The 71,353-nt window shown below is 30.2% G+C and overlaps 8 protein-coding genes across 13 annotated transcripts; 7 read left to right on the plus strand and 1 right to left on the minus strand.

Moving 5' to 3' along the window:
• The first annotated feature begins 3,778 nt into the window (after positions 1-3,778).
• On the plus strand, positions 3,779-6,364 carry LOC114182480 (uncharacterized protein At4g15970-like). 2 transcript variants are annotated; one of them, XM_028069358.1, is made up of 4 exons: positions 3,779-4,090; positions 5,051-5,419; positions 5,698-5,782; positions 5,925-6,155. In XM_028069358.1, the coding sequence occupies exons 1-4, from the start codon at positions 3,830-3,832 to the stop codon at positions 5,954-5,956; spliced, it is 747 nt and encodes a 248-aa protein (XP_027925159.1). In that variant the 5' UTR covers positions 3,779-3,829; the 3' UTR covers positions 5,957-6,155. The 2 variants fall into 2 exon arrangements, with proteins under 2 accessions (XP_027925159.1, XP_027925158.1); XM_028069357.1 differs by having other exon boundaries at positions 5,698-6,364.
• Positions 6,365-8,819: 2,455 nt separating this feature from the next.
• LOC114182543 (uncharacterized protein At4g15970-like) lies at positions 8,820-24,014 on the plus strand. Of its 2 annotated transcripts, none has more exons than XM_028069435.1 (3): positions 8,820-9,181; positions 11,339-11,707; positions 23,364-24,014. In XM_028069435.1, the coding sequence occupies exons 1-3, from the start codon at positions 8,969-8,971 to the stop codon at positions 23,850-23,852; spliced, it is 1,071 nt and encodes a 356-aa protein (XP_027925236.1). In that variant the 5' UTR covers positions 8,820-8,968; the 3' UTR covers positions 23,853-24,014. The 2 variants fall into 2 exon arrangements, with proteins under 2 accessions (XP_027925236.1, XP_027925235.1); XM_028069434.1 differs by lacking the exon at positions 23,364-24,014 and adding an exon at positions 11,971-12,549.
• Positions 24,015-26,097: 2,083 nt separating this feature from the next.
• LOC114182540 (uncharacterized protein At4g15970-like) lies at positions 26,098-30,004 on the plus strand. Its single transcript, XM_028069431.1, has 3 exons — positions 26,098-26,526; positions 28,809-29,177; positions 29,444-30,004. Exons 1-3 carry the CDS (start codon positions 26,314-26,316, stop codon positions 29,927-29,929), a joined length of 1,068 nt encoding a protein of 355 aa, XP_027925232.1. The 5' UTR covers positions 26,098-26,313; the 3' UTR covers positions 29,930-30,004.
• Positions 30,005-32,841: 2,837 nt separating this feature from the next.
• Positions 32,842-37,402, plus strand: LOC114182524 (uncharacterized protein At4g15970-like). The gene is made up of 5 exons (XM_028069411.1): positions 32,842-33,183; positions 35,664-35,933; positions 36,010-36,375; positions 36,454-36,935; positions 37,052-37,402. The coding sequence occupies exons 1-5, from the start codon at positions 33,076-33,078 to the stop codon at positions 37,128-37,130; spliced, it is 1,305 nt and encodes a 434-aa protein (XP_027925212.1). The 5' UTR covers positions 32,842-33,075; the 3' UTR covers positions 37,131-37,402.
• Positions 37,403-52,210: 14,808 nt separating this feature from the next.
• Positions 52,211-56,524, plus strand: LOC114182141 (organic cation/carnitine transporter 1). 3 transcript variants are annotated; one of them, XM_028068921.1, is made up of 4 exons: positions 52,387-52,478; positions 52,581-52,788; positions 53,077-53,481; positions 54,940-56,524. In XM_028068921.1, the coding sequence occupies exons 3-4, from the start codon at positions 53,082-53,084 to the stop codon at positions 56,172-56,174; spliced, it is 1,635 nt and encodes a 544-aa protein (XP_027924722.1). In that variant the 5' UTR covers positions 52,387-52,478; positions 52,581-52,788; positions 53,077-53,081; the 3' UTR covers positions 56,175-56,524. The 3 variants fall into 3 exon arrangements, with proteins under 3 accessions (XP_027924721.1, XP_027924722.1, XP_027924723.1); XM_028068920.1 differs by lacking the exon at positions 52,581-52,788 and having other exon boundaries at positions 52,211-52,478; XM_028068922.1 differs by lacking the exons at positions 52,387-52,478; positions 52,581-52,788 and adding an exon at positions 52,965-52,981.
• Positions 56,525-58,181: 1,657 nt separating this feature from the next.
• On the plus strand, positions 58,182-62,493 carry LOC114181341 (kinase-interacting family protein-like). 2 transcript variants are annotated; one of them, XM_028067766.1, is made up of 3 exons: positions 58,182-58,355; positions 59,260-59,420; positions 61,247-62,493. In XM_028067766.1, exons 2-3 carry the CDS (start codon positions 59,282-59,284, stop codon positions 62,203-62,205), a joined length of 1,098 nt encoding a protein of 365 aa, XP_027923567.1. In that variant the 5' UTR covers positions 58,182-58,355; positions 59,260-59,281; the 3' UTR covers positions 62,206-62,493. The 2 variants fall into 2 exon arrangements, with proteins under 2 accessions (XP_027923567.1, XP_027923568.1); XM_028067767.1 differs by lacking the exons at positions 58,182-58,355; positions 59,260-59,420 and adding an exon at positions 60,238-61,056.
• A 1,147-nt stretch (positions 62,494-63,640) lies between these two features.
• LOC114182039 (mavicyanin) lies at positions 63,641-64,737 on the plus strand. Its single transcript, XM_028068780.1, has 2 exons — positions 63,641-63,824; positions 64,535-64,737. Exons 1-2 carry the CDS (start codon positions 63,641-63,643, stop codon positions 64,735-64,737), a joined length of 387 nt encoding a protein of 128 aa, XP_027924581.1.
• Positions 64,738-65,450: 713 nt separating this feature from the next.
• Positions 65,451-70,925, minus strand: LOC114182369 (dehydrogenase/reductase SDR family member FEY-like). Its single transcript, XM_028069239.1, has 8 exons — positions 70,483-70,925; positions 69,250-69,370; positions 68,867-68,984; positions 68,474-68,610; positions 67,138-67,239; positions 66,565-66,657; positions 66,340-66,412; positions 65,451-65,964 (listed from the first exon to the last, which is right to left on the minus strand). The coding sequence occupies exons 1-8, from the start codon at positions 70,713-70,715 to the stop codon at positions 65,705-65,707; spliced, it is 1,137 nt and encodes a 378-aa protein (XP_027925040.1). The 5' UTR covers positions 70,716-70,925; the 3' UTR covers positions 65,451-65,704.
• Positions 70,926-71,353: the final 428 nt, after the last annotated feature.

Below are 71,353 nucleotides of genomic sequence, written 5' to 3' on the forward strand. Positions count from 1 at the left end.
TTATCATGCTTTAGGCGTGTTATGAATTAATATCAAATCTATTTGGAGCATTATCAGTTGATGTATCTAATATAGTTATCCTTTCTGTCAGTAAAAATATTTGATTATTGATTGACTAATTATGTAAATGAATTATCTCTTGAACTTCCAGTTGACGTTTTTTTAACGAGGATTAAGACAAGATAATAATAATTCATTCCAAAAAAAATCCTTTTCCAATTGTTTTCTTTCTCCCCCTAATGTTGGGAAAACTTATTCATCAGAAGTGACAATCGAAATATCGAACTATAAATAAGACTCATGTTAGTTGTTCAAGATATTTTATTATTGAGGAATAATCATATCCAACATAAATTCTCAATCGTCTATGACGACCTATCATAGTCCTTTTTTGTGGAGAAATTAGATCATATACACCACACCAACAAATAAAGCTAATAATAAGTTAATAATAGAGAAAAGAAGAAAATGAAGAATAGAGAATGATAGGATAAAAAACAACTTCTCTGTGTGTCTTGTCACTGATAGATAAAAAATTATTAATCGTTAATCCTAGAAATATCAATCCTATGACTATTTATCTCAAACCAATGAAGGATCATTAATTCAATTTAATTACCTTGAAAATTTAAGTTATTAGCTTAAATGCAAGACGAAATAGTAACCAATCTCTTACATTTATCAATAAGTGAGATGAAGCATTTTCCCACCCAATGAAGCAGTGTACTAAAGAGCACGTAGTGACTTAAATATTCGTTTCTTTTTTTAGTTTTCTATAATCTTATAAACGATCGTAAATATTTAAGTAATATGTAACGTTTTTTTTTTTTCTTACTTTAAGTTGACTTAAACTCTGGCAACCCTTCTTCTCTTTTTTCTCCACTACAGTCATCCCAACGCCATTGTCATCACATGTAAGAGCTTGCAACATCTGACTTTCCATTTTAGTTAATTATGATTAAGCTGTTTTGCACGCTAAATACGAACATATTTCTTACAAAATACTCTTATTTTAAGCCCTTTTACTATATCACACCGCCTTTTATTTTATTGTATAAAAAATAAAATTAATTTAATAATTTATCTTTATGTATAGATTTATTATTCGTTTTTGTTTCTTCTTTCTTTAACTCAATTAAAGTTTAATATTTTTTAAATAGAATAAATTTGGTTCTATTTGCTAATAATATTAGATTGATTAACGGTGCTAAATACGAAATTTGAAATACATTTGGTGTTTTTCCATCTCAGAAATAAATATAGCCAAACCAAATATACCATAGTGAGAGATATAACACTACTATAAATCCTAGAAACCCAACAATTTGGGGAACCTCAAACCAATCCTAGAAAGACGGGTTTCTCGTTTGTCAGAAATTTCCTTCATCGATAAACTTTCTTTAATTTTACAGTTCCAGGAAAAATAATGACTTTGATATACTACTTAATTTTTAATTTTAAAAAAATATGATACATACATGATATATGTTATGAGATATGTTATTTGAAAAAGTTTCTTATTTTATTCTATTCATAGAGTAAAAAGTGATAGAATAATAAATATTATTCTAAAATTTATTTCTAAAGATGATTTTTTTTAAAATATGATTTAAATAAGTATTTTAAATAAAATTAATAACTTATTATTTATCACATCTTCTTTAATGAATCTCATAAATTTGAAAGAAATGCTAACCATATAACGCGTGTTAAAAAATATGTACTAAAAGATATTTTATACCATTTAGTGTGTTGGAAATTTCACGTCAAATAGAGATAAAACAATTTTATAGTATATAAATGGGATGCAAATCATACCTTATAAGCCATCAATTTTGTAAAATTGAGTTAGGTTTGAAGTTCACATCTAACTATATTTACATAGTATATCAGAATTATTGTTTAAAAAACGTCTATCGTAACAAAATTTTTTGGACATTATGTTTCATCCGCTCTTGGACTGCTAATAGATCACCTATTTTCAATCGGATTTAGATAACAACGGATTAAAATTTTATAGATATCCGATCTAACTCAAGTTTATATTTTAATATTTGTAATTTTGTAAATATATTTAAAATTTAAAATTTTATTTCTAATATGTTAAAATGTAATAATAAGTAATATAAAAGCACAGTCTATTATGATAATCATTATTAAAATTATATATGTCATTTTTTAGTTAAAGATTCACTGTACTTTTGTCATTTATTCAAAATAATAATAGTTTTTCATTGAAAATTTAATTTAATATAAATCAATAAATTATAATTTTTATACAGCTAGACAAGACCTTGCAAATCACACTATTGGAAAATTTAATAATTAATTATAAAGTGTGAAGTTGAAGTTATTAATTATTTATCACATGGCTTGTGATGAAAACGTAGTTAAGGATCAATCTACATAAGGGGATGCACACAATTTACTCGTTTGACCCGCAAAGTAATAAAAGGTTTCGGGAGAAAGAGTTAGTATTACGTCTTGCATTGATATTTATGAAGAATTTAAGAAATAAATCACGATTTGTTATTATTAAGTACTTGTATATAAAAGTAAAACTCACCGTTCTATAACCAGTAATCACAACTTAATCTTATAATAATAAATAAAATAAAAAAACTCAAATTCATTTCTAGAATATTGCCCACTTTATAAAATTGTTCTGTAGAGAATATCTATAAAAGTCTTACAAACATGTGTCTCCAAATAAGGAATTAAAAACATAATTTTTTTAAAAAGTATACAGGAGATTAAAAAAATATTTAATTTATCTATAATTTTATATGAATTACTTTATGTTTTCAAAAGAGTATAGCTTACTTTTGGATATGAACTATTTTTAAAAGAAAGTTTTAATCAACTTTATTTTAGAATCTTACAAAAAAAGAGAACTTTTTTGACATTAATTTCTATTGTATAAACTTAAAGTTATGATTTATGATGTTAAAGCTCTATTAATAAATAACTAGTTGAATGTTTGAATGATAGTGTTCTAAAAACATAATATTTGAGAGACAATTCTGCTCTCAAATGGTATTTTTAGAAAACTAAATTTTTCATAACAGAAAAAAACATTTCTAAGTATTTAAAACTAATTTTATACTTTGTAAACGGTTTATAGCTTCTAAAAACATGTTATATAATAGACAGTCAACTTCAAATGTAAAGAAAATTTAAATGTCTAGAAATATAATTGGAATACAGAATGAACTATTTTAAATTTATTTATAATTTAAAAAAAAAATTATTTTAAACTAAATCTTCTAAATTACATTCTGAAACATACAACCAGAAATAATCCCAAACAATTCTTAGAGAAAATTATCTGTTAACTTAAGATCTTGTCCTCAATATCTTGTATTAGATAAAAACACAACACCTCTTTGTAAAACTGAAACAAAATTTTTAACTCCACTAATTTTTTATCATTATTTCCTAATCAAAGAAAAAAGTATTGTCCTAACTTACAAAAAGAAATGCATCATCAAAATAAGAGCTACCAACGGTATAGCTGCCCAGTGTTACTATTTTTTTTTTATAATTTTTTTATTAATGAGATGGTCTTACTTTTATTTTGTACGCAAAGCTATCATAGTTTTTCACACTTAAATTAATAATTTTTCATATTTAAATAAACCCACACAACACAAGAATATTAAACTTTGCACTCTGTTTATACATTAAATTCATGTAGAAATAAAAATGTAGATCAATAATATACATATATATTGATCTATCTATACATGTATATATATTACTTTGGAAACGTGATCACTCTCTCATAGCATAGAGGGAAGAAAAGAAAGATGCAAGTAAAGGTGTTCACATGAAGTCAAAGATATCATCTTTGCCACCCCCAATTCAGCAAACAACCATGGAGGCAACCGCCGGTGCCGGCGTGGAAAAAGCTGCCGGCGACGGCACGAAGGCATGGGATTCCGGTGGTACCAACATTTTGGTGAGAAGGGTGATGTATGTGGCCATGCTCCTCGGTGGAGTTGGAGTGTTGTGGATGTCTTTTTATCACTTTGGTTCTCCCTTGGAATGCTCCACCTTCTCACACTACTCCACGGATGAATCATCACAGGTTAGTGTCTCTTTCTCTCCATCTTTGAGTCAAGTCGTGTCGGTATAAAAATGATTTTTTAACTACTAAATTTTGATAACTTTCTCTTATAACTTTAAGTGTCATATTTTAAGTAGTTTTTCATTTTTTTATTCTTAATATTTCAAAATCACTTAGAAGATGACACTTTATATTATAAGAGAAAGCTGTCAAAATTTAGTAGTCAAAACTATCATTGTTCTTGTTAAAATAAACATATTAATATATTTTTAGATACACATCTTGTATCCGTGTATTATAGGTGGTCAAAATCGAAGAGAGTGAAAATAGTTTTTTGTGATGATATTTTCTTACTAAATATATGTAACTATAATTTTATAATCAGTAATCATATTTTTAATTTGATATTAAAAAGTGTATATATTTAATATGAAAATAAGAAAAGTTATCTGTGTACTAACTAAATAATTATTATTGATGTATTTATTTTATTTTTTAAAATAAAGAATAAATATAATTAATTATTACGATATATTTTTTTATTTAAATTATTGAAATAAAAATACAATTTTAATATGTAACTAAAAAGGTTTAAATTTAATTAATCACTGTCATATAAAAGTATGACATCAATTATTTATCTTATTTTAGTATCTAAAATATCAAAAAGAAAAATAAAAATAAAGAGAGGCAATTTTCCTAAAGTTTCATTCACCACCTATACAGAAAACAAGCGACATTGTTGCATGCAAAATAGGTAGAGCAGAATTTTCAAATCATCTTGATTTAATTTATAATAATTGTGCATTGTTTTTTGTCACACTCACACGCATCTCAGGTTATCTCACTTTTCTTCTGCATTGTATGAAGGCATTGCAGTGTTCTGTCATTTGTCCTCTCACGTGTTTGATAAATTTCTTGAGTGAATTTTGAACTTGAATTACCAAGTGTTTGATGTTTTGTCTTGGGTTTATGCATCAGGAAGGTGATAATGATCAAAATCTGGAGAGTGTTCTTAGAAGGGCAAGTATGAAGGATAAGACAGTGATACTCACCACTTTGAATGATGCATGGGCGACGCCAGGCTCTATATTTGACCTTTTTCTTGAGAGTTTTCGTGTGGGGAATGAGACAGAATGGCTTTTAAACCACTTGGTGGTAATAACTTATGAACAAAAGACACAAGAACGTTGCCTTACTGTGCACAAGTATTGCCACCAATTCATATCTAAAGGCGACAATTTCACTGGTGAACAACGTTACATGACCCCAAACTACCTACACATGATGTGGAAAAGGCTTGAATTCCTTGGTTCTATTCTTGATATGGGATATAGCTTTGTCTTCACGGTATGTACATATTGTTTTGCAGAAGAAAAAAAACTTTACATCTTTGCACCAGATTCTTTGTTGGATTTTCCAATAATGTTCTTCTATGCCTTCAAAATACATTGATATTGATTTTAAAAATTTAAAATATATTAACAAGATCTTTAAAATATCAATATAGTGCATCTTTGATGTTCAATAAAGTAAACACAAAAAATCTAACAGAGAATATGAATTCATCTATGCACACATGGCCATCTTTGTGTTCATGGTTTGTTTGCTGTTTTTTTCCTTTACAGGATTGTGATATAATGTGGCTTAGAGATCCCTTCAAACAATTTGACAAGGATGCAGATTTCCAAATAGCTTGTGATGATTTCAACGGTAATCCCTCTGACATACACAACTCTCCAAATGCAGGGTTTAAATATGCGAGATCTAATTATCGAACTAATTGGTTCTACAAGTTCTGGATAAACTCGAGGAGTTCATACCCAAAATTGAATGAACAAGTTGTGCTGAACAGGATCAAAGGGCACCCCTCGATTTCTGACATGAAGGTTAAGATTAAGTTCCTTAGCACCAGCTATTTCGGAGGGTTTTGCCAGATTAGCAAGGACTTCAACAAGGTCACAACAATGCATGCAAATTGTTGTGTTGGTTTAGAAAACAAATCCAATGATCTTAAACTGGTGCTAGAAGACTGGAAGAAGTATATGGCTTTGCCTGAACAAAATAAAACAGAGTCACATCATTCTTGGAGGGTACCAAAAAATTGCAAGTTTTAATACCTTAAAATTTCATTATTTAAGTATTTTTTAGATGAAGTTATTGATGAGATGAAGTTACATATAACATTTGATGGAGGCTTTAGATACGTTGCTATCAAAAATGGTTTTCTGGCTTTCTACAAAGTTCAGGGATATTGTGATGAGCCTTTTTTGCTCTAAATGTCTGCAACTATTTATATACATATATTTTAAAATGAACATAAGTTTCTTTTTATGTTATTAGAAAATGTTCTATGCAGTTTTTTGTTTTAATTTTACTAATACTTATTAAATTAATATTTTATCTTTTGTAAAGTTTAATGAAGAAAATGGTATAAACAATAATTGCTTTATAGAAATCCTTAGGAGAGAAATACACTACTAGAAATTCTCATATTACATGAGATTTTTCTTGCAAATTTATTAAAAATATTTGTAAGAAAATACTTTTTTCAGCCATTTTTTCTAAGAATTTTAATTGACAGGTAATTCCTTCGTGGGTAATCAGTTCCTACAAAATATAAAATTTGCAAATATTTCCTACAAATTTTGTTGCGAAAAGTGTTTTATACAAAATATTTTGCAAGAAAATTGGTAGCAATTTCTTGCAAATTCTTTTTCACAGCAAAATTTGTAAGTATTTCCTGCGAAAATTTTTTTAAAACAAAATTGATAGGAAATATGAATTTTTTTAGTAGTGATAAAAGAAGCACGTAGATTTTATAAATTAGTATAAAAAACTTTTTTCTTTCATAACAACAATTGTATTCTAGTTGATTAGTTATTGTTTATTGTAAGTAGCTTATTTTTCTTTAGTTATTTGTTTATTGTAAATAGCTTCTTTTTTTCTTTAGTTTTCTTTGTAAACTCTAATATGCTTCCTCTAGTTAAGGGTTGCGGAGAAAGTAGTGACATAAGTATAAGTTTTATAAGTTAACAAAAAAGGATAAGTTTAAAATAAAGGAATAAAAACTATTTTATTATTTAAAACTTAGAAATATTATAAATAATAAATAGAGAATGAGAGAATAAAAAATAACTTTTTTATGTGTTTTATTACTAATAAGATAAGTCTTATTATAAATATAAGATATATTTATAAAAGATATACAAATCAACTAGTTAATATAAATATTTACTAAAAAGTCAATTGTATAAATATCAATCATACTATATAAATATCTGTGTGAGATATATGGATGACCATTAATTCAATTTAATTACCTTCAAAATTTAAGTTATTAGCATAAATGCAAGACAAAATAGTAACTAATCTCTTACATTTATTAACAAGTGAGATGAAGCATTTTCCACACCCAATGAAGCGGTGTACTAAAGAGCACGTAGTCACTTGAATATTCTTTTCTTTTTTTAGTTTTTTATAATCTTATAAATGATATTTCGTAAATGTGTAAGTAATATAAAACGTTTTTTTTTTTACTTTAAGTATTTTTATCATACTTATTAAAATAGTGTTGTGTTATAATTTAAGATAAGATAATTAATGTTTTATTATCTTTTTAAATAATGTAGGATTTATTATATATTTAAGATGTACAAATTAACTTAATGAAAGTATATCTAAATTTTCATTTATCTTCTACATTAAATAAATAATTTCATCGTGATTTATCGTAACTTTTGAGAATTGGGTCCATACGTTTATATCATAACTAAGGAGTTGACTTAAACTCCACTAGAGTCATCCCAACGCTATTATCATCACATGTAAGAGCTTGCATCATTTGACTTTCCATTTTATTTAATTATCACTAAGCTGTTTTAAGCCCTTTTATTATATCACACCGCCTTTTATTTTATTGTATAAAAAATAAAATTAATTTAATAATTTATCTTTATGTATAGATTTATTATTCGTTTTTTTATGTCTTTCTTTAACTCGATTAAAGTTTAATATTTTTTAAATGGAATCAATTTGGTTCTATTGCTAATAATATTAGATTGATTAACGGTACTAAATACGAAAATTTTCAAATATATTTTGTGTTTTTCCATCTCAGAAATAAATAAATATACCATAGTCAGAGACATAACACTACTATAAATCCTAGAAACCCAACAATTGTGGGAACCTCAAACCAATCCTAGAATGACGGGTTTCTCGTTTGTCAGAAATTTCCTTCATTGATAAACTTTCTTTAATTTTACAGGTCCAGGAAAAATAATGACTGATGTACTACCAAATTTTTAATTTTAAAAAATATGATACATATATTATGTAAAAGTTTATTTTTTTATTCTATACAAACATGATAGAATAATAAATATTATTCTAAAATTTATTTCTAAAACTGATTTTTTAAAAAATATAATTTAAATAAAATTTTTAATGATAATGATAATCATGAACTTTTTATATCTTTAAGGAATCTGTGAATCTCTGAGTTTTGGACGAGAGAAAGTTTATTATCTAAGAAGATTTTCTTCTTTTACGGTACGTACACAACTTTTTCTTTAAATTTATTTTTTAAACAACTGTTATTTTAAATTAAAATAATTGGTTATTCATTTAAATTTAATCATTTGTTAAACTACACTAATTAGTTACAATAAAAATGACATTAAACTTTGCACTTTGTTTATACATTAAATCATGTAGAAACAAAAATGGCGATGAATAATATACATATATTTATCTATTTATACATGTATGTATATATTAGTTTGGCAACGCGATGACTGTCTCATAGCATGGAGGGGAGAAAAGAAAGAAGCAAGTAAAGGTGTTGACATGAAGTGAAAGATAGCATCTTTGCCAACCCCTGTTCAGCAAACAACCATGGAGACAACCGTCGGTGCCGGCGTGGAAAAAGCTGTCGGCGACGGCACGAAGGCATGGGATTCCGGTGGTACCAACATTTTGGTGAGAAGGGTGATGTATGTGGCCATGCTCCTCGGTGGAGTTGGAGTACTGTGGATGTCTTTTCATCACTTTGGTTCTCCCTTGGAATGCCCCACCTTCTCACACTACTCCATGGATGAATCATCAAAGGTTACTGTCTCTTTCTCTCCATCTTTGAGTCTAGTTTTGTTTGTAACCAGAATGATATAAATAAATATAAATTATTTTTTTAATTAAATAAATAAATTTTTCATTTTCTTTATTTAAATTACTTTTTTAACATTGATCGGAAGTACTTTTTAATTTTTAATATATTTTTTTATTTTAATTTAAGACTATTCAACTAATTTATTGTGAATAATAAAATTTGTAATACAACTCAAATATATTCATAAAATTTTATAAATTTAAATTAAAAATATAAAATCTCTAAATTTCATAATTTATAATTATGAAAAAAATTACAATTAAGGATCATATCAATTTCAATAAAAGAATTTCTAAAATCAGGGTCTAATGTATGGACACGTTGAATAAGACTATGTATCAATGTCACGTACGTATCAAAATACGTTCAAAACTCATCCATCTAAACCATTGCACATATTGATATGACTGATTTAATTTAATTTTTTCTTTTTTTCAGTACTACACTCACAAATTCTTATATCAGACCATCAAATAATCTCGTTTTGCTATTTATCGAGTGTATTAATATATGAGAATATAATTGAAAAATGTATATTTTAAATGATTTTTAAACTGAATTTTTAAATAATAATAACAATAAATAATAATTCCAAATAAGATATAAATTGAATTTTAAAATATTGATAATAACAAATAAAAATATTATATATTACAAAAAATTATAAAATTAAGTATCGAAACACATAAAAACAATTCCAAACATATTAAAACTTTAAAAGTAACATGTATAATTTTATTATAAAATTGTCGAATGGGATATAAGACATCTTAAAAGTAACATGTATAATTTTATTATAAAATTGACGTATCTAATACGTATCGTATCTTATATTTTTTAAAATAACACAAATTACCGTGCATCATAAGTTCATACTAATTTAGAGAAAACTTAAGTTGGGAAAAACATCGTAATAGGAATAATAGAATCATAAATTTAAGATACATAAATAATAATAATAGAATATTAATCTTAATCTTGATTTATGAGATATATTGTGATAATACATTTCTCAATCTATTTGTTCATCAATCTCTTTCCCGATTATCTTTTTATCTTTCTTTTACTCTCATACTTTATTGATAACTTGAAAAAGAACTCATGTATAGAGACAAAATCTTATTCCTTTTCATTAACGAGCATCCATCAAATTGATTTTTATTTTATATTTTAAACAATAAAAATACATAAATAAATAATATATATATATATATATATAAACAAAATGATAAAAATATTTCAAAACATAATATATATATATATATATATATATATATATATATATATATATATAATATAATTAAATACATATAAAAATAAAATTGAAGATTTTTGGGGGAATCATGACTCACTTTAGTCATAAACATAAACATTTCCCTCAATGATATATATCACATTATATTTTAGTATTTTCAAAATAAAAATATCAATGTATTAGATACATATATATTATATTTGTGTATCATAGATAGTGAAAATTGAAGAAGTGAAAATAAATTTTTGTGATGCTATTTTCTTACTACGTATATGTATCTATATATTATTTAATAATCAATCATTTGTAATCATATTTTAATTTGATATTAAAAAAAATTATATATTTAATACGAAATTAAGAAATGTTATCTTTGTACTGAAATAAATAATTATTACTGATGTATTTTTTTTTTGTGAAATAACTAATAAACATAATTAATTATTACGATATCATTTTTTTATTTGAATTATTGAAATAAAAATAAACTTTTAATATATAACTAAAAAGGTTTAAATTTAATTAATCACTGTCATATAAATCAGTATGACATCAATTATTATATCTTATTTTAGTCTCTAAAATATCAAAAAGAAAAATAAAATAAAAGAAAGGCAATTTTCCTCAAATTTCATTCACTACATGTGCAGAAAACAAGCGAAATTGTTGCACGCAATATAGGCAGTGCAGAATTTTGAAATTATCTTGATTTAATTTATAGAAATTGTGCATTGTTATTTGTCACACTCACACATCTCAGATTATCTCACTTCTCTTCTGCATTGTATGAAGGCATTGCAATGTTCTGACATTTGTCCTCTCACGTGTTTTGTCTTTGCATCAGGAGGATGATAATGATCAAAAGCTAGAGAGTGTTCTTAGAAGGGCAAGTATGAAGGATAAGACAGTGATACTCACCACTTTGAATGATGCATGGACAGCACCAGGTTCCATATTTGACCTTTTTCTTGAGAGTTTTCGTATAGGGAATGAGACAGAATGGCTTTTAAACCACTTGGTGGTAATAACTTATGAACAAAAGACACAAGAACGTTGCCTTACTGTGCACAAATATTGCCACCAACTCATATCTAAAGGTGACAATTTCACTGGTGAACAACGTTACATGACCCCAAGCTACCTACACATGATGTGGAAAAGGCTCGAATTCCTTGGTTCTATCCTTGATATGGGATATAGCTTTGTCTTCACGGTATGTACATATTGTTTTGCAAAAAAAACTTTACATCTTTGCACCAGATTCTTTGTTGGATTTTCCTATGCTATTCTTCCATGCCTTCAAAATATATTGATATTGAATTTGAAAATTGAAAATTGAAAATATATTTATAAGATCTTTAAAATATCAATATAGTGTAGTAAAATATAAAAAATCTAGTAGAGAATATGAACTCATCTATGCACACATGGCCATCTTTGTGTTCATGGTTTGTTTGCTGTTTTTTTCCTTGACAGGATTGTGATATAATGTGGCTTAGAGATCCCTTCAAACAATTTGACAAGGATGCAGATTTCCAAATAGCTTGTGATGCTTTCAACGGCATTCCCTCTGACATACACAACTCTCCGAATGCAGGGTTTAAATATGCGAGATCTAATTATCGAACTAATTGGTTCTACAAGTTCTGGATAAACTCGAGGAGTTCATACCCAAATTTAAATGAGCAAGATGTGTTGAACAGGATCAAAGAGCACCCTTCGGTTTCTGACATGAAGCTGAAGATTAAGTTCCTCAGCACCAGCTATTTCGGAGGGTTTTGTCAGATTAGCGAGGACTTCAACAAGGTCACAACAATGCATGCAAATTGTTGTGTTGGTTTAGAAAAAAAATCCAATGATCTTAAACTGGTGCTAGAAGACTGGAAGAAGTATATGGCTATGCCTGAACAAAATAAAACAGAGTCACATCATTCTTGGAGGGTACCAAAAAATTGCAAGTTTTAATACCTCAAAAATTTCATTATTTAATTATTTTTTAGATGAAGTTATTGATGAGATGAAGTTGTTAGAATTAATTGACGAATTAATTCTATTAGTTACTCATTTGAAATATTATGATGGGCCCAATTGTGATTTAATAAAATATAAAGACTGGACGTTGGTTTATAAAAGGAATAGGGGTTCTGTCTCTGGCTATAAGGTTCTTTTCACAGTAACCCATCAAGAACAACGTGTGAGAAGAGAAAAAAAAAAGGCAAAGAGATAGATTGAGAAACGGTGATTGAAGAGCACAAAAGATTACAAATTTGAAGAACGCATATTCATAGGATCTTCCATGGATCAAGGTTAGTGTTCTATTATGTTTGATCGAGTGAGAATCATAACTCTTAAAGATCCTTAATTGCTTTTACATGTGGTATCAGAGCCTATGTTGTAGGATTTATGATTCTCCTTTTATGATGTTTGTTTCCGATTTTTTATGAACCCTAATTAAAGTTTTAAGGGTTATTTAAGTTTTCCGCTGCTTTAAAATAGAATATGAGTGCCATGTTGGAAACGAGAATTGATTCTTGTTGCTGGAATTGCGTCTGTGATTAAACTGCAAGTAGAATGGGTGCCTAATTGAATTAGAAAAGTTTTTGTACATACCTGAAAGAAATTCACGTAAAGCTTTGCTATGTCAAAGGCATGAACCTTTTATTTGGAATTAATAGAATGTGTTGCATCGTACTGCGTGCATTTTTTTTCCCTCACATGTAGAAGTCGGTTTTTTATGTGGATTGCAAACCGCTTGTTTACTGTTGCAAGAGGTGTGCGGTTGTGAATAACTTTTAATTTAAAAGTTATTTTCACTTTTACGTACTGAGTTTTGGAATTCTATTAAGTTAATTGGATTCGAGAGCAATATTTTATTGGTGTAGGTTATCAATAAAATTAATATTAATTATTTTATTTATATAAATAATTAATAATTTTATTTTAATTTGTAATAATATTTATGTTTATTATTGTTAAATTAAAATTAATAAGGATGCTATATAAAGTTTATAGCAATTAAATGTGTATTTATTCATTTGAAATTAAGTATGATAAATTTTGTTAGTCACAAAAGTGACCAAAATTTTAAAGTTTATATGATTTCAAATTATTAATGTTTTTATTTTAATTACCCATAGTATGGATGCTAAATTATGAATAATTAAATTTATGGGTTAATTAAAATTCATTAATTATAAGGCATTTAAGGATCGCCCAAAGGTTGATTAATTGTTCTCATAATTAATGAACATGATTGTAGATAATTTTGTATGCGTCACTAGTTTTATTTATATACCCAAAGGTAGTAGGTGATTCTAGTTGATGCATATTTTAATTATCAATAATGTTATAATGTGATTAGCATCATTATGTTTATGTTTGTATATTATTGGATCTCCCAAAAGAGAACATTAGTATGCATAGAATGATTGTTTATATCTGAATCTGTTTTTACGTTTAGTTTTATGACTCAAAGCATTAATGTTAGGCATGTGTTAATTGCAGTCTCTGTTCCAGTATCTTTACACTCGCATGCTTTGTCTGTTCCAGTCTTTAATGGGTTGAATTTCCCTGACTGGAGTGAGCAAGTCCAATTTCACTTAGGTGTGTTGGATCTTGATCTAGCTCTTCTAGTTGAAAAGCCGGCTGCTATCATGGATGCTAGTAGCAATGAAGAGAAAGCCCATTACAAAGCTTAGGCAAGATCAAACAGACTTAGCTTAATATTTATGAGAATGAGCATAGCAAGCAATATAAAGTTAGCTCTTCCCAAAACTGATGACGCAAAAGAATTTATGAAATTTGTGGAAGAGCGCTCCCAAACTGCTGATAAGTCTCTCGCTGGGACACTGATGAGTACGTTGACCACTATAAAGTTTGACGGTTCGCGTACTATACATGAGCATGTGATCGAGATGACAAATATCGTAGCAAGACTTAAGTCTTTAGGAATGGCAGTGGATGAAGGTTTTCTCGTGCAGTTCATTTTGAACTCATTATTGTTTGAGTATGGTTTGTTCCAGATGAACTACAACACCATGAAAGACAAGTGGAATGTGCATGAATTGCACAGTATGCTAGTTCAGGAGGAGACCCGACTGAAGAACTTAGGAAGCCACTCTATTCAATATGTGAAGAATCAAGGAGCTGTTGGAAAGAAAGTTGCTAAGAAACATGGAAAGGGTAAAGGACCACCGAAGATTGACGAGTCCTCAACCAAAATCCAGAAGAAAAATGACAAATGTCATTTCTGCGGGAAGTCTGGACATTTCCAGAAGGATTGCATAAAGCGTAAGGCTTGGTTCGAAAAGAAAGGTGAGCATAATGCTTACGTATGTTTTGAATCAAACTTAACTGAAGTTCCCCATAATACGTGGTGGATTGATTCTGGATGTATGACTCATGTTTCTAATGTGATGCAGGGATTTCTTACAACTCGAACCATAAACCCAAATGAGAAGTTTGTCTTCATGGGCAATAAAGAGAAAGTTCTAGTGGAAGCGGTCGGGACTTATCGTCTAATCTTCGACACTGGATATCACTTAGACCTTATGGATACTTTTTATGTACCTAGTATCACTAGAAATTTAATTTCTTTGTCTAAGCTTGATATTGCTGGATATTCTTTTAAGTTTGGGAATGGTTGTTTCAGTTTGTTTAAGCGTACTTTTATGATTGGATCTGGTACACTTTATGATGGTTTATATAAATTGAATTTGGATAATTTATATGCTGAAACTCTTATGACTTTGCATCACAATGTTGGCACTAAACGTAATTTAGTGGATGAACGATCTGCTTACTTGTGGCATAAACGTTTGGGACATATTTCCAAAGAAAGAATGCAAAGATTAGTAAAGAATGAAATCCTTCCGGATTTAGATTTTACTGATCTGAATGTGTGTGTGGATTGTATTAAAGGCAAACAAACTAAACACACAAAGAAAGGAGCCACAAGAAGCACTCAGCTTCTTGAAATCATACACACCGATATATGTGGTCCGTTTGATGTAAATTCTTTCAATAAAAAGAAGTACTTCATCACCTTTATTGATGACTTTTCGTCTTATGGACATGTCTATCTACTGCATGAGAAATCTCAGTCAGTAAATGCCTTGGAAGTTTATATAAATGAAGTGGAAAGGCAATTAGACAGAAAGGTGAAAATCGTAAGGTCTGATAGAGGTGGTGAGTATTATGGAAGATATGATGAAAGTGGACAACACCCTGGTCCGTTCGCTAAGTTCCTTGAGAAACGTGGTATTTGTGCTCAATACACAATGCCATGCACACCACAACAAAATGGTGTATCAGAAAGGCGTAATCGAACCTTAATGGATATGGTTAGGAGTATGTTAAGTAATTCATGTTTACCTGTATCATTGTGGATGTATGCTTTAAAGACTGTCATGTATTTGTTGAACAGGGTTCCTAGTAAAGTTGTTCAAAAGACTCCTTTTGAGTTATGGACGAATAGGAAACCCAGTTTGAGACACCTGCATGTTTGGGGTTGTCAGGCAGAAGTAAGAATATACAATCCACAAGAAAAGAAACTGGATGAAAGAACAATAAGTGGATTTTTCATTGGTTATCCAGAAAAATCAAAAGGGTATATGTTTTACTGTCCTACCCATAGTACAAGAATCGTTGAAACTGGAAATGTTCGGTTCATTGAAAATGGTGAAACCAGTGGGAGTGAAGCTTCACGAAATGTGGAGATTAAGGAAGTTAGAGTACAAATTCCTATAACTGGTACTTCTTTATCAAGAGTTGTTGTTCCACATGTTGTAGAAACTCACAACAATCAAGAAGAACAACAAATTAATGATCTCGAGGTTAATAATGAACCGATAGTAGAACAACCACAAGAAATAGTATTAAGAAGATCTCACAGAGATAGAAAGTCTGCTATTTCGAATGACTATGTGGTTTATCTACAAGAATCAGAAAATGACTTAAGTATTGATAATGATCCAATTTCTTTTTCAGAAGCCATTAATGGGGATAATTCTGATCAGTGGTTAGATGCCATGAAAGATGAGCTTAAATCAATGGCACATAATGACGTATGGGACCTTGTGGAATTGCCAGAAGGATGCAAGAGATTTGAGTGTAAATGGGTCTTTAAGATTAAGCGTGACTCTCAAGGCAATATTGAACGTTACAAGGCCCGTCTTGTTGCCAAAGGTTTTACTCAGAAGGATGGCATTGACTATAAGAAAACATTTTCGCATGTCTCTAAGAAAGATTCTTTTAGAATTATCATGACATTAGTAGCTCATTATGATCTTGAGTTGCATCAAATGGATGTTAAAACTGCTTTTCTGAATGGGGATTTAGAAGAGGATGTCTATATGGACCAACCGGTGGGGTTCGCTGAAGAAGGAAAGGAGCACATGGTGTGTAAACTTAAGAGATCGATATATGGACTTAAACAAGCTTCTCGACAATTGTATCCTAAGTTCAATGATACTATTGTGTCCTTTGGATTTAAGGAAAACACCGTTGATGATATCTTGCTTGCGACTAATGATCTTGGTCTATTAAGTGAGACTAAGAGGTTTCTCTCTAATAACTTTGAAATGAAAGATATGGGTGAGGCATACTATGTGATAGGAATAGAAATATTCCGTGACAGATCACAAGGACTGTTAGGTTTGTCTCAAAATGCATATATTAATAAAGTTTTAGAGAGATTCAGAATGAATAAATGTTCAGCATCTCCTGTTCCAATACAGAAAGGAGACAAGTTTAGTCTCATGCAATGTCCAAAGAATGATTTGGAACGGAAATAGATGGAAAATATCCCTTATGCATCTGTTGTTGGGAGTTTGATGTATGCTCAAACCTGTACGAGGCCAGATATTAGCTTTGCAGTTGGTATGCTTGGTAGATACCAAAGTAATCCAGGTCTGGAGCATTGGAAAGCTGCAAAGAAAGTTTTAAGATACTTACAAGGAACAAAGAATCACATGCTTACTTATAGAAAATCTGATCACCTTGAGGTGATAGGTTATACAGATTCAGACTTTGCCGGCTGTATGGATACAAGAAAGTCTACATTTGGTTATGTGTATCCTTTAGCCGGAGGAGCGATTTCATGGAAAAGTGCGAAGCAGTCTGTCATTGCTGCATCCATCATGGAAGCTGAATTTGTGGCATGCTTTGAGGCCACAATTCAAGCTAATTGGTTGCGGAACTTTATTTCAGGACTTGGAGTAGTCGACAGTATTTCCAAGCCGCTGAAAATTTATTGTGATAATTTCGCAGCAGTCTTCTTTTCTAAAAACGATAGGTATTCTAAAGGTGCTAAACATATGGAGTTGAAATACTTTGCCGTTAAAGAAGAAGTTCAGAAACGTAAAGTGTCAATAGAACATATTAGCATAGATCTTATGATTGCTGACCCTTTAACAAAAGGGTTACCGCCCAAATTGTATGTTGGTCATGTAAAGAATATGGGTATTATGTCTACTTGTGAATGTTGAATGTTAATGTTTTGAATGTTTATGTGACACTCTGAGCTCCCTAATGTATAAATTTCTGAAATCTGTGTTTTTTTCTTTATGTTTATGCATGCAAATTATGATGAAGAAAACAAATTATGTTATGTTATTGCTTTGTAAAATGACATTATGTTTGAACCCATTATGGACTTCTTATTTTTAAGGTCATATTAAGGAGAAAGGGATGATGTAGTAGTACATGGAAGGGATCATGTCGATCAAATGATGTGTGACTGTCATGACTCTTATTATGTTTGTATCTTTAATTATGAATAATGATGGAACCAATTTATGCAAGGTCTTTTATTGCGCATTATGTTTATGTATTAAATCACATAATGTTATGATATCATATGAGTCAAGTGGGAGAATGTTAGAATTAATTGACGAATTAATTCTATTAGTGACTCATTTGAAATATTATGATGGGCCCAATTGTGATTTAATAAAATATAAAGACTTATTGGTTATTATTATGGGAAGTAATAATAAAATAAAATAAAGATAAAGATAAAATAAAAACCAACTTGATGGACGTTGGTTTATAAAAGGAATATGGGTTCTGTCTCTGGCCATAAGGTTCTTTTCACAGTAACCCATCAAGAACAACGTGTGAGAAGAGAAAAAAAGGCAAAGAGATAGATTGGGAAACGGTGATTGAAGAGCACACAAGATTACAAATTTGAAGAACGCATATTCATAGGATCTCCCATGGATCAAGGTTAGTGCTCTATTATGTTTTATCGAGTGACAATCATAACTCTTAAAGATCCTTAATTGCTTTTACAAATACAAAAGTTACATATAACATTTGATGGAGGCTTTAGTTACGTTGCTATCAAAAGTGGTTTTCTGGCTTTCTACAAAGTTCAGGTAGATTGTGATTAGTGATGTCAAAAAAATCCGTACTCGCGGGTATCCGCGGATAAAACCCGCAACGGGTAAGAAATGGATATTAAAAATGGATACCTGCTACCCGTGGGTATGGGTATTTTTGATACCCGCATGTTAACGGGGCGGGTACGGGTATCATAGTATCCGTACCCGTGGATACCCGTACCCGCTAATTAATTCAGAAGAATACCCTTATATATATATATATATATATATATATATATATATATATATATATATATATATATATATATATATTAGTAAAAAATATTATGAGTCTTCATTCAATCATGGTGGTCAGATTCTTACCCCACAAATGAGTAAATTACTTCCATATACTGTGAAGACATTGATGTGTCTCTAAGACTAGTTATGGACAACATGAAACTTTATACAATGTTGCAAGAGGTGGACATTGATGAAGTTAGTAATTTCTTTAATATTTTATTCAAAAATAAACTACTATATAAATTGGTAGTGATTTTTTATTTGTTTGTTTTTCAAGAATCAATCGGAGAAAGGAGACTTGTTGATCCAAACACTAATTATGATTAAATATTTATTTTTTTAAATATTTTTGTAAATACCCGTGGGTACCCATGGATACCCGCGGATATGAAAAAAATAGACGGGTACCTGCATAACGGATATCCGACGGATATAGGTACGGGTACGGGGCGAATATTTATCTAGCGAGTAGGGTACGGGGGAGCTACTACCCGTACCCTACCCGCCCCGTTGACATCCCTAATTGTGATGAGCCTTTCTTGCTCTAAATGTCTGCAACTATTTATATACATATATTTTAAAATGAACGTAAGTTTCTTTTTATATAATATCTGTATGAGATATATGGATGACCATTAATTCAATTTAATTACCTTCAAAATTGAAGTTATTAGCATAAGTGCAAGACAAAATAGTAACTAATCTCTTACATTTATTATTTTTACTAAGATGAAACATTTTCCACACCCAATACAAAAGAGCACGTAGTGATCTAAATATTCTTTTCTTTTTTAGTTTTATAATCTTATAAATGATATTTCGTAAATATGTAAGTAATATATAACATTTTTTTACTTTAAGTAATTTTATCATACTTATTAAAATAGTGTTGTGTTATAATTTAAGATAAGATAATTAATGTTTTATTATCTTTTTAAATAATGTAGGTTTTATTATATATTTAAGATGTACAAATTAACTTAATGAAAGTATATTTAAATTTTCATTTATCTTCTACATTAGATAAATAATTTCATCATGATTTATCGTAACTTTTGAGAATTGTTGGGTATATACGTTTATATCATAACTAAGGAGTTGACTTAAATTCTGCCAACCCTTCTCCTTTTTCTCCACTAGACTCATCCCAACGCTATTATCTTCACATGTAAGAACTTGCATCATTTGACTTTCCATTTTATTTAATTATCATTAAGCTGTTTTGCACGCTAAATACAAACATATTTCTTACAAAATACTCTTATTTTAAGCCCTTTTACTATATCACAGGCTTTTATTTTATTGTATAAAAAATAAAATTAATTTAATAATTTATCTCTATGTATAGATTTATTATTCGTTTTTTTTATGTCTTTCTTTAACTCAATTAAAGTGTAATACTTTTTTAAATGGAATCAATTTGGTTCTATTGCTAATAATATTAGATTGATTAATGGTGCTAAATACGAAATTTCAAATATATTTTGTGTTTTTCCATCTCAAAAATAAATATAGCCAAACCAAATATACCATAGTGAGAGATATAACACTACTATAAATCCTAGAAACCCAACAATTGTGGGAACCTTAAACCAATCCTAGAATGACGGGTTTCTCGTTTGTGAGAAATTTCCTTCATTGATAAACTTTCTTTAATTTTACAGGTCCAGGAAAAATATTGACTTTGATATACTACCAAATTTTTAATTTTAAAAAATATGATACATACATGATATATGTTGAGATATGTTATGTGAAAAAGTTTATTATTTTATTCTATACATACATGATAGAATAATAAATATTATTCTAAAATTTATTTCTAAAACTGTTTTTTTAAAAACTATAATTTAAATAAAAATATTAAATAAATATTTTAATGATAATGATAATCATGAACTTTTTATATCTTTTAGGAATCTGTGAATCTCTGAGTTTTGGACGAGAGAAAGTTTATTATCTAAGAAGAGTTTCTTCCTTTACGGTACGTATACAACTTTTTCTTTAAATTTTATTTTTCAAATAACTGTTATTTTAAATTAAAATAATTGGTTATTTATTTAAATTTGCACTTTGTTTATACATTAAATCATGTAGAAACAAAAATGGCGATGAATAATATACATATATTTATCTATTTATACATGTATATATATATTACTTTGGCAACGCGATCACTGTCTCATAGCATGGAGGGGAGAAAAGAAAAGCAAGTAAGGGTGTTGACATGAAGTGAAAGATAGCATCTTTGCCAACCCTGTTCAGCAAACAACCATGGAGACAACCGTCGGTGCCGGCGTGGAAAAAGCTGCCGGCGACGGCACGACGGCATGGGATTCTGGTGGTACCAACATTTTGGTGAGAAGGGTGATGTATGTGGCCATGCTCCTCGGTGGAGTTGGAGTGTTGTGGATGTCTTTTTATCACTTTGGTTCTCCCTTGGAATGCTTCACCTTCTCACACTACTCCATGGATGAATCATCAAAGGTTACTGTCTCTTTCTCTCCGTCTTTGAATCAAGTTTTGTTTGTAACCAGAATGATTGGTAGTGGAATATATATATATATATATATATATATATATATATATATATATATATATATATATATATATATATTATATTTTAGTATTTTCAAAATAAAAGTATATCGTATTTGTGTATCATATGAAGAAAATTGAAGAAGTGAAAATATTTTTTTGTGATGCTACTGTCTTACGACGTAATCATTTGTAATCATATTTTTAATTTGATATTAAAAAATTTATATATTTAGTATGAAATTAAGAAAAGTTATCTTTGTAATTATACTGGTGTATTTTTTTTTGTGAAATAAAGAGTAAACATAATTAATTGTTATGATATCATTTTTTTATTTAAATTATTGAAATACAAATAAATTTGTAATATATAACTAAAAAGGTTTAAATTTATTTAATCACTGTCATATAAAAAAGTATGACATCAATTATTATATCTTATTTTAGTCTCTAAAATATCAAAAAGAAAAATAAAAATAAAAGGCAATTTTCCTCAAATTTCATTCGCCACCTATACAGAAAACAAGCGACATTGTTGCAAGCAATATAGGCAGTGCAGAATTTTGAAATTATCTTGATTTAATTTATAATAATTGTGCATTGTTATTTGTCACACTCACACATCTCATATTATCTCCCTTCTCTTTTGTTGGGAATAGTCCAAGTATAAGTCTCACATTGGATAAAAAAGACAAAGTTAAACACTATATAAGAATAAAGGTCCATAACAATATTGTCTTAAGGTTTTGGGGTTAAAGTGGTGTGTAAGGTCTTATATGTGTAAGACTAATGTCATATAACCATATAGAACCACAATCTCTCAATGTCATAACCATGACTATAACCATAACCCATATCATATATGAAAAAATATAACATATCATCTTCTGCGGTGTATGAAGTCATTGCAATGTTTTGTCATTTGTCCTCTCACGTGTTTGATAAATTTCTTGAGTGAATTTTGAATTTGGATTACCAAGTATTTGATGTTTTGTCTTGGGTTTGTGCATCAGGAGGATGATAATGATCAAAAGCTGGAGAGTGTTCTTAGAAGGGCAAGTATGAAGGATAAGACAGTGATACTCACCACTTTGAATGATGCATGGACAGCACCAGGTTCCATATTTGACCTTTTTCTTGAGAGTTTTCGTGTGGGGAATGAGACAGAATGGCTTTTAAACCACTTGGTGGTAATAACTTATGAACAAAAGACACAAGAACGTTGCCTTACTGCGCACAAGTATTGTCACCAACTCATATCTAAAGGTGACAATTTCACTGGTGAACAACGTTTCATGACCCCAAACTACTTACACATGATGTGGAAAAGGCTTGAATTCCTTGGTTCTATTCTTGATATGGGATATAGCTTTGTCTTCACGGTATGTATATATATATATATATATATATATATATATATATATATATATATACTTGTTTTGCAGAAAAAAAAAAAAAAACTTTACATCTTTGCACCGGATTATCTGTTGAGTTTTCCTGTACTGTGTTTCTGTGTCTTCAACATACGTTAATATTAATTTTGAAAATTTAAATTATATTAACAACATTTTTAAAATACCAATATAGTGCTTTTTTAATGTTCAACAAAGTATAACAAAAGAAATCCATTAGAGAATCTAAACTCATCTTTACACACATGGCCATCTTTGTGCTCATGGTTTGTTTCTTTTTTTTCCTTTGCAGGATTGTGATATAATGTGGCTTAGAGATCCCTTCAAACAATTTGACAAGGATGCAGATTTCCAAGTAGCTTGTGATGCTTTCAACGGCAATCCCTCTGACATACGCAACCCTTCTAATGCAGGGTTTAAATATGCGAGATCTAATTATCGAACTAATTGGTTCTACAAGTTCTGGATAAACTCGAGGAGTTCATACCCAAAATTAAATGAGCAAGATGTGCTGAACAGGATCAAAGAGCACCCTTCGGTTTCTGACATGAAGCTGAAGATTAAGTTCCTCAGCACCAGCTATTTCGGAGGGTTTTGTCAGATTAGCGAGGACTTCAACAAGGTCACAACAATGCATGCAAATTGTTGTGTTGGTTTAGAAAAAAAATCCAATGATCTTAAACTGGTGCTAGAAGACTGGAAGAAGTATATGGCTTTGCCTGAACATAATAAAACAGAGTCGCATCATTCTTGGAGGGTACCACAAAATTGCAAGTTTTAATACCTCAAAATTTCATTATTTAAGTATTTTTTAGATGAAGTTATTGATGAGATGAAGTTACATATAACATTTGATGGAGGCTTTAGCTAGTTGCTATGAAAAATGGTTTTCTGGCTTTCTACAAAGTTCAGGGAGATTGTGATGAGCCTTTTTTGCTCTAAATGTTTGCAACTATTTATATACATATATTTTAAAATGAACATAAGTTTCTTTTTATATTATTAGAAGATGTTCTATGCAACTATTTAATACTTTATCTTTTGTAAAGTTTAATGAAGAAAATGGTATAAACAATAATTGCTTTGTAGAAATCCTTAGGGGAGAAATAAAAGAAGCATGTAAATTTTATAAATTAGTATAAAAGACTTTTTTCTTTCATAACAACAATTGTATTCTAGTTGATTAGTTATTGTTTATTGTAAGTAGCTTATTTTTCTTTAGTTATTTGTTTATTGTAAATAGCTTCTTTTTTTCTTTAGTTTTCTTTGTAAACTCTAATATGCTTCCTCTAGTTAAGGGTTGCGGAGAAAGTAGTGACATAAGTATAAGTTTTATAAGTTAACAAAAAAAGGATAAGTTTAAAATAAAGGAATAAAAACTATTTTGTTATTTAAAACTTAGAAATATTATAAATAATAAATAGAGAATGAGAGAATAAAAAATAACTTTTTTATGTGTTTTATTACTAATAAGATAAGTCTTATTATAAATATAAGATATATTTATAAAAGATATACAAATCAACTAGTTAATATAAATATTTACTAAAAAGTCAATTGTATAAATATCAATCGTACTATATAAATATCTGTGTGAGATATATGGATGACCATTAATTCAATTTAATTACCTTCAAAATTTAAGTTATTAGCATAAATGCAAGACAAAATAGTAACTAATCTCACATTTATTAACAAGTGAGATGAAGCATTTTCCACACGCAATGAAGCGGTGTACTAAAGAGCACGTAGTCACTTGAATATTCTTTTCTTTTTTTAGTTTTTTATAATCTTATAAATGATATTTCGTAAATGTGTAAGTAATATAAAACGTTTTTTTTTTACTTTAAGTATTTTTATCATACTTATTAAAATAGTGTTGTGTTATAATTTAAGATAAGATAATTAATGTTTTATTATCTTTTTAAATAATGTAGGATTTATTATATATTTAAGATGTACAAATTAACTTAATGAAAGTATATCTAAATTTTCATTTATCTTCTACATTAAATAAATAATTTCATCATGATTTATCGTAACTTTTGAGAATTGGGTCCATACGTTTATATCATAACTAAGGAGTTGACTTAAACTCCACTAGAGTCATCCCAACGCTATTATCATCACATGTAAGAGCTTGCATCATTTGACTTTCCATTTTATTTAATTATCACTAAGCTGTTTTAAGCCCTTTTATTATATCACACCGCCTTTTATTTTATTGTATAAAAAATAAAATTAATTTAATAATTTATCTTTATGTATAGATTTATTATTCGTTTTTTTATGTCTTTCTTTAACTCGATTAAAGTTTAATATTTTTTAAATGGAATCAATTTGGTTCTATTGCTAATAATATTAGATTGATTAACGGTACTAAATACGAAAATTTTCAAATATATTTTGTGTTTTTCCATCTCAGAAATAAATAAATATACCATAGTCAGAGACATAACACTACTATAAATCCTAGAAACCCAACAATTGTGGGAACCTCAAACCAATCCTAGAATGACGGGTTTCTCGTTTGTCAGAAACTTCCTTCATTGATAAACTTTCTTTAATTTTACAGGTCCAGGAAAAATAATGACTTTGATATACTACTTAATTTTTAATTTTAAAAAATATGATACATACATGATAGATGTTATGAGATATGTTATGTGAAAAAGTTTATTATTTTATTCTATACATACATGATAGAATAATAAATATTATTCTAAAATTTATTTCTAAAACTGATTTTTTAAAACTATAATTTAAATAAAAATATTAAATAAAAATTTTAATGATAATGATAATCATGAACTTTTTATATCTTTAAGGAATCTGTGAATCTCTGAGTTTTGGACGAGAGAAAGTTTATTATCTAAGAAGATTTTTCTTCTTTTACGGTACGTACACAATTTTTTCTTTAAATTTTATTTTTTAAAAAATGTTATTTTAAATTAAAATAATTGGTTATTTATTTAAATTTAATCATTTGTTAAACTAAACTAATTAGTTACAATAAAAATGACACTAAATTTTGCACTTTGTTTATACATTAAATCATGTAGAAACAAAAATGCCGATCAATAATATACATATATTTATCTATTTATACATGTATGTATATATTAGTTTGGCAACGCGATGACTGTCTCATAGCATGGAGGGGAGAAAAGAAAGAAGCAAGTAAAGGTGTTGACATGAAGTGAAAGATAGCATCTTTGCCAACCCCTGTTCAGCAAACAACCATGGAGACAACCGTCGGTGCCGGCGTGGAAAAAGCTGTCGGCGACGGCACGAAGGCATGGGATTCCGGTGGTACCAACATTTTGGTGAGAAGGGTGATGTATGTGGCCATGCTCCTTGGTGGAGTTGGAGTACTGTGGATGTCTTTTCATCACTTTGGTTCTCCCTTGGAATGCTCCACCTTCTCACACCACTCCATGGATGAATCATCAAAGGTTACTGTCTCTTTCTCTCCATCTTTGAGTCTAGTTTTGTTTGTAACCAGAATGACATATATATAATTTTTTTTAATTAAATAAATAATTTTTTCATTTTCTTTATTTAAATTATTTTTTAACATCCATCGAATGTATTTTTTAATTTTTAATATTTTTATTTTTTATTTTAATTTAAAATTATTCAACTAATCTATTATGAATAATAAAATTTGTAATACAACTCAAATACATTCATAAAATTTTATAAATTTAAATTAAAAATATAAAATCTCTAAATTTGATAATTTATAATTTATAATTACGAGAAAAATTAGTTAAGATTCGTATCAATTTTATAAAAAAAATTTTAAAATCATTATTAGGACTCTGATGTATGGACACGATGAATGAGACTACGTATCAGTGTCACGTACGTATCAAAATACGTTCAAAACTCATCCATCTAAACTATTGCAGATATTGATACGACTGATTTAATTTAATTTTTTCTTTTTTCAGTACCACACTCACAGATTCTTATATCAGACCATCAAATAATCTCGTTTTGCTTTTTCTCGAGTGTGTTAATATATGAGAATATAATTGAAAATGTATATTTTAAATAATTTTTAAACTGAATTTTTAAATAATAATAACAATAAATAATAATTTCAAATAAGATATAAATTGAATTTTAAAATATTGATAAAAAACAAATAAAAATATTATATATTATAAAAAATTATAAAATCATAAAAATTATAAAATTAAGTATCGAAACACATAAAAACAATTCCAAACATATTAAAACTTTAAAAATAATATGTATAATTTTATTATAAAATTGTCGAATGGGATACAAGACATCTTAAAAATTTAAGAATAATATGTATAATTTTATTATAAAATTGACGTATCGAATACATATTGTATCTTATATTTTTTAAAATAACACGAATCACCGTGTCAGATACGTGTCGTATCCGATACTCGTATTGTGTCTATGCATCATAAGTTCATACTAATTTGGTGAAAACTTAAGTTGGAAAAAATATCGTAATAGGAATAATAGAATCATAAATTTAAGATACATAAATAATAATAATAGAATATTAATCCTAATCTTGATTTAAAAGATATATTGTGATAATACATTTCTCAATCTATCTGTTCATCAATCTCTTTCCCGATTATCTTTTTATCTTTCTTTTACTCTCATATTGATAACTTGAAAAAGAACTCATGTATAGAGACAAAATCTTATTCCTTTTTATTAACGAGCATCCATTAAATTGATTTTTATTTTATTTTTTAAACAATAAAAATACATAAATAAATAATATATATAAACAAAATGATAAAAATATTTTAAAATTTAATATATATATATATATATATATATAATATAGTTAAATACTTTTGGGATTTTGTATAATATAATTAATATATATAATATAATTAAATACATATAAAAAATAAAATTGAAGACTTTTGGGGGAATCATGGCTCACTTTAGTCATAAACATAAACATGTTCCGTTAATGATATATATCACATTATATTTTAGTATTTTCAAAATAAAAATATCAATGTATTAGATACATATATATTATATTTGTGTATCATATAGTGAAAATAATTTTTTGTGATGCTATTTTCTTACTACGTATATGTAACTATATTATTTTATAATCAATCATTTGTAATCATATTTTTAATTTGATATTAAAAAAATGTATATATTTAATACGAAATTAAGAAATGTTATCTTTGTACTGAAATAAATAATTATTACTGATGTATTTTTTTTGTGAAATAACGAATAAACATAATTAATTATTACGATATCATTTTTTTATTTAAATTATTGAAATAAAAATAAACTTTTAATATATAACTAAAAAGGTTTAAATTTAATTAATCACTGTCATATAAATCAGTATGACATCAATTATTACATCTTATTTTAGTCTCTAAAATATCCAAAAGAAAAATAAAAATAAAAAAAGGCAATTTTCCTCAAATTTCATTCACTACATGTACAGAAAACAAGCGAAATTGTTGCACGCAATATAGGCAGTGCAGAATTTTGAAATTATCTTGATTTAATTTATAGTAATTGTGCATTGTTATTTGTCACACTCATACACATCTCATATTATCTCACTTCTCTTCTACATTGTGTGAAGTCATTGCAATGTTCTGTCATTTGTCCTCTCACGTGTTTGATAAATTTCTTGAGTGAATTTTGAACTTGAATTACCAAGTGTTTGATGTTTTGTCTTGAGTTTATGCATCAGGAGGGTGATAATGATCAAAAGCTGGAGAGTGTTCTTAGAAGGGCAAGTATGAAGGATAAGACAGTGATACTCACCACTCTGAATGATGCATGGACAGCGCCAGGTTCCATATTTGACCTTTTTCTTGAGAGTTTTCGTATAGGGAATGAGACAGAATGGCTTTTAAATCACTTGGTGGTAATAACTTATGAACAAAAGACACAAGAACGTTGCCTTACTGTGCACAAGCATTGCCACCAACTCATATCTAAAGGCGACAATTTCACTGGTGAACAACGTTACATGACCCCAAACTACCTACACATGATGTGGAAAAGGCTTGAATTCCTTGGTTCTATCCTTGATATGGGATATAGCTTTGTCTTCACGGTATGTACATATTGTTTTGCCAAAAAACTTTACATCTTTGCACCAGATTCTTTGTTGGATTTTCCTGTACTGTTCTTCTATGCCTTATTGATATTGATTTTGAAAATTGAAAATTGAAAATATATTTATAAGATCTCTAAAATATCAATATAGTGTATCTTTAATGTTCAACAAAGTAAAACACAAAAAATCTAGCAGAGAATATGAACTCATCTTTGCACACATGGCCATCTTTGTTTTCGTGGTTTTTTTTTTTTCCTTTGCAGGATTGTGATATAATGTGGCTTAGAGATCCCTTCAAACAATTTGACAAGGATGCAGATTTCCAAATAGCTTGTGATGCTTTCAACGGCAATTCCTCTGACATACACAACTCTCCGAATGCAGGGTTTAAATATGCGAGATCTAATTATCGAACTAATTGGTTCTACAAGTTCTGGATAAACTCGAGGAGTTCATACCCAAAATTAAAACAGCAAGATGTGCTGAACAGGATCAAAGAGCACCCTTCGGTTTCTGACATGAAGCTGAAGATTAAGTTCCTCAGCACCAGCTATTTCGGAGGGTTTTGTCAGATTAGCGAGGACTTCAACAAGGTCACAACAATGCATGCAAATTGTTGTGTTGGTTTAGAAAACAAATCCATTGATCTTAAACTGGTGCTAGAAGACTGGAAGAAGTATATGGCTTTGCCTGAATACAATAAAACAGAGTCACATCATTCTTGGAGGGTACCAAAAAGTTGCAAGTAGTAATATCTCAAAATTTCATTATTCAATGTATTAGAGTTATATGATTCATAAGCTATATAAATATTTTTGAGATGAAGTTATTGATGAGATGAAGTTACATATTGTTCGATTCAATGTAACAGTAAGCTAACTTGGCAGGGAAATGTTTCTGCATATAACAGAGACAAAGCAAACACATATGGAGGCAAAAAGAGAATATGTGGGAAAGAAAAGACTTTGTATTCTTTAACATCAACCTAAGAGATGGTACAACACAGGTCTTTATACACCTTTATAGAAGGTAACTGAACATAACAGAAAAACAGACTTTTTTTATTTTACTTAACTAATACCCCTCCTTAAACCAAAAACATTAAAGACACCAATCTTCTCTTTGAGAAACTTGAACCTCTCATACTTCAAGGCTTTTGTAATAATGTCTGGAAGTTGCACTTCAGACCTGCAGTGTTCAACAATTAGTTTTCCACTGGGCACTTGCTCATGGATGTAATGAAACCTTGTTTTAGTAAGTTTGCTTCTGCCATGAGAAGCTGGATGCTTTGTTAAGTCTATACCAGACTTATTGTCAATTAAAAGTTTCCATTTACACGTTTGTTGCACCTTCAATTCGTTCATCAGAGAGCACAACCAATTTGTCCACTCACTTGAGGCTTGCTTCAGTCCATACAAGACCTTTTTTAGCCTATACACCTTATGCTCCTCGCTCTTATGTTCAAATCCCCTAAGTTGATGTATGTAGACTTCTTCTTCAAGTGGCTCATTTAGAAAAGTTTACTTTACATCTAATTGATGTAAAGACCAGTTTTCATTTGCTGCAATGGTTACAAGAACTGTGACAGTTTCAATTCTGGCTACGGGCATATACATCTCATCATAATCTATTTCAGCTTTCTGCAAGAAGCCCTTGGCAACGAGCCTGACTTTATATCTAGTAACCTTAAGACCGTGATCTTATGGGATTAAACAATGTACACGAATGATACGAAGCGATGAATTTAGAGAATATTCATGTTCTTTTTCAACAATACGAAAGTGATACAGAGTGAGGGATCAATGGGGCTGCTCCCATCCCTTTAATGTGCAAAGATTAGAGAGCGATCCAGGGCCATTCTACAAGATTACCCTCACTCTCAGTATTTTATTTGGAACCTGTTAACATTTATTTGGATTTGATTCCAATTTCAGATTTTTGTGCCTGTTTTCAGAATGGAACCAGTTAATATTTTTGTGGATCCGATTCCAATTTCAGAATGGAATTTGTTAACATCTGTGTGGATTCGATTACAACCCATTGTAGCATCTATTTAACCGGTTCTCTTTTCTTTTGGAATCTATTCCATTTCACTGATCACTTCTCAATTAATAAATATTTAAAATATTTTTATTTATGATAATAATATATGAGAAACTAATTACAACTTATCTAAATACCATTTTATTATACCTTTTTAACACCAAGGACAATCAGGTCATTCTACATTTTCATCTATTAAATTTAATTTTTTTTAGTCACATCAATCAAATCCTTCACAAATTTTCACAAAAATTACTCTCAAATCCACTCCAATATCACCTCCAAATCCATAAAAAAGAACAACATAAATATCACCTTCTAATCAACCCAAATTAATCATCTTTCTCTCCCTCAAATCATCACCCACAAAAGAACACACCCTAAAACTTTTGATCATATCGCTATAATGGCTTTATAATTTGGAAGATTAGATCGCTTAAGCCCATAATTGATCACTCAAGCCACAAAACACATATTTCAAGCCTTAAAACTCATCACTCAAGTTATAGCTTGATGTTTATAGATGTCAAAAGTATTCTCTCTCCTATAGAGCTCTAATCGCCCAAACAATAAGTGGTCATTTAAGCATTAAAGAGTTTGAGATTTGAGGTTGAATATGGAATTTAAGTCTTGACATACAAAGTCATGTTGCTCACATGAACGATGATATAATGATTTAGTGACAAGATAGTCAATGTTGATTCTCTCTACATTAGGAATTAAGCAATCAAACACTAGGTTGGATGGTTAAGAGAGGAAGAAATTGAACAATTCTCTCTCTATCTCTCTCTCTTTTAGAGTTGTTAGCACTCAAGCAATATGAAGTATCACTTAAGTGGTGTGGTGTGTTCACAACCTGAGTTAGGAGTTTTATTTTACTTAGTGAAGACATGTCAATTAGGCAAATGTGTCTCACTCATTCCTTAATTGTATTTTTAAAGTACACGAGATTTCACATATTTTTGTATAATATCAAATTTCACAAACACTTTCAATCAAACTCAAAAAGTTATACATATTTACTAAAGTGGATGGATTAGATTAAGTCAAAAATGAAAAAAAAAATTACTATTATTAGTTACTCTTGATATAGATATTAATTAGCTAGAACTTTGCATAATTTAGATTAATTCTACAAGATAAGATATAACTTTTTCATAGCGTATAATCAAGTGAAATAGTATAATCTAACTTCAACATTGTTTACTAGAAATTCTAAATTTACACATGATAACTATTGAAGGTGATAAAATCATTTCAATTTTTTATAAATAAATAATATTGTGATTTCTTTTATGATTCATGCTATAACAAAAGTTAATCTTCTGGAGATATTTGTTAGCACACTCAATACGTAATTCATAATATCAAGAGAATCAAATTTAGTATTATTGGGAACTAATTACGTATTAATCATGAAACCATTAGACAAAGTAACGGATTATAATTATTTGCTAAACATAGAAATCTCATTGAAGGTGTTCATAACAATTTGTTTTGTTTTGAGAACATTCCGTCTAGCCTCCACTTTCTTAGAGTTTTCTCTCTATCTTTTCTTGCAATAACCTTCAAGATAATTTTTTTTTCTTCTAAAAATCTCATTGCGTAAGAATTTTCATTTTCTTCAATCATTCAAATACATGCATGGAAATGGAGTCTAACTTTGAGGTACCATATTACTTTCTTAACAATGAAGGAGTACCATCATATACTTTGTTATTGTGAAGGTTCAAGTAAGTGTCAACCACCACCGTGAAAGAACATCATTGAGGTTCACAAACTCAAACCACCGACCAATTGGATCCATCAATTACATCGTACAAAACCCTAAAAATCAAAGTTCTATATTTAAATGGTTAAGGGTGGTTCAGAATATACTATCGTGGACTTTGAATGGTTCGACGATTCTGGGGCAAAATCCAACACTAATCGTCAGCATCTCATCTCTAGACATGACAAGGTAATCAATCATTGCTTTTATCATAAGTTTAACCAAGTTTTTACTTTCATTCTGTTTTTATGTTCTAAATTTAAAATTAACTTAGTACTCATGTGGGTGAAAATATTTTAATTTTGTCTTGTTAGACCTTAGTAATTAGTTAGGTTATAATTGGTAGCTAAGTTCTATTTTTTGTATATATATAATTTTAGAATTAATTTTAGAGAAACAATTCATCCAACTTTTTATAATTCAAAAAGTATTAAATTGATTAAACTAACTTTTTTAAATGGAGTAAAATACTAATTGTTTTTTGAGATATACGATACAACTTTTGATTTCTTTTAAGATTCAACTAAAAATTAAAAATTTCGATGATTATATAAAAAAAAGGGGCAAATATACATAAATATAGAAATATTATAATTTTGTACAACAAAATTTTTACTTGATTTATATATATATATATATATATATATATATATATATATATATATATATATATATATATATATATATATATATATATATATAATAACCAATAGATTAATGCACAATCTCAAAATATGAATAATGACACCGAAAAAGATCATTATATATCATTCTCCTAAATTTCTAATAATAAAATAAAAATAAGAGTGCATCTTGTTAAAAAGGTTAAATACGATTTTATTTCTTAATTTTTTTAAATATTAAAATTAACTTTTATTCAAAATTTTGATTCAAATCTAAAATTAGTCATTAAAACGTTAAATAAATTTAATAAAATTTGATTATTGATTAAATTTACAAATTTTTAAAATTAAAGAATTAAATCATATACAAATTTTGAAGATGGACTAATTTTAATTTGTATGTAAGGGAAAAAAATTATACTTAACCTATTAAAAACTTACACTCAAATACATATCAGTCTAATTTATAAAATTTATTAAATAAAAATAAATAATTAAACGAAATGTCTAAAGTGTTCTAATTATATTATCATATTTTTAGGCATAAGAGATATAAATATTAAAATATCATCATCTCTATTTTTTTAATTGGTGTTACAAAAATAAACAAATGTAATATATGTTTTTTTCATAGAATAGTTATAAATGTTTCTATTTTATTCTTTTTTTTATGTATACTCTACAATAAATACATATTACTTACATTTATTTTTCAACATCATTAAAATTGTGTAAATTAATCGAAAGTTGGGTGAATAGTATAAATATATTTGAGAAAAAAAAACTAATGTTAATATTAAACTTTACAAATGGCGAATAAAAAAGAGTATTTGCTTGAAAAAAAAACAGTTAAAGAAAATAGTATCCCCTAATATAATTAAAAAAAATCAAATGATTACCTTCGTGAAAAATGGGATGTATCTTAAATAATTTAGATTTATTGATTATTTTAGAATAATATAGTTAACAATAGCGTAGTTGTTAAATTCCAATTAGACGTGGGTCAATCTAACTGGAAAGTGGCAAGTTAACAGATTTGAATGCGTATTGGATCGATTTTAACAAATATTGGTAACTCAAATCTTTACCCTGGTTTTGTTAACAATTATTTTTGGAATAAAATTATTTAATTTTTATGAGCTTGTTATATTATAAACATTAATTGTTTAAATGGAATTTTAGATAATAAATATTATAACTGTTTCCTTTTCTAATTCTTAAATATCATTAGTAAATAATTTTAGTGACTAAAAGTTGGTAGTTACTCTAATAACTAATTTAGATACCAATTTACAAAATAATAAATTATTTTGATTATTAAAATAGTCATTAGTATGAATAAAAAATTATAATTAGTCATTAAATTGAGTTTTAAATCTACCTATCATGGTTTTGGCTACCAAAGGAAATTAGTCACTACAAATTAGCTACCTATGTTTTGACTACCAAAATGACTTAGTTACTAAATTTGTCTCTAATTAATTAGTAACCAATTTAGTGACCAATTATAATTTTTATTAGTAATCAATAATTTTATATTTTTTAAATTGGTATCTAAATTGGTCACTGTAGTGACTAACAACTTTTGGTTACTAAAATTAGTTACTAATAAGATATTTGTTTGTAGTGTATATTATTAAATTGACATTTTAAGAGTGTGAGAGTATAATCATATATTTTTATAATAGTTAGTAACTAATTAATTTGATAATAACTTATAAACATTATAAACATGACATGATATCTCTGAACACTAAGAATTAAGATATATAGATGACATTTTCATTAAATATATATATATATATATATATATATATATATATATATATTAAGAAAAAATTATAGTATGTTTCATATTTTTTTTTTTTATCTTTATTTTTGGACGTGATTTAGTAATTGATGGTTGACACCAAACAATATGAAACCAAACAATATGAAAGGATAGGAGTCAAAAGAATAAGAGTCATATTCTGATTGTTCATGTATTAAATGAAAGATTGATTACGATGAAAGGAATAAATGAAGGATAATGTAATGTAAGTTCAGGAAGGTGGTTCCTCATCGAAGAATGAAGCAAGTCATGTTTCTCACGCCAATTCAACTAATAAAAAGGACAACTCTCCTACCTCTGTCGTAAAGAATGCCATCGGAGACAACAATCCATGGAATGCCGGTAATCACCTTTCAGTGAGATGGGTGATGCAATTCACAATGTTCATTGCTCTTTTCGCGGTGTTGTGTATGTTTCTCTTCATATCTTCCATTTCCTTTCAGACTCCTACCTTGTCCCGTTCCATCGCCATGGACACAAAACAGGTCCTTCTCTCTCTCTTTGTTTTTTTTTAGTTATGGACACCAAGTGTTTGATGTAATATTGGGTTTATGAATGCAGGCTTATACCGATAAAAGGTTGGAGAGTATTCTTAGAAACGCATCCATGAAGGATAAGACAGTGATAATCACCACTTTGAACGATGCATGGTCAGAGCCAGGTTCCATATTTGACCTCTTTCTAGAGAGCTTTCGCGTTGGGAACCAGACACAGCAACTTTTAAACCACTTGGTTGTAATAACGTATGACCCAAAGACACATGAGCGTTGTCTTACCATGCACCATTATTGTTACCTAGTTGAAAACAAAGAAGGAAATTTCACTGGTGAAATGTTTTACATGTCCCCAAATTACCTACAATTGATTTGGGGTAGAGCTAAATTCCTTGGTTCTGTCCTTGAGATGGGATACAACTTCCTGTTCACGGTATATACATTTCTTTTGGAAGAAAAAGCTTCTTAAGATCTTCATCATTCACGTTTTGAAAGGGCTTTTGGTTTGCAGGATACTGATATAATGTGGCTCAGAGATCCCTTCAGCCTATTTTACGAAGATGCAGATTTCCAAATAGCTTGTGATTTCTTCAATGGCAACTCTAGTGACATCTTGAACTTTCCAAATGGAGGGTTTAAGTATATGAGATCGAATGAGAGGACGATCTGGTTCATAAAGTTTTGGATCAACGCTAGGATTTACTTCCCAGGATTGGGAGAGCAAGCGGTGTTCAACATGATCAAACTCCACCCCTTGATTACTGACAAGAAGGTGAAGATCAAGTTCCTTAGCACTGATTACTTTGGAGGGTTTTGTGAACCTAGCAAGGACCTCAACCAGGTCTCAACAATGCATGCCAATTGTTGTATTGGCATAGAAAACAAAATCCATGATCTCAAAATCCTGCTTGAAGATTGGAAGAAGTATATGGCATTGTCTGACCATGATAGAGAACACTTGAATCATTCTTGGAGCGTGCCACAACGTTGCGGGTAACGTCAATTACTTTTCTTAATCATTCTTTTTTATATGTTTTCAGTTCCTAACTTTTACATGAACAAACATGGTATTTAGTCTTTGAACAATTGTGGATTTTGATATCATGCAGACCTCAATTACCAGTAGAGCCCATACCAGAACATCCCTTGCCAGAAAATCTGATACCATTGCAGAAGGTAGCACAATAAACAAAGGTTGTGATTACACTTGTTGCTGACATTTTATAGGTAGAACATCAAATAAGAAATAAAGTCTTTAAAATACATAGTTTTCTTCTGAATACAAGTCTTATTTAACAATGGTACATTTTATTACATAAATATGTACAAAAATAAATGTTACATTTGAATAGGAGTTTAATGTTTGGATATAGAAATATTTGAGAGATTAAAGAGTGTGAAAAAGATGAAGTTCATGTATCATTACTAGAAAAAATTGTAAACTTGTTTACTTCGTACAATAAGATTATGTTGTGTATATATATATTGGGTTTTCTCCAATTGGGTTTTGAATCTTCTGATTATTTCTGGGGGTTTCTCCCCACTAACCTTTCTTCTGTACCTCCAATAATTACATTTTGTCTCTCAGAAAATTGTGTTGCGGATGTCGATATCTGTTTCGTAATTTTTTTTTATTTTTTTATAACGGATGTTGATAGCTACTTCAGAAATATGTGTTGCGGATGTCGACATCTATTTCGTATTTTGTTTTTTGTCTTTTTGTATTATGGATGTCGATGTCCGCTTCAGAAAATTGTGTTGCGGATGTCGACATCCGTTTCGTCTTTTTTTTTGTATTACGTATGTCGATTTCTGCTTCAGAAAATTGTGTTGCGGATGTCGACATCCGTTTCGTAATTTGTTTTTGTTTTCTGTATTACGGATGTCGACACCCGCTTCAGAAAATTGTGTTACGGATGTCGACATCCATTTCGTAACTTTTGTTTTTTGGTTTTTTTTTTCTACACAAAAATATTGAGCATGAATTAGGGTGTTGAGATTCAAGACTATGCAAAATTTGGTTCTCTTCTTTTATATGATATTCAAAAGAATCTTAATAATTGAAATCAATGTTTACAAGGTTTGACAAGAGAAAACTGGTTCTTTCTTTCTGGGGAAGTAGCACTAACTCATGTAATCATCTTACACAAACCATTACCAGAGACTACTACTTCTTCATTATAAAGAAACTTTTCTTTTGCTCGACAAAGATATTGATCCACGTGGTCAAACTATTTGTAAGCAAACATTCTTGAAAAAAATAAAAAAAATAAAAAAAGAAAACGGATGTCGACATCCGCAATTTGAATCTTTGATGCGGATGTTGACATCCTCAATGGCAAAAAAGGAAAAAAAAAAGACGCAACGGATGTCGACATCCACAATTCAAATTTGCGAAGCGGATGTTGACATTCCCAATGACAAAAAAAATGAAACGGATGTCGACATCCGCAATTCAAATCTGCAAAGTAGATGTCGACATTCACAATGATAAAAAAAAATGGATGTTGACATCTGCAACTTAAAAGATATAGGGTCTGGGTATTAATTTGGGATGCAAGAGGTGGATGGGTATTCTTTTAGGGTGCACGAGTTTGGGAGTGCAGGAGGTGGATAGATTATTTTACTATTTTTTCTCTTAATTTTACTGGGAACAAAGACAGAATTTAAAAGAGTTTTGGGATACTGAAAAATATTTTAGGGCACTGGAGAATGTTTTGGGTAGGAGAAAGCCCCCTTATTTCTTCATTTTGTATATTTATTGAGCTTATTCTGTTACGGCCCAGCCCAATTTCAATCTCTCTCTTACTCTTTAGACATTTAATGTTGGACCTAATGCTTTTATAAATAAACCAGCCCAAAATAGTAATTTAAATAACATGCAATTGTTATTTAATTTAAATCTTCAAATTTTATTCCTATTTTCTTTTTCAAATACTAAATTTCAAGAAATTCTAAAATTTATATTCTAGAAGTTTCAAAATTTCAATTCATTTTACAATGTATTTTAAAAATTTCTCTAGTGTTAAAAATCTAACAAAATTACTTACTAGAAGTTAATTTTTAGAAAAAGAGAAAATGACATCAATTGTGGTTAATTTCAAAATTTGTGTTTGTTATATGTTGCTATTCTCACTTTCTTGATTTTGATACTAATGGTAAGGTAAAAAAATCCCAAATAATTTCTAGCCCCTAGAAAGCACTGGTATAAAATAAAAATTATTATTTTTAATCAATCCTGTGCATATTTTATTTATTTGTTTCAGGTATCAATGTTTTCTGAATAATAATTTGCTGGCTTAATTAATTTGGATGTTAATATGAATCAAAACATTACATAGTGAAAATCTTTATCATGGAGTTCTACTCATCCCACAAATTTTAAAATAAGTAAAATTTATCTTGTTTAAAACTTGATCGCTTGAAAATTATTATATTCTGAAAAATGTTTTTTTTTTTTTTGTATTTTCATACAGAAATATTATATTCGATTAAAATTCATTTTCTAATTACATAACTTTTTTTCAAAAGAGAACTGTATAATTTGATTTCTTTATTTTGCTCGAAGTCTAAAGAATATCAATATAAAAATATAAAAAAATAGACGAAAATAAGCAAACAGTGATATAGTTTATATCACAAACAAGTTGTATGTATATGACAATAATCTAAACATATTTCATATTATAATTTATTACTTAATTATTAATCAACACACGAATAAGTATCCAGTAAATATATAATAGAAAATTCCTTATATCTTTTTAAAAAAACTTGTATTTAATACAAGTTATCAAATATATAATTATAGTTTATTAGATAAATTAAAATAAATTTAAACATTCATTAAATATCATAACTTTTGTTCTGACCCGACCTGTCTTAAGATATTGTCCGTTTTAAAGTGTGAAGTTCCATCACAGTTGTGTCTTTAAAAGACGTTTGTGAAGAGAAAAATAAGTATTTAAATCTTATTTGTCCTCGACTCTTAAGTGATGTGAAATTTATTGAATATACAGAACAACTTTTTATCATTTACCAGATGAGATCAACTTTCTTCGACTCTCATTTTGTAATAGATTCATTTATATGATTTGAGAAATACTAGATATGATTTCAGAAATATTGGTGGTATAACCTGAATATCTCATGAAATCTCTTAACTTAATACTTATAATATACATAATCAACTTAATAATGCATCCCTGATAGCTACTATCTTTTCACATCATATAGTATAAACAATTCATTGCAATCAATTACATTTTATCATAAAATCACATGAATATAGCATTTATAAACATATTCATGTAAGTGTCAAAATAAGTTAATGCACGAGAAGAACATAGATGCAAAATGCTGAAGTATGGAAGAATCTATTTGCATGTATTTAAGTATCATTGTATTATATGTAGGGATGTGAAAAAAATTCTCGCGAGTATCCGCGGATAAAATCCGCAACGAGTAGAAAACAAATATTAAAAATAGATATCCGTTATTCGTGAGTATGAGTATTTTTAATACCCGCATGTTAACCGGACGGGTACGAGTATCATAGTATCCGTACCTGTGAGATACCCGTACCCGCTAAACTTTAATTCATACAAATATCCTCATATATATATATATATATATATATATATATATATATATATATATATATATATATATATATTAGTAAAAAACATTCTGACCTAATTTTTTTTAAAGTCTTTATTCTTCCAGCTTCAAGTATTGGTAGGTTGTCTTCTTCCAATTACACCCATTGACATTCTTCTCTTTCCTTTCCTTGAAATTGGGCATATACATCAAACCCTATATAAACAGTGACCTTTATGGTATGCGTTTTGTCAAATGATGAAATCAAAATAAGAATACTTGACACGTGGCAGTTGAGGTTTATTATTTGTTTATTTTGTTTATTTTTCAGGAATCAATTGGAGAAAGTGAACTTGTTGATCAAAGCAGTAATTAAAGAATTTCCATTGTATTGAACGTCATTTTATATTTATTTTTATAATTATTTGGACTTGTACGAACTTGAGTTTGTTTGAACTTTTAAGTCATTTTATATTTATTTTTATAATTATTCGGCTTGATTTAAAATTTATGACAGTGATGTATTTTATTTTATTTCACTTGAATTTATGATTAAACATTTGTTTTTTAAATAATTTTGTAAATACCCGTGAGTACATGTAGATACCCGCAAATATGAGAAAAATAGGCAGATACCCGCATCGACGAATATGAATACAAGTACGGGACGAATATTTATCCAGCAAATGGTACGAGAGAGCTACTACTCCTATCCTACCCCGTTAACATCCCTAATTATATGTCTTACATTAAGGAAACTAATTATATGTCTTACGTTAAGGAAAGGCATAAGAATTATAACAAATAAGAAACATATAATCGTGACATTTAATTATAATTAATAAAAAACTGAAAAAGTTTCAAAGGTCCATTTGCATAAAAAAATTATTAAAGGACCTATCAATAACGCATCAATCTTCTAAGGCAGTTTCTTCTTGTTTCTTACTCTATATATTTCTTTGTCCACTCTATATAAAAAAAATATCGTTTTATCTTTATAAATTGTATGATCTGAATGTTAAAAATAATTTTTAGATTATATAATTAAGATTGTAGAATTTAAAAGCCTTTTTTTTTTAACTTTCGGATCGCATAACAAGAAATTGATATCTTTTAAAGACCAAATTTAATATTTACTAATAATAAATCTTTTAAATCATATATTAACTATCTGTTTTTATTTTCAATTTTATAAAATAGAAATAGTTGGGTTTATACATATTTTTTAATTTTATATATATATATATATATATATATATATATATATATATATATATATATATATATATATATAGATATATGAGATTTTGATTCATATCTAGAATATTTCCAACTCAAACAAACAAAATTATTTCGATTTAATTAGTAATTTTAACTTTCAAACTTTAATATATGAATAAAAAAATTCATATCACATTTAATAATTGTATCAAACTTTTTTTAATTGAAAATTGTTAATGGTTAATTACTTTTTGAAAAAAATAACTCACAATCTTTTTTTAAAACCAACTTTATATTTTTTGAAAAGAGTTGAATCCACAATTTTTTTATTTTTTTCTTTCAATTTTTTTATTCTTACATCAGTCTATAGTTCTATATAGAGGTGACAATACGGGTCAACCAAACTTATTTCTGGCTTATAAAAAACTGATCGGGATGAGACAGTCTGTTTATGCAACAGAGGCTAAATACCTCAACCTATTCCGTCTCGTGACGGGCTAATAGGCTAACAGGCCAGCCCGTTTGGCCTGTTCTCTTTGTAAAGAAATGTTCTTTTTTTTTCACACAAGCATAACCTGGCCATGGTATTTTACCATTCTCATATGTGATTTTACCCCTAATCCAAATAAATAGTTATATCTATTCACAAAGATTACATGCACACATAAACTCTGCAGACATGATTCTTTCCCTTAAGATTTTCGGTGTTGCATGAGCAACGTTTGCTTCCTTCTATGCCAATAGAAACAACAATAATATAGCATAAATTAATTAAAAAAATTGCATCAAACATATAACAACTCCTCAAACGTAGCAGGTTCTTGAATAAGAAAAGGATAATGATAGAATGCCCCTTTTTTTTGACCCCGAAGTTACCCGCCTACGTGGCAGTTATTATTTTAATAATTTTTAAGGAAACGGTAATTGGAGGTAGCGGCAAAGGAAATCTAGCGTGATGTTCATGCGCTTTGAGTTGGATAAAGTTTTTAAAAAATCACATTGTCTGCGCGTTTTCCCTCGTTTCTTCCTCTCAAATTTCTTCTTGGAGCAGAGACGCACAAGCAAGCAGAGAGGCATTTGAATCGCAAGGCATTCTCTTCCCCAAAAGGCTATCGTTCCATAAAGGTTGGTGTTGTGGGTCGCAGTGGAAGTAGATAACGGAGTTGTGGAGAGTGGTTTGGGTTGTTGGAGGTGGCGGGTTCCGCGGAAACCTAATACTTCTTTTAAAATTTTTGCCATTCAGGACCTAAACGCCAAATTTGGTACCTTGATAAGTAGCAAGCATATCAATCAAGTCGTTCTTAGTGGCCCCAATACTGCGGTAGTTTACAAACTTCTAATTTCAGATTCACCCCACTCGACGAAGATAGGGAAGGGCTGGAAGGAATTTTGCAATCAACATCAATTCAAAGAAGGGGATCGTGTGCTCTTTCAAGTGATGTAATGAAAGTTAAGCTTTTCATAAAAATCTGATATTTGTGTTTTCTGGTATTTGAATGAACTGCCCTTTTGTGTTTCCATAACTGCCTTTTTATGATGAACTTTTTGTACTGCCAGTACTGCAACTGATTTTACACTGTATTATTACTTGAAATAGGGTTTCGACACAATCGTATGGCCATCGAAATAAATTCATCACCATGGATCATCACCAAACAACCTAAATAAATAATTGGAATTCAAGATTCAATTAAAAAAGAACTTTTATTGTTCGATAATCAAGTGTCCTTTTGTGATTCCATAACTGCCTTTTTACCATGAACTTTTTGTACTTCCAGTACTGCAACTGATTTTACACTGTATTACTACTTGAAATAGGGTTTCGACACAATCGAATGGCCATCGAAATAATTCCATCACCATGAATCATCACCAAACAACCTAAATAAGTAATTGGAATTCAAGATTCAATTAAAAACGAACTTTTCTGGTTCGTTAATCAAGTGTCCTTTTGTGTTTCCATAACTGCCTTATTACGATGAACTTTTTGTCCATGCAGTACTGCAATTGATTTTACACTGTATTATTACTTGAAATAGGGTTTCGACACAATCTAATGGTCATCCAAATAATTCCATCACCATGAATCATCACCAAACAACCTAAATAAGTAATTGGAATTCAAGATTCAATTAAAAGAGATCTTTTCTGGTTCGTTAATCAAGTGTCCTTTTGTGTTTCCATAATTGCCTTTTTACGATGAACTTTTTGTACATGCAGTACTGCAACTAATTTTACACTGTATTATTACTTGAAATAGAGTTTCGACACAATCGAATGACCATCCAAATAATTCCATCACCATGAATCATCACCAAACAACCTAAATAAGTAATTGGAATTCAAGATTCAATTAAAAACGAACTTTTCTTGTTCGATAATCAAGTGTCCTTTTGTGATTCCATTACTGCCTTTTTACCATGAACTTTTTGTACTGCCAGTACTGCAACTGATTTTACATTGTATTATTACTTGAAATAGGGTTTCGACACAATCGAATGGCCATCGAAATAATTTCATCACCATGAATCATCACCAAACAACCTAAATAAGTAATTGGAATTCAAGATTCAATTAAAAACGAACTTTTCTGGTTCGTTAATCAAGTGTCCTTTTGTGTTTCCATAACTGCCTTTTTACGATGAACTTTTTGTCCATGCAGTACTGCAATTGATTTTACACTGTATTATTACTTGAAATAGGGTTTCGACACAATCTAATGGTCATCCAAATAATTTCATCACCATGAATCATCACCAAACAACCTAAATAAGTAATTGGAATTCAAGATTCAATTAAAAGAGATCTTTTCTGGTTCGTTAATCAAGTGTCCTTTTGTGTTTCCATAATTGCCTTTTTACGATGAACTTTTTGTACATGCAGTACTGCAACTAATTTTACACTGTATTATTACTTGAAATAGAGTTTCGACACAATCGAATGACCATCCAAATAATTCCATCACCATGAATCATCACCAAACAACCTAAATAAGTAATTGGAATTCAAGATTCAATTAAAAACGAACTTTTCTTGTTCGATAATCAAGTGTCCTTTTGTGATTCCATTACTGCCTTTTTACCATGAACTTTTTGTACTGCCAGTACTGCAACTGATTTTACATTGTATTATTACTTGAAATAGGGTTTCGACACAATCGAATGGCCATCGAAATAATTTCATCACCATGAATCATCACCAAACAACCTAAATAAGTAATTGGAATTCAAGATTCAATTAAAAATGAACTTTTCTGGTTCGTTAATCAAGTGTCCTTTTGTGTTTCCATAACTGCCTTTTTACGATGAACTTTTTGTACATGCACTACATAACACCACAAACACTTTCGAAAAGTCATTATTTATTAATTGCACCATAACACAACAAAAACAAAACAAATAGAATTGTACACAACTTAATGTTTCATAGGTTTCAATTACATGTCTATGTTCTTATAATTAAACAAATGAAAATGATATTTCATTTACATCAAACAAAACAAAATACATACATATTGCTCATACTCCAACAACTATTTCAATATCGTTTTCTTCTTCCGACTATAAACTGCGAACGGAGTTTGGATTACATGGCTTTTGGACCATAACCGTGGATCATTCCTCATACGCAAGTACATATCGCTGTTCGTTGCATTTCTGTCTTCTGCAGCTTCACTTGGAACATCCACTTCATTCAAATTCATAGGAGAAACAAATTCATCTTTACTTCTATTTTCCCTCTCAGCCAAAGTTGATTTCAATTTAGCAATCGCTCCACCAAGTTCACGAATATCATGTTCTTGCTGCTCAATTACACCCATAAGCTGCTCCTTCTTTTTCGTTCCACCAGAGACACACTCTTTCTTCTTACTTTTGTCACGCTCGCCATCACCTTTTGATAAAGCTTCTTTCACAACTAACTCACTTATTTCTTCCTTAGAAAGACAAAGATCATGCACAATCTGAAATTTAATTTAAAACAAACAACATCAATAAATTGAAAAAACAACTTAAACCACAAACAATGCAGAAAAAAATAATAGACAAATTTATCATTATGTAATGATAGACTAGAAAAACAGTTGCAGTACTTCCTGTCCAAAAACTACAACGTAAAAAGGCACTTATGGAGTCACAAGAGGACACTTAAATCTCGAACCATAAAACTTTATTTTTAATTCAATCTTCAATTTGAAATACTTATTGAAGTTTTTTGCTGATGATTGATGGTGATGGAATTATTTGTATGGCCTTTGGATTGTGTACAAATTTATCATTATGTAATGATAGACTAGAAAAATAGTTGCAGTACTTCCTGTCCAAAAAGTACAACTAAAAAAAGGCACTTATAGAGTCACAAGAGGACACTTAAATCTCGAAGCAGAAAACTTTATTTTTAATTCAATCTTCAATTTCAAATACTTATTGAATTTTTTTGCTGATGATTGATGGTGATGAAATTATTTGGACGACCTTTGGATTATGTCCAAACCATATTTCACGTAATTATACAGTTTAAAAGCAGTTGCAGTACTGTGTGTACAAAACGTAAAACGTAAAAAGGCACTTATGGACTAACAAAAGGACACTTAATTATCGAACTCGAAAAGTTGGTTTTTAAAAAAAAGTTGATGAACAACAAACATATTGAATCCAATATAGGCAAATCCTGCACGAATTACACAATTCTGGTTAAGTTACAAACCATCAAAAAATAAAATACCTAACTTATATCACTACAATCTCCAACCTCACAACCTTCACTACCTTCACAACCTTCACTAATGCCACTCATGTCAATTGACCTGCAATTATAAAACGCATTAACTATCACTCATATTCAAAAACACAAATCCAGTTTGCTTTTTCTACTCACCCAATCCTAAATGTCGAAACCAACAAACTCAGTTTCGAACATCCAACAACACAATTGCACTTCGCATTTTGTAGCCACCCGACCCTAACTGTCGAAACAGTTCGCATTTTTGGTTACACAAATCAGTTCACATTTTCAATTAACTATCCACGACAACATTTACGATTTACAGAGCATCAATTTGGGGAACAACTCATCAAAATGCCATTTCAATCATCAAACAAGAAAATACGATAATGGGGTTTCATTTTCGGAAAAACATCACAAAAATAGTGGTTTCATTTGGGGAAGAACATCATAAAAATAGGGGTTTGTAATCGGATAGTAAAACATACTAGAGCACCCTTTGATTTGCAGAACAAGAACACTTCAAATTAGGGCTTCCAATTCGACGCACGAAGCTATGGCAGCAATCCGCACTCTCGCCGCACTCTCGCCTTTAGTTTAAACCGCAAAGGAAAGTTTTATTTTTCTAACTTTTCCTTTTTCCTCTCTTGCGCGTGTATCACAACCTCACCATTCACTCCACCTTCTCTCACGCGTTTCTGCTCCCGTTTGGTTAAAAATTATTAAAATAATGACTACCACGTAGGCGGGTAACTTCGGGGTCAAAAAAAGGGAGCATTTTATCATTATCCATAAGAAAAATACCAAACAACCTTAATCGATGAAAGCTAAACACATTAAAGAAAGTGTCTTTCTTTCTTAACATCTTCCACCACCTAAGCAAATACCAAAAGCTAGTCTTCATCATTTTCAGGATCATTAGATGTAACATTGGAATAAGTCTCCTCTACTTTGCGATTCGACGAACATGTTCTTACTCCTCGTCACCACTATCGTAGGTTTCGACTTCGACGCCAGCATTTCTTTCACCGTGATGCTTTGAGTTTAAACGTTTTACAAGATCAACCTTTTTTTTTATCAAATGCGAGTTATGAGCCAATTTGTGCCCAACCTGCCCTGCAACCCAACGGACTAACAGGCCAGACGAACCAGACGAGCCAGGTTGATATATGTTGACGACTTTAATATCTTGATCCAGTCCACTTTTTTATGACGGATTGGAGCGTTGAATCTAACCCGTATTACTACCCTTAGTTTCGTGATCTTATCCATATTTACCATAAAACATAAAACATGTATACTAGTGGTTTCATACGATGAACAAAAGAAGGTTTCTATGACATCAAACAAATAAAAAGATGTTGACATCACAAAGAATCAGAGATAGCCGAGAAAGCATTGAGAATAAACTGAAGCAGCAGCCAAATGTTTGAATCATCACCAAACAAAGATACCCAAAAAGAAAAAACAAAAGTATCATAAGTGACTCATCCAAGAGATAACCATCAACCAACTACTGCCTTCTCAATTTTCTAACATTCTTTCATAATGATTTTCTTTAAAAATATTACTAAAGTTGAATTCATCATACCAACAATTAATCAACTTTTAATTTTTGATACTGTTTCTTTCTTTCTTTCTTTAACATGTTTCCGGATACTCTTTAAATAATACTTTATATGTAAATTTTCATAATAATCAATGACAAACTTTTAAAAATTATTTTCATTGTCAAGATAAATGTATACAAGTTTTGAAATATAAAAAAAAAACTTTTATCTATATATTATTTATATATAAAAAAAAAATTGGGAGACCAAGGCTCCTACAAACTTTGTAAACTCTGTCACTGATATTAATGAAAGTGTTCTTTTGTATATAAAATAAATAATGTTCTTTTATATATAAAATTATAAGGAATAAGTTATTCTACATGTAACTTATACTTACTTTTATTTAAACTAATGGATAGAATGAAATAACTGTTTTATATATATGTTTGGTACTAGAATTTTTCCACATTCATATTTTAGGAATTATAAGTTCTAACAATTATGGTTTTTAGTAGTCATTAAATTCTATTTTAATAGAAAGAATGTTACCGGGAATATTTATATAAGGTTTTCAGAAATCATATAACAACTGTTATTTTATTAAAATGTTTCATTTATTACCATCTTAAATAATTTAATGAGAGAAACGTGATTTTTTTATTAAAAGTTTATATCAACCAAGATAAGTTAGATCTATATGTTTTGTATCAAACTTGACTTTAAATGTTTTTTCAAAAAACATTGAAAAAAAGTTTTTATGATGATATATTTTTCAATAGTGAATCAAAAGGTTTTTTTTTTTGTATTTCAAAATCTCTTTCAAGTCAAATTTGTAAAAGTAGGTTTGTGATTTTTATTTTTTTTTATAAATTAGGATCAATTCGTCAGGATCCAAAACGACATTATAGGTGAAGTCGTCTTATATACTAACAATTTCATTATTTAAAAAAAAAAATAAGCAAAATTGTCTTGTACCAAAACGGTTTTAGTGTAATGGAAAAAGTGAAGTCCTCTTGTATGATGACGACTTCACTTTCATTATTTTTTAAACATTGCAGTGGAAAGTACACCATTAATTAAATCATGTTTGAACCATCACAGTGCTTCTTTTAACGGGGTATTGTGTTTGTGCATTGGTTTATGGGATACAGGACGACTTCACCTATAATGTCGTCATATATCCTAACGACTTGATCCTAATTTAAAAAAAATAATGAATTCATTTTTACAAATTTAATTTGAAAGGACCTTAAAATACAAAAAAAACCAAATTTAAAAATAAAAAAAAACTGTTCTTTCCAACTTCGAAATCTCACAAAACATTTTTTTTTTCCCTTCTAAATGTCTCGTAAGGGTGACTATTCTCTCTATATATTATCACCTTATTAATATGTACAAATCGATCTGAAATAATTATTCATTAGTCATTAATTTTATGAAAACATAATTTAATTAAATTATTGAATTCTGTAACACGCCATAAAATGAGACACAAATCTCTAAAACTACAATTAATAAACTGAAGAAGACTACTTAAGGATTAGTCCTTCCATTTCAACTAATGCATATTGATTTAACATGTAATCGTATAACTTTGTTTAAGTGACTTTCCAAAAACAGCTTTGTTTAGGTAAATTTTAATGTATGATAAAACAAAGGGGGTGGTTGTGACGTTACAATAAATTATTATTCCTGTGTAGAATATTTAAGTGGCTCTAGATACAGCTACGTAATTAACTATTAATTTCACCGTGATTAAGACAAGAAGCACATTTTTCCTTGTGGTGGTGACTAGTGTTATAATTAAGAGGTTTAAACTTCCTTAATATGAACATTGCCTATGATTAAACAAATGAAAGAATTTAGGATTGTTATCTTACTCATATACCACCTCTGAATTTTTTAGGTTAATAAATTGAAAAGATGGAACAATAATGGAATTATTATGGACTTGCATAACACGTCATTTGGCATTATAGTTAGTGTAGGCATTCCACCATTGCATGCATGAGTGCCCAACAAATCATCAATTCATCACTCACTCTTCAACATAACATTGCACCAAAATTCATCATTGAAGGCACAAAGAATAATAAAATATTGTTCATTTTGTTTTTTCAGGAATATATTTTCTTTACGGGTTACAAAACGGGTCGTTTTGGCCCGCCAATAAAAAAATGGATTGGACAATTTAATCCGTTCCGTCTCAGAACGGATTAATGGATCTTATAGTAAAAAATCTATATAGTAAAATTTCCTCATCTTATAGTAAAAGAACTAAGATAAAAGAAATTATTTTTGTTTTATGTTTTAAATTGGATATATGTCTTACGAATTCTTTTGATCAGTTCAAGTATTATAATATCAATTTACATATAATTAAATGAAATTAATTAATGCACTAACAATAAAATTTGAATCATACAAGACTTGCCATCAAAGTTTGTCAACTTCATTCGGGACGTGAATGTAGAAGATGTGTTTCTTATAGGGCCCAAAACTATAGTCAATTGCAAAATCCTATTATCAAATAGGAATAGAAGTTCAACAAAAATAGGTCAAGGTTGGAGGTTATTTTGTATTGAAAATGAGTTAAAAGAAGGTGATATTGTTGTCTTCCAAACAGACAATGATTTTATCGAACCAAATATTGAGGTCTTTGTTAATGGTTGTTGTTGTGATTAGATTAAGCATATTTATAGAATGTTGTTGTTCTAAATGATGTATTTCATGACTTATGTTTATTATCATTTCAATAATATCATTATCTAAGTTTAACATCTTATAGATTTATATTTTATTAAATTCTTAAAACAAATTGTTACACTTCTATAATTTATTATCAATAATAAAAAAAAAACCCGTGCATTGCACGGGTCAAAAAACTAATATATATATATATATATATATATATATATATATATATATATATATATATATATATATATATATATGAGAACCATTCTTAAAATGAAAAGAGGAACATATAATTATAACCATTAAATTAAAATAAAAAATAATGAAAGACTATGATAAAAAAAAAATCTCCATAGAAATTAAATCATATGCTTTTCTTTTCTATGCAATTACACACGTTCATCTATTTCATGATAGAAAAACAAAATCACTATATCATTATAATATCTTAGTTATAAATTATTTAATTAACTTAAAACTTATTTGGTAAAAAGAACTAACTTATAACTTACATATTTGCAGCTTTTTCCCTTACAATACCACATCATTATACTATTTTAAGACTTTTCTTTTTCTTTCAGCTACTCTTTCTTTAATCAAGTGTATGTTATCATATCTTATTACTTCAACAAACATTTACAAATTTCTTTTAAAATTTAATAAATATACAAAATTACAATTATCTTTTTTTTTATAAATAAAAAAGAAAAGTTAAAAGATGAATCTTTATTCCTTTAAAATCTCGACTGAAACTTGTAATACGCCTAATAATCATGCATTATTTGGAAGTGGCGAGACTAAAATCATAATAAAATTTTGAAATTTAAAATAGCTAATATTTGAGATGTGATGATTGGTTTTGAATGTATTTGAAATTAGAAATATATATATATATATATATATATATATATATATATATATATATATATATATATATATATATATATATATATATATATATATATATATGCACAATTTTTATATTTATAGTTTGTTTTCGTAAGAGTATGTTATTTAACCACCTTATTCATAGTTTCGTGAAAGGTATATCTAAACATTTATGTGGAATCAATGTAAGATATTTTCGTAAGATTAGTGTTCACAATTTTGAGGAGTTTTCAAATATAGAATATTTTCCTTCATTCGAGTGAGAACAAAAGTGGGTAAAGTAAAGGTTCTTTTAGCGTTACGATAAAAATAGACATTTTCCTCGAATCTTAAAGAATGCAAAATGAATGAAATACGCGAAGAAAAATTGGTTCTAGCTTATCTCTAATTTGTTGTCATTATTGAAAAAAACAATTTCAAAAGAAAATTTGATGTTAAAAGTGATGCTTTAATTGCTGCATGATTTTTATGATTATAGCTTCACCAACCTTTTCCTTTTGCATCAACTATAAGTAAGAAATAATTTAAGAAATGCTAATTTAAATGTGTATCAAGATGTGACAGTACTTGGATATAAGTTTCTATATATAATATAATTATTCATCATATTAGCAATAAAAGTGTTTAAATTGAATATAAATCGTGAAAACAATTTGTTTGAAAATCAAAATAACAAGTGCGATGGATAATGAATATATCTCCCGGAACAAGTAACAACCTTACCCCAACAATTTATATATGCACGCAAGATGTTTGTTTCATGGCCAAGATATCAGTCATTTTTTCAGTATCTCAAGAACAGCATGTCAATTTTCTAGCTCTGCTCAACCAACTTGCCACTCCTTTCATTCAAAAGGTGTGACAAACTTAAGTTCTCAAATACCAAAAACTTCTGTTCTAAGAACCCTTTCATGCTTATTATACATATTATTCAGTGTGTGTGTTTTTTTTTTCTCAGGATCATATGTTGAACTATCACTAACTCTGTTCTTGATTCTTGCACCAACCACCACAAATGTGAATACCATGGGTCCCAGATCCATCAATTTCCATTACCAATAACTCATCAATCTTCCATCACTTTGTTCCACATTATCCCACCAATTAATTCTATATGCTGGGTGCTGTTTTCATATGATACGTGTGTCATCAAATTTTGGAATATGGTATATTCTAGTTGGCATCCCTCCACTACCACTCACATTCACCCCAAGCACAGTGCATGCACCAAAACTGTTTCACAAGGCACACATTTTCCAAACCAACATTTTATTTATTATATGCAAAAAAGGAGGGGTTTTATGTGTTAGATGTCATGTCACCCCATGATTTTTTAATGAAACCTCTGTAGAGAGTAAGGTCAGCAACAAAATATGTATATATATAGATGTGGATATATACTTACATTTGGATCAAGGTAGGAACTGATTGGTTTCCCTTTATTTTGATTGTAGGAACCATGATGGAAGAAGAACAAAAACTGGTTAAGGGGAAAAATTTGGAGGGGAGTGAGGGAAAACTTGAACTCACTGTGGATGAGGTGGTGGAGGAATATGTTGGTTCCTTAGGGTTCTCTCAGCTGGTGCATGTGCTCTTGGTGTCACTGGCATGGATATTTGATGCTCAGAGTACTTTGGTGACAATCTTCACTGATGCACAACCACCATGGAGGTGCAAAAGTGGATTGTGTCAAGGTAGCAGCAGCAGCAACAGTGGTTCTGTGTGTGAGTTGGTACCAGGGACTTGGGAATGGATTGGTGGCCACACCAGTTCCACCATAGCAGAGTGGAATCTTGTATGTGATAGAAGGTTTCTGGCTGCTGTGCCTGCTTCAGTTTACTTTCTTGGCTCTCTCATAGGTACATATACATACTCCTTTGTTCTTTTGTTCTGATAGCAATGATGGTATCTTACTATCTAACACATTAGTTCAAGTTTCTTGAGACAATAAAGGATGAGTTTCATTTCTTTTAACACATTAGCTCATTTTTTGATGCAGAAAGTGATTAGTTTCACTTTTTCACTGTCAGTTTTTGTAAATCTGTGAATTGAATGTTAGATATAGTGTTGTTTGTTAGTAATATAATGGTGACAGTTTTTTCTTTGTTACCCTTCATGTACTGCTGAACCATGTGAACTCTGCCCCACTGACCAGAACGTTTTCTTTTATACATCTGTCTTGCAGTAGTTTGTACAAGGGTTGTTTTCTCCTTTGTTAGAACTATTTTAATATGTTGCAACTTTAGCCATAATATAGTAAAAACCAGAACGTACACGCAACTCTATTAGATAAATAGTTGTAAACCATATGTGAAACTCTGCAAAATCTATTTAATATGATTATGGCCCAGCAAATATTTTTTGACAAATTTAGTGGATAAAAGGTATGAGTGGTTGTCTTTGTAATGGATCTTTTATATAATAAGACTCTTCAATAAATCCTAGTCCAAGAAAACGTTGTTCTTCTACAGTGTAACTCATTAACTTGTTTTCTTAGTATCTTAATTTTTTTTTGTGCTCAGGATAAAAAGTGCTATACTTTGAAAAATTGAAAATCACGATATTAACTATTATAACTTCTAATATAACCACAGTATATAAAAATTCATATTATCTACCATTCATTATTTTACTTACTCATATAAAAATTGTCCTGAAAAGCCCCATATCATATCAAGCTGTAAAATCATTTTTTTATCCCTGCCCAGTGTCATTTTTCTGTTGTTTTCCAACAAAACATGATCATTTAACAATTTTTATGTAAACATGTCTTCATTTCTGAGAGAATGATGCATTTCAGCTCCTTTCAGATACTTTTACCTATCTACTACAAAACCAATGGTAACATTTTTCTCTCTCCCATGATTTAGCCCAGAAAATAATATTTTTACTACTAACTTTTGACAACTTTCTCTTATAATATGATGTGTCATCTTTTAAGTGGTTTTGAAATATTGAGAATGAGAAAATGAAAAAATGGAAAACCAAAGATATCACCTAAGATTGTAAGAGAAAGTTGTCAAAATTTAATAGTCAAAAAATATTTTCCCTTTTGTCCAGTAACAAAGCAATGCGAAACCAAGTCTGCATAACCATATATCATATATTCTGGAGAGAAAATTACATAACTGATGAGAAAACATTCTAGGCTCATATATTATAAAAGTTTTTACACTATTAATCATCTAAGAACATATAAATCTTAAAAGTTGTACTTAGTACAAATCTGTGATTGATTGAAGGTATGATTTTTTAAACTGTAACTAAACTTGCTGATTTTAACATCAATAACAATCATCTACATGCACTTGTTACAGGGTCTGGTGTCTATGGCCACCTATCTGATACATGGCTAGGAAGAAAAAGAACAGTGCAACTTTCCTGCATCTTAACCTCCATCACTGCCTTTGCCACCTCTCTGTCTCCAAACATTTGGACCTATGCCTTCTTCCGGTTCACCAATGGCTTTGCAAGGTCAGGAATTGGAATATGCTGTCTTGTGCTCACCACAGAGTCAGTAGGCCGCAAGTGGCGTGGCCAAGTAGGCCAATACGGTTTCTTTTTCTTCACAATAGGGTTCCTCACACTCCCCCTTGTGGCTTATCCAACAAGAACATGTTGGAGAAGCTTGTACAAAGTCTTGTCCCTTATTCCACTAGCATATGCTGTCCTACTCCTCCCTTTGGTCTCAGAATCCCCACGTTGGCTCCTCATAAGAGGGAGAACCAAAGAGGCCCTTCAGGTTTTGGACAGGTTTGCAAGACTCAATGGGAAGCAAAAACTCCCCAGCAACCTCTCTTTAACCGACCCTACTGGATCATCAAATGCTGCACCATGCACCACCAGTGAAGGTGCTGAAATAACTCCAAACAATAGAGAGAATCTTTGGACCACAAAATGGGCAGCCATTAGAATGGTCACTGTTATGTTAGCTGGCTTTGGAGTTGGCTTTGTTTACTATGGAGTTCAACTCAATGTAGAAAACTTGAACTTCAACCTTTATGTCTCAGTAGCACTCAATGCAGTGATGGAGATTCCTGCTGTGGTAATTGGTACCTTTCTCCTGGGGTTTACCAACAGACGTTTGCTGTTATCTGTGTCCGCTTACATAGCTGCAGTGTCCTCCATTCTATGCACATTTTTTTCACACAAAGGAACAACCTCAAAAGGGCAGAACAATCATGGAGGTAGTTGGGGCCAGTTGATCATTGAAGGAATTGGATTCATGGGGGCTTCCACAACATTTGACATTTTGTACATCTATTGTGTGGAACTTTTTCCTACCAATGTTAGGAACTTTGCTGTGTCAATGTTGCGCCAGGCCATAATGTTGGGGGCTTCTGTGGCCCCTTTGCTGGTTGTGTTGGGCCGTTTGAGTCCTTCTATTTCTTTTCTTGTGTTTGGAGGCTTTTCAATTTCTAGTGGAGTTTTGAGCTTGTGGCTACCTGAGACAAGAAATGCTCCTCTCTATGAGACTCTGAAACAGCAAGAGGAGGAAGAGAAACACAGTTGTGTGTCTCATAATGATGGTGCCCTTGAGCTAGGAAAATAACTCATCAAAAGGGTGTTCTTCATGTTAACTTATATACAGTATTGACCTGAAGTATTTTTGTGCATGTAGGTATCTGATAAGATTTAACCATTTTATCATGATGTGATGATAAGGTAAAAGTCTTGTCTGATAATGTATAAAAATACTTTATGTTGAAAATGTATATAAGTTAAACTCTTGTAGAAATAGGGTGGCAGGGGAAATCAAAATCACAATGTAGAAGTGGCTTCATGTTGTGTTCTAATGTAACTGCTTTGATTATCATAACAGTAGCATCTGAATCTCAGATCAGTAATGTATTCTTCTTGTACTGTCAAAGATGCAGAATATAAGACCATCTATCTGTCATATGAAGTGTGTAGTATCATAAGATATGTTTGAATATTGTTATTTGCACACACTTCAACACTGATCACATTTTTAATTTTTGTTTCTTCCAATTAACCATACACATCCATGTACCAATTTTGTTACTTTAAAATATTGGGCAAAAATTAAGTTTGGACCAATTTCTTGATTCAGTAAGTGACTGATTGGATTATTTAACATTGGATAATACTGAGAGTTAGTAAATTAACAATGGTAAACGTTAATGCTTAAGAAAAATGGAAAGGTTGTACAAGAAAGAAAGTGTTATATATAATAGTCTGATCAAGAACTTAGCATTTCTATGTTGATAGACTCTTTTTTAATAAATTGTTTTTTCTAAACTAACTCAAAACTTGTCAGACAAACAAAACAAAATGGTAAATTAAGCATAATATACTTAACTATTTTAAACTATTTAAGTACTAATTCATATTGAAAAAAAAAAACTCAAACTTGACCACTAAATTTTTCTAGTAGGTTGGATCATGAAACATTTAAATAATAATTCATATATGTTAATATTACTTTCATCCAAGAATCAATGATACACAGTAATAAGACTCTCATTCAATAATTCTTTTTCATTTTTTTATTTATAAATTTTTATTTTTTATTTTTTATTTTTTATTTCACATGTTTTCATTTTTCTTTTCAATTTTTTATAATTTTTTCTTCATTTATTTTCACTTTAAAATAAAGATCTAACTCACTGTTTTGACAAAATGTATGGGTGAAAAAAAATCACTTGAATTAAAGAAAGGGAATTAAAAATTTTACAAGTGATTATAATTGTTTTGAAGAAATAAGTTTTGTGTGGATTATAAGTCTTTGTTGGTTATCTAGTATTTCTACTTTTTGTTAGAATTATAAATTATAAATGTTATATTTCTTTTGTAGAAGATTTTGTTAGAATTAATAGTATGTTCTGGTTCGCAATAAAAACAAATATAAAAGAAAACAAATAGAAAGAAAAGATGTTGTTAAGAGAATCAAATATATAAAAGAAATTTGAATAGAATAACGCTAACAAATATTTTTTTATTCATTGATTAAAATAATTGAATGTTATGGAATATTGTGTCTCCACATTTTATTTAATTTTTTTTTCTTCGCAATCTAAATCAATAAAAAATAATTTTAAAAGAATGAGAAATACACATCTATCTCCAATTGAGAGGAAATGTTAAATTTTATAATTACAATAATAATTAGATTAATTATATTTTAATTGTATTTTTTTTAAGATTAGGTAATTAGTAAACCATATATGACATGTTATAACCACGAAATCCAGGTGCATAAAAACCATACGAGGTTATCTTTCAACGTAACCAACATCAACACACACAAAAGTTATTTATCTAAATGCGATCATACTCATCCAAATCCCACCGAAACAGTATTCTTCACCCTAATAACTATAAATATATGGAAACAAATACCAAAACCTAAAGATCACAGAATCGAGACAAAATCAAATCTCAACAAATCAATTAATTATACGAAAGTCCAAAACTAGAATATCACTTATCATAAATTTTAGAAAATAGGATATTTTTAGGTGAAGATTGTTACAGTGTCACACTGTACTCCAGAATTTTGAGTTAATGCTTTTGACTATTAGTTGTTGCTATTGGAATGCGACACTCGAGATTTTCTCACTCCTCTTCCTTCCTTCGGTCCCACTCTTTCTATCAATCCCTTTTCTTTTTTTATCATCACTCACATAAACGTAAGGAACTTTCTTTCAAATCAAGTTCCTCTGCACCTCTAGAGAGCTGCATATCGAGCCTTCTTCTTGCACTTCTCACAGTGAGTTTCTACTCTTCTTCTTCCGCTGATTTTGTCTATCAATTCTGCTACTGTTCTTGGATTTGTCTTTACCATTGTTTATTTGATATTTTGTGTAAGTTCATTCTTATGTTCTTTTTCTTTTTTTGCTGAGAAATTAGCAGAGTACTATGTGACTATGAATGTGATTCTTGAGGGGCCGGGAGGTTGCCGCTTACTGCATTGTTTACATTGTTTAACAATGTATATAATCTTTAATGGGTGTGTTTCAGTTTTCAAATTTGATGACAATGTTAAAAAGTTTCCAACTTTTTATCTCCCTCTTCCTCTGTTTTTTCTCTGCCATTAAAACAGAATATGAAAAAAAAAACAATAAAATTGTTCATGGTTTCGTTGTTATTCTTCTGTCGTTGATTCCTGAATCTTTACATATGTGTTCTTTGTGGTCATCATGTCGGTCACATGATCTTCATTTATTCCCGGTTTAGCCACAGAATTTGAAAAATTATTAAAAAAAGGAAATTTCCCTTTTAGAATCTCAGAATTCCCAGGTTTAAAATCCCTTGGGATTTGGGCTTTTTGCTATATTCTGAATGTTCAGATTGCACCCTTCCTCATATTTTAAACAATTTGGCTTTGTTCAGTGTGAAGTTTTGCAATACTTTATTGGTAATTAGTTGCTCTGAATTGTCTATGGAGATCTGCGCTTGTTTATGTGTTTGTGTTGTCTTTACCTTCTTAATTTCAATATTCATACCTTCTCAATTTCCATATGTTTTTTTTTTTCTTTTTGTTTTGCTCTGTTTTTTGTTCTATGCTTTGTTCATCCTTCTTAAATGCAAAGGACCCTCTATTTCTGCAACAGTCCTTTTTCAAAGATTCTGCTGTTGTTTTTGATCCAATGTGTTATCATTGCACTGCATAGGGAGCTTGAAGCAAGGATATTGATGGTGAGGGACCCCAACATGGGCAAGGAAAAGGTGATTTCAAATTTCACATTGCTTCACTCATCATCCACAAAAGGGTCCAAGGACAAGAGCATCCCCAGCAATAACATGCCCTCCTGGCTTCTCACCAACATTTCTGGTATGCATTAATTTTACCCTACTCTACCAACAAAAACAAACTTTCTTCAACCAAGTTAAAACTCAATGTTGCAACTCCCATCTCTTTGTTTTTTGTCTGTATTCTGTAACCAAGTACCCTTTTAACTTAATAATGGAATGTGTTTCAATCAATAGTTGTATATTAATATTAATACTAGTAAAGGCATTTACAAGATCATGGTGTAATTTGTTTTCAGAATTATGGATATATATGTAAAACTTTAAAAAGTTATAGATATGTGTAACACATTCTATTTTCTATTTTAATTATGTTGGAACATCCATATAAATCTTCTTATTAAACTTTTTTAATTTTGGTTGACTATATACCAAACATGATTCATATGGGAACTCTCATTAAGTTTTAAAAGCAAATTGAATCATTCTGGTGCAGAAAAAAAAAACCCTAATAAATAATGGAAAGAAGAAGAAATCTGAATTAAATGGAATCACATGCATTAGGTGTGGTACAAGTAATGTTGAAACGGTGGAAACCTTTTTCTGGCATTCATCAATGAATGGAAGGAAGAAGGGAGAAATGAAAGAGAAGAATCCTCCCTACAGGACATGTCCCTGTCAACTGTCAAATGTCCAACTCTTCATTGGAAACAACAATGCCGTACATAACTATTTTCCTTCTGCAATTTCTTATCATCAGACACCACTTCCCACGCGCCCTTTCTCACGCGCCTATAAAATATTGATTTTTTTGTAGGTTTTCGAAAGAAATTTTCGTTTTTTACTGGTGTTATTTACTGTATACTAGAGCATGGATTCTGGGGAAGAAAATTTCATATAAAGTTTATATCTTTTCGTATAGGTGGCTGTTGACAGGTCTATCTTTTTGGTGTGTTTTTGTTTTCAAATTTCCAATTTGATTTGAACAAGACTTGTATACCCATTGTCTCTGATCTGGCGATTGATCCATTGTCCCTTTCTCATACCCTTTTGTTCTTTTGTTTGGCCTTTGCGGTGCTTTTTGGACACTCATCTTGTGTTTCAAATTTTGAAACTAGAATGGACCTGGTGGTCACACACACACAACTCACTGGTTCCTGGCCACGTCACTTGCCTTGCTGCAGTGCACATTAGATTTTGGTGGCATTTGTAATGGTGACTTTTCCATTTAGCCTCGTGGCTTGTGCTCATATTCCCCTAAACTTTATTGGCTTTACACTTAAAAAATTTGAAAGTTGGAGAACGTTAGCTTTTCTGTCAACAGTGCACATGCTCAGGTATAGTACATGATTTTGACCTTTGCATTCAAAACTAGAGGTAGTAGATGTAACTCTAGACCAGACACTAGAGTGGCAATGTGCCATACCCTTGTGGCTAACTCGTGTTGCAAATTCAAATTCTGTTTTCAAATTTAGCCCTGCACTATTTAATTTCCTTGTAACGTTTTATCTTGCGTACCAGAATTATTTATGGGGTTTGTCAGTGTTCCCTTTTATGGTGTCATGGTTTGGTAACATGTCCCTCTCTCTGTGCTCAATTACTCATCAACCAAGTTTGGATAGGGTCTATATTAACCTCCTTTGTGGTACATCCCATTTGTCAATCTTTTTACAAGTTGAAACTTAATGGTTCTGAAGCTATGGACTTGTGTAAACCCGGTAAGGAAAAACATTGTTCTCTGTGCTCTTTTTCTTGTAATTACTGATGCAAAAAAGCATTAAGTCTTTTTTTATTTGTATTGAAAAGGGTTGTTTGATCTATGTAGCCAGCCTCACCTAGTTTGAAAAGGGTCTTTTGTTTTTATTGTTGTGCTAATGCAAATGTGAAACTTTTGGTGTTTGATGGCAGAATTAGAGGAGAGGATGAAAGTGTTGACAATGAGTACAACCGAAGAAGAAGAAATTGGTGATACTTTTGCTGAAAGAGCAGAATCCTACTACCAAAAGAGACCCCAGCTACTGTCCCTTCTGCAGGACTTGTACAATGGCTACATAACCTTGTCTGATCGTTACATCCAAACACTGGCCAAACACAAGCATCATAGTAGACACTCTTCCCAAGTCTCAACTGTTGATGAAGGCTTCTCTGACCAGGAAGAAACAAGTGGTGTGAGCCACGTTGATTCAGATATTGAGAGCTCAATCTCCTACCAACACCCTCCACACCTGGTGATGCCTATTTTTCTCTCTAAGAGCTCCATGCTTGATGTTGATGCCGTTGTTGCCGAGCTTGTGGTCAGGAATGTTGAATATGACTTGTTGATGCACGAGGTTGGTGTCATGGAGAGGAGGTATTGCGAGTCCTCAAGAAAAAGTGAGCTACAAAAGAGTCTTCTTGAGGTGTTGGAATCTGAAAGGATTGTTCTGCTGAATGAGAATGCTAGTTTGAGTTACAGAATCAACACTCTGGTGGAAGAGAACAAAGAGCTGGCAACTGAATCAGTTTTCATCAAGAGAAAAGCTGGTGAGCTGGCAAAGTGTGTGCTGAAGATGAGGGAGGATCATAGGGTGTACATGCTACACAGGAAAATTGAAGATCTTCAAGCACAGATACATGGCTTAGAGAAGAGGAACAAGGAGTATTATGAGAAACTTCTGAGAAGAGATGGTCAAGATGGTAACAAAGGGAAGAGTGGGGAGGGGATAGCTTTGGAGGTTTGTGTTCAGATGGATAAGTTTAGGAGGTTCAAGTGGAAAGATGGTAACTCTTCTAGGAAGAGATTTGATGGGAAGAAATCCCCTAGTTTGTGGAAAAAGCTCAAGAACATGGATTTGTTATTGTGTGGCACTAATCCAACCTGTGCTTGATGGTAGTTTTTTTTTGTGGAGTTCACAAAAGTTCTATCAAAATTTATATGCATACTTTTTGGCACTTTAAAGTTAGCAGCAGTAGCTTACTAGGTTTACTTATAAGCCATGGTGTACATTCCAACATGAGGCCTTTCAACATAGAAATGCATGAAGACCCTCTAGCTGAATCCATGACAAACTAATTGTAGATCGGTTAACATCATCTTTGTAAAAGCTAGAGTGTGTCTGTACCTTTGCCTCCACTATTTAAGTTCATCAATTCTGCAATATTATGTTATTAGTTAACAAAAAGTATTAGATCCATCTTCCATCAAGTAACAACTTTGATGCCATTTTATCCATCATTTACTTTTTCACTTTTCACACATTTAATAACTCCAACTTTTTTATAAGATAAAGATCACAGCACTAGTTTTATTTCTATAAATCAAACTTAAAACATGCATTCCATAACTAGTAGCAACTGATGAATATCAGTGCATTTGAAACTCTTTAAAAGTGGAAGTTGAAGTTGGAAACATATGTTGGATTGCGTCATTGAATTGTGTTTCGGCAAGTCTTTAAGATGGTAGGGTCGTATGCGTGTTTTGAAATTTGAAGTTGCTATACCTTGTTTTCAGGCTTCATTTTCCCATAAAGTGCCAATTTCAATTCTTACACAGTGCCCTACTTCATTAAAATGTTATCATTTTCTATCAAACGTTTGTTTTGTAAGTATTTTTTTCCAAATTTCAATATGATCAAACCAAATCAAAACCAGTGACAGTTTCCATGCTAATGATAAGAGGCATATTTCTCACATACCCCACAAAACAACTAATAATAACAAACCCACGTCACTCGTTACGTAATGAAAGTGAATAATAAGATTGTCTCCATTCATTTCTTCAAGAGTCAGTCGTATAATCAGTATAATAAATTAAATTGAACAGATAAAATTCAAAGCATATGAAAATCTTCTTATTTATTTATTTATTTACCAATGAGCTTTATTATTCACTCAATAAAGAGAGAGTAAACAGTTACCTCTTAGTCTTCAAAAATATAATATTTGGTTAAGAAAATATTAAAACAAATATGATATTTAGAAGTAGATAGTGGATAGGTGTTTCATACAATGGTTATGAAACTATAAGATATCTTGCACAAATAAACTAAATTATATTATGTAAACAATACTTTTTATAACTATTTTTATCATATCAATAATGAACAAAAAAGTGTTGAATACTTTATCTGAAGTTAAAAAATGTTAACATGTTTTGTTAATTATCTAGTTATTAACACGATATACATGACTACCTAATTTGTGACATCAGAATGTTGTGAGACACCAATGTTTGGTGAATTATGTTCTTTCTTATCGTATGGTCGTTTGTCATATTGTAGTCTCTTAACATTGAAAAGTAGAAAAGGAAAAAAAAAAAAAAAGATGGGTCTTGAAGCTTATCATTGCTCCAGTTTAATCTTGTTCTATCTTTTCCTCATAACCTCCTTCATTGTGCCTCATGCAAAGGGAGAAAATTACCTTGTTGGTGACAGTTATGGTTGGATTGACTTCGTAGATTTCAACAACTGGTGTGATGGAAAAGAGTTTCATGTTGGTGATGTTCTAGGTAAGGGTAGAGTTTCACATTTCATAATAAGAAATATATCACTAACATACTCTTTCCCATGTTATGTTATCATTTTTTTTTTTACTATCATTTTCTTTTTGTTAACATGTTCTTTTTACTGGTAAAATTTAGGGCATAATACAGAGAAGCTAAAAAGATTTTATTGTCAACTATGTTTGGTTATGCATAGGAAAACAGCAATATAATATAACTGTTTAATGTCTATGAAATGTGTCAAACATGATTGTGACTTTTGAGAGATTCATTGTTTAATGGAGTAAAAAGTCACTTTAATGTGAAAGAAACATTAATATTACACTTTATTGTGACTTTTAGTAAAAAAAATTATTGATTCATAACCAAACCAACCACCACTCTTAATTAATACTTTTGGTAAAACCTTCATAAAAGTTTAAAAAGCCTCATGATTTTATTTACATTTTTTAAAGTAATCTAAGAACATACATACCTACCTTTACTAATTACATGTTTAAAAGTTGGATTTATTAAAATTGTCAAGATAACATAAATGACACATACAAACTAAAATCAAATTTGCAGAGTCAATAACATAATGATTGTGCAAAATAGAATACACACATTTTACCGAAATATGGCATTTTTGTATATTTTATTACAAGAAAGTTGAACATTCTCACTAACAGTTATATTGAACAAATTATATTAACATGTTGTACTTCTGTTACCAGTGTTCAATTATGACAGCAGCCAACATAATGTATTGCAAGTTGATTCCAGAGTTTATGAGAGTTGCATAAAGGACTCATATATGAAAAGGTTCACAAGTGGTAACGACTCAATAATTTTAAAGAAGGGTGGAGCATGGTTCATATGTGGAGTTGATGATCACTGTGAAAATGGGCAGAAGCTCCACATCAATGTAACTCCTTAACTGATAATCATGTTTTGATATTGGTGTTTTAGTTACTTTAATTGCTAATTTTCGGAATAGTTCAGATGTTATGGATCTTCTTTGAATGGAATCATCATATTCAATCATCCAACTTCAGAATTTATCTTCTAAATATTGGGAGAAAAAATTATATAGTGATCTTTTAAAGTATCTGATATTTGTTCTTGTCAGTATTATTTACCTTACACAGTCTTGGTTCGAGTAGATGATCATATCAGCTTTCTAAAAACAGATCATATAAAGAATGGAAAAGATATAGTTAAGTTATCAGATCAAATCATGCCATGATCATCAAATAGTTCCTCAATTAATCCTTGCATCAAGGCACAAACACCGGATCTAAGATGTAATCAAACCATTGCTTAATTTATTTATTACTTGGTAAAACTAAAGTCATAATCATGGTTAATAAGAGAAGTTTTATGTCCCACTTAATCATTTTTAACTGACTAACAAAGAAAAATGTCAAACACTTATGATGAATTGACCTTATATTCTAAAACAAGTTGATCTCTAGCAAGGTGACAGCTCTTTAGAAAGTAAGAATTGCAAGATAAATTCCAAAATTGAAAGTAACACTATTGTTGTGACCCACTCAGAATGATCAAAATAGCTATCACAACATAGTGCTTACTAACTTAGTTCTTACTCCTATGGATGACCATCAAAAGCTTCAAGGCCAAAAACACTTGTTTGGTTAAATTCTCTACCATTATGAATAACAAGTGACACTTTAGTGCATAAATATGATCAAAATGAATGTACATATATGATGTCCAAAAACTAAAGAAGGGTTCTTCTTTCCCACATACTGAGAATGAAAAAGCTCACTGCTATCTATAAATAATGTAAGTGCCCTTACAGATCAGCGGTGAGCACGTGGTGACATGTGGCGACATTTCGGCTGATCAACTGTTTTTGTAGTCATCATTGTAAATTAGATAGATTACTGTTCTTGTCCATAACGGCATTTAACTTCTTCCCCGTCTAAAAGCCTCTCCACGGCATCTGAAGGAAGACCAATCATCTCTAATGTCTTCTCCCACACTTCATATGATGTTTGAACACTGTGTGCTTCTTCTGATGGATTTGCCGGACGACAATCTTGAGAAATAAAGGCACAAACGGGCCACTCGTCTGCTTTCAACATGTCACAATACTCAGGAACTTGAGGATCCGTGGCCGCAAAAAGAGCACTCCTTGCACCTGCATTGCAGAACAAGTCACATGTATTCAAAGTCAGTCCAGAACATCTTTTACTTTTGCAAAAGCATTCCATCAAATATATGGTAGGACAGTTGATTATAGCATCGGATATTGTTTACATAATACTATGCTGCCAATAGTTAACTAAAGGAAAGGAAATGATTTCAAGAATACAAAAATGTTGGAACTAAAAGAGAAACGGAAAAGGGAAAGAGAGAGCATATGATTTCATCATGTTTTTTAGAACAATGGGTTCCAAATCCAATCACAACTCAAGCATTACACAGGGAACAGTCATGGTAATTCGTGATGTCTTAAAAACTCAAGATTTTTAGGTTGTTATAGGTTTAGTTTGAATATATTGAAGAAATAGACCTTCTTGAGCACTAAAGATGAAGTAAGGGATCAAATGATACGCAGCTTGAACCAGTTTTGGAAGATCTCTTGCCTGAAATAGATAGAGTAGAAAATATAAGCAAAAACAAAAGCTTGATTAATAAAATGCGCAGAAAGATCAAGGAATCAATGACTGCATATATCCCATCATGCAACAAATACATGGTCCATCCAAATACATTCCAAGTTTTTAAGAAGACTTACAACATTGGTCTGGACAATTCCAGGCGATACACACAATACACTGACGCCAGATTCAGCAGGGAGTCTTTTATTAAGAATACTACTAAACATAATCTGCAACAGAAAATGCCAAGTCTTGTTTCATTCACAACTTCAAGATGAGAGGTAAACCAAGCAATTCATCTTCTTCATGTGATTTTGCAACATTTATCAGCAAGAATAAATTTTAGAAGTCAATATCAATAACCAGACTTGAAGAATCGACACAAAAAGGAAAAATACAGGGAGAACATGGATTCCATCTATCAAATAAAACTTATTCTTGTTTTAATTCTGAGAAAATTAATATGCAAGATAGAGATTAGTAATAATTAAATGGTCAACATTACACACACATAGAGAAAACATGCATTTAATTTGCATCAAGACCAGACACTATCAGTTGAATTGTGGACAACAAATAAGGCTAAGTATACATGATTTAGCAGCGACAAAAATAACTATGGATAATTGCGCTAGTAAGTTCATTAAACGAAAAACTTATATATAAATTGTAAGCCATGAAATTGACAAAAACATTTAAACCAAGTGTACCTCTGCCAACTTGCTGCTTGAGTACCCTACCAGACTAGAAAATTTCCTTTTTCCAGATGTGACATTCATGTCTTCGGTGTCAACAAAGCCAACATGATGCATCTACAGATAAAGAAGGGAAAAGAAAAGAAAGCACACTGAGATTTTCTTAAGGTCAAAGAGTAGTAAAGGTTAAAAAATAAAATATCAGTTTATCACCACAAAATACTTTTTTTTTTATTTTCCAGGAATTACTTTAACCACTGTGATGACAACAGAAAAGTCATCAGCATTCAAAAGTTAAAATTCATAGAACAGTTAAACAGAAAAACAATAACATTACAGAGAATATTGAATACCTGCCAAATATCAATCTACAGCCTTTACTTCTGCACTCATTACTTATTTGACATGTTTCCTTTGTATTATGCATCCAATTTTTAATTCTTTGGAATACACCAACTATTCAATTGTCAAGAATTTTATAAGCCAAACTCATTTCCTGTTCTCTTTTTCAATTGTTCAAATAAATGACTTAATCTATATTTGAATTTTTGGAATACAATTATTTCATCGAGCAAGAGTCACAAACATATATAAAGGGAAATCTCAGAAATAGCATTGTAGTTTCACAACTAAACAGTTGATACTTTTGAATTGGATAGCAAGATACATTTGAGTAAGAGTATATAATGATATTGGTGTCTGAAGTTAATTAAAATGTCATAAAAAAGTTGATAATACACCAGAAGAAAACTTTGTAACTCGTGACATTAATTTAATAAAAAAGTAAAAGAAAACGAAGTAACTCGAAATTAAAGAACAGTACATATTCCAGGTCACAAGTGTATCATGTTTTTTACTCAAAATCAAATTTTACTAGAAAACAGTGAGAGGAAACATACCAACCAGGATTCACAGCCCCAAGACAAGCACCTAAACAGAAGAAAGAAGATGTCTTCCAAACTAACGTAACCTTTCATAATAAGTAATTTGCTACTAAATTTGAATTTTAGAAAGTATTAATCCTTAATTCCTCATCATTGCAAACAGAATAGCTCTAGATCATAGATTATATTTTAAGAAGATCAAACATAGAAAACCAACAAGTAATAAATGTGGAATTAGTCAAACCAACCTCTAGCCAAACAAAACTAAGTTTTCATGCATATTAGTATAGTACGAATCAAAGGCAATAATATGAACACTTAATGGATTATATGGCAGTGCCCAAAGCCACAGTGGTGTTTTTACATGACAGAATTTTGGTCTCCCACCATCCACCGCGGATAATAACTCAGGTTAAATCCTATGGGCTATGACATATAACAATATGCTCAAATAGCGAGAGACTTACTATAGAATTCACATTAACAATGCGACTAGGAGAACCCCTAATAAGGGATGGCAAAAGAAGTATAGAAAGCAACGCAGGAGCCAGATGATTCACTTGCAAGTGCTGTTCATAACCATCTTTTGAAAATTTTTGCGGCTCTGAATATAAACAAAAATTGTGGATGGATTAGTTACATTTGTGATCAATGAGAACCAATCAAGAAGATATTATAGTTAATTCTGATAATTTTGTCACAACAGATGATGAAAAAGAAAAGGAAAAGTACAATTGAACATGTAATCCAAAAAATTACTGGAAAGTAAGTACCAATGGTTGGTGTTGTTTCAGGTTCAGAATGATTGACAACAAACAGGCCAAAATAACGAACAGTTTTGATTGATCAGATATACCAACCTCCAATGGAAAAAATTCCAGCGTTATTGATGAGAACATGCAAGGGTGCTGAGCGTGCATTCCATGCTTCAGCAAACCTCACAACAGAGTCCAACGAGAGAAGATCAACTTGCATTACCTTCATAAGCCAAAAGGAAATGTCAGTGACGAGAAGTAATCCCAAAACACATTGTTAATTAAGCTTATCTGGCATTAAAACAAATATTCAACCAAAATCTCTCCTCAGAGCGTCATGTATAACAGCTTGTAACAAAATAAGTTAATCAGTTAAACACATAAGAAGATCCACGGATCATAATCATCATAGATGATTTAGCAAAGCATGCACCAAGATTGTGGCTTTAATGTTCCTCACGCAATTGAATAATGAAGATACAAGTTACCTCAACATTAAGAGGAATACTCAATCCTGAAGAGTCAATCTGCCACTTCTGGATCAATTCCTGAGCTGCCTTTGTGTTCCTGACGGCCATAACAACATGAGCACCTGATTGTGCCAATTGCCTGCACGATGTGAAGAACAACTAAAAAAAATGCATCACTCCTTTTTTTCTGAACTTAAAAGCTCACACTTCAAAATGTTCAATCTAGAATTTAAACCAAAAAGATACCCAAATCCATACACTTTACATGAGAGCCAGTTTAATAAACTTCTCGAGAAGTACTTAATAATTGAATTATGATAAATCAAACTTTACACATAAATTAAAATGAATATAGTTTTGTTATCCACTAGTTAGCGCATCTTCAATGGTACACTTGAAGTGAAGGTTCTTAACTCACTTTTAGCAGGTCTTACATGTTTCATCAGATTTAAGAATTTTCTACTCCAACGATGAAATCATTTAAGCACTTTTTCTCATATTATTTCAGAAAACGATTTTAAAAAAGGTTAATATCTTCTGGTCTCTATATATGTGTCAACTTCAGTCTCTATGAGCTTTACCATTAGGTCCCTGTACCAACCAATTTTTGCACTAGTCCTTGTTAGTTTCCTAGCAGTATTAAACTGACAAAATGGAGACATAAAGACTAAAACATAAAAAATTGCTGGTATAGAAACTAAAACATAGGAGTTTTTTTTTTAATACAAAGATTGAAAAAGCTGGCACAAGTATAAGGACCAAAAGATTAATTAAACTATTTTTAATCATAAGACCAGATTGCTTGTATAAGAACCAACTCTTATAATTGGAAGTCATGTCAGCCTCCTCCAAACGATCACCTGGTTCTCAAGTGAGAACCTTACAACAGGTGAAGGAGATTCTCCTGAAGAAACAATTGAAAACCTCTTATAAAACTACTGCAAGCTGGTCCACAGTGGGCCAAACAACCTAGCCATGGTAAATAAGGCTCACTTCGCACAGTAACCAAAACGGTAAAACATCATTTATAACCTATCTCCAAAACCAACCGCAAAGGTCCCTCCTTTAAAACCGCAACCACAAAACCAAGACAGACCCACTTCCCAAAACCAACCTTTCACCAATGACCACTCAACAACCGCCCACCCCAGATAACCCCAGTTCATCAAAATTCCAAAGCTCGAGTTTTTACACCCAAAAACAGAACCCCATCATTTAAAAGCATGAAAATGGATTTAAAGGGAAGTGAACCTTGCGATTTCGAGACCAATGCCACTGGTGGAGCCTGTGACAATGCAAGTGAGGTCGTTGACGGGAGGGAGGGGCATGGGGTTGTGCAAATGGCTGGCCATGATGCGCTGAAAGAGCATTTCGTAGATCAAATAGAACCACCCTCTTAACCACTCTATCCAACCCAAACACTCCTTCTTCTTATTCTTCGTCTCCGGCGCTTCATTGATTGAAGACGACGTCGTAGTTGCCATCTCCCTCTCTCTCTTTCTCTCTCTCTATACGTTAGCGTACAGAATCTGAGATCTGTCTCTAGCAGGAGGAGACGATGATGTTTACTTTTTTGCTTCGATTCTATAATAGTGAGTGAGAGACGAGTTTCTGTTGACTTGGATCGGGTGAGTGGACTCACCCGAGTTCTAAAGTAACTCCGGTGCCGGCTTTTATAATTCGAGAAAAAGTAGCTCTTTTCCAACAATTACTGAAATTGGAAGATTTAAGTTTCGGTCTATAATTTTACTTTATATAGTTTTTCATTATTTTAGTACGTAAAATTAAAGAATCTATAGTTTCAATTTAATCTTTAATTTTGCATTAAATGGAAAATTACATGTAGTCCTCTAAATTAACTTTCCTAAGTGAACACTTTTTATGAAATGCTAATACATAAATATTTCTTACACTTACAATTAGTGTTTACTTTTTTTTAATGCATTAGGTAATAAGATAAGACCAAACAGTAATTTGGACCAGAATAAAAATACCGATATATTTTTCTTTTTAGGAGTGGAAAATTGTTAGATCAAAAGATGAACAATGACATTTCAGATTTTCCATAGAGACAAATTAAGTTTATGTTTTTTTTTATAAGAGTTTTGATAAATTAACTTTG

This window comes from Vigna unguiculata, chromosome 4, assembly GCF_004118075.2.
Source record: "Vigna unguiculata cultivar IT97K-499-35 chromosome 4, ASM411807v1, whole genome shotgun sequence".
Classification (NCBI taxonomy): domain Eukaryota; kingdom Viridiplantae; phylum Streptophyta; class Magnoliopsida; order Fabales; family Fabaceae; genus Vigna; species Vigna unguiculata.

Excerpts from the sequence above, each read along its gene's own strand:
- LOC114182480 (XM_028069357.1), top strand. The coding sequence starts at position 3,830 with ATGAAGTCAAAGATATCATCTTTGCCACCCCCAATTCAGCAAACAACC. Across the intron at positions 4,091-5,050 it reads CCACGGATGAATCATCACAG|GAAGGTGATAATGATCAAAA; the intron begins GTTAGTGTCTCT and ends TTTATGCATCAG. Across the intron at positions 5,420-5,697 it reads GATATAGCTTTGTCTTCACG|GATTGTGATATAATGTGGCT; the intron begins GTATGTACATAT and ends TTTCCTTTACAG.
- LOC114182524 (XM_028069411.1), top strand. The coding sequence starts at position 33,076 with ATGGTTAAGGGTGGTTCAGAATATACTATCGTGGACTTTGAATGGTTC. Across the intron at positions 33,184-35,663 it reads TCATCTCTAGACATGACAAG|GAAGGTGGTTCCTCATCGAA; the intron begins GTAATCAATCAT and ends ATGTAAGTTCAG. Across the intron at positions 36,376-36,453 it reads GATACAACTTCCTGTTCACG|GATACTGATATAATGTGGCT; the intron begins GTATATACATTT and ends TTTGGTTTGCAG.
- LOC114182543 (XM_028069435.1), top strand. The coding sequence starts at position 8,969 with ATGGAGACAACCGTCGGTGCCGGCGTGGAAAAAGCTGTCGGCGACGGC. Across the intron at positions 9,182-11,338 it reads CCATGGATGAATCATCAAAG|GAGGATGATAATGATCAAAA; the intron begins GTTACTGTCTCT and ends TCTTTGCATCAG. Across the intron at positions 11,708-23,363 it reads GATATAGCTTTGTCTTCACG|GATTGTGATATAATGTGGCT; the intron begins GTATGTACATAT and ends TTTCCTTTGCAG.
- LOC114182369 (XM_028069239.1), bottom strand. The coding sequence starts at position 70,715 with ATGGCAACTACGACGTCGTCTTCAATCAATGAAGCGCCGGAGACGAAG. Across the intron at positions 66,658-67,137 it reads CAAGCAGCAAGTTGGCAGAG|ATTATGTTTAGTAGTATTCT; the intron begins GTACACTTGGTT and ends TTTCTGTTGCAG. Across the intron at positions 65,965-66,339 it reads CATCTTTAGTGCTCAAGAAG|GTGCAAGGAGTGCTCTTTTT; the intron begins GTCTATTTCTTC and ends TCTGCAATGCAG.
- LOC114182540 (XM_028069431.1), top strand. The coding sequence starts at position 26,314 with ATGGAGACAACCGTCGGTGCCGGCGTGGAAAAAGCTGTCGGCGACGGC. Across the intron at positions 26,527-28,808 it reads CCATGGATGAATCATCAAAG|GAGGGTGATAATGATCAAAA; the intron begins GTTACTGTCTCT and ends TTTATGCATCAG. Across the intron at positions 29,178-29,443 it reads GATATAGCTTTGTCTTCACG|GATTGTGATATAATGTGGCT; the intron begins GTATGTACATAT and ends TTTCCTTTGCAG.
- LOC114181341 (XM_028067766.1), top strand. The coding sequence starts at position 59,282 with ATGGTGAGGGACCCCAACATGGGCAAGGAAAAGGTGATTTCAAATTTC. Across the intron at positions 59,421-61,246 it reads GCTTCTCACCAACATTTCTG|AATTAGAGGAGAGGATGAAA; the intron begins GTATGCATTAAT and ends GTTTGATGGCAG.
- LOC114182141 (XM_028068920.1), top strand. The coding sequence starts at position 52,361 with ATGCACGCAAGATGTTTGTTTCATGGCCAAGATATCAGTCATTTTTTC. Across the intron at positions 52,479-53,076 it reads CCACTCCTTTCATTCAAAAG|GAACCATGATGGAAGAAGAA; the intron begins GTGTGACAAACT and ends TTTTGATTGTAG. Across the intron at positions 53,482-54,939 it reads CTTTCTTGGCTCTCTCATAG|GGTCTGGTGTCTATGGCCAC; the intron begins GTACATATACAT and ends CACTTGTTACAG.
- LOC114182039 (XM_028068780.1), top strand. The coding sequence starts at position 63,641 with ATGGGTCTTGAAGCTTATCATTGCTCCAGTTTAATCTTGTTCTATCTT. Across the intron at positions 63,825-64,534 it reads TCATGTTGGTGATGTTCTAG|TGTTCAATTATGACAGCAGC; the intron begins GTAAGGGTAGAG and ends TTCTGTTACCAG.